Source organism: Balaenoptera physalus (assembly GCF_965194825.1).
Source record: "Balaenoptera physalus genome assembly, chromosome: X".
Classification (NCBI taxonomy): Eukaryota; Metazoa; Chordata; class Mammalia; order Artiodactyla; family Balaenopteridae; genus Balaenoptera; species Balaenoptera physalus.
The window spans coordinates 54,661,716-54,733,804 of NC_138903.1; the positions used below are offsets into that span (position 1 = coordinate 54,661,716).

Below are 72,089 nucleotides of genomic sequence, written 5' to 3' on the forward strand. Positions count from 1 at the left end.
CGGTTGACTTGAGTCTTTTCCCCTTTTCTCTTGAATAGTCTGGCTAATGGCTTATCAATTTTGTTTATCTTCTCAAAGAACCAGCTTAGTTTTATTGAGCTTTGCTCTCATTTTCTTCATTTATTTTTCATTTATTTCTGGTCTGATCTTTATGATTTCTTTCCTTCTGCTAACTTTGGGGTTTTTTGTTCCTCTTTCTCTAATTTCTTTAGGTGTAAGGTTAGGTTATTTTTTTGAGATGTTCTTGTTTCTTGAGGAGGTACTATATTGCTGTAAATTTCCCCCTTAAACTGCTTTTGCTGCATCCCATAGGTTTGTGTTGTTGTGTTTTCATTGTCATTTGTTTTTAGGTATTTTTTGATATCCTCTTTAATGTCTTCAGTGATCTGTTGGATATTTAGTAGTGTATTGTTTAGCCTCCATGTGATTGTACTTTTTACAGTTTTTTTTCCAGTAATTGATATCTAGTCTCATAGTGCTGTGGTCGGAAAAGTTACTTCATATGATTGCAATTTATTAAATTTACCAAGGCTTGATTTGGGACCCAAGGTATGATATATCCTGGAAAATGTTCCATGAGCACTTGAGAAGAAAGCGTATTCTTTTGTTTTGGGATGGAATAAATATCAGTTAAGTCCTTTCTGGTTAATGTGTCATTTTTTGTTTTTCCTTATTTATTTTCATTTTGGATGATCTGTCCATTGGGGAAAGTGTGGTGTTAAAGTCCCCTACTATTATTGTGCTACTGTCGATTTCTCCTTTTATGTCTGTTACCATTTGCCTTATGTATTGAGGTGCTCCTATGTTGGGGGCATAAATATTTACAATTGTTTTATCTTCTTTTTAGATTGATCCCTTGATCATTATGTTGTGTCCTTCTTTGTCTCTTGCAATAGTCTTTATTTTAAAGTCTCTTTTGTCTGATATGAGATTTGCTACTCCAGCTTTCTTTTGATTTCCATTAGCATGGAATATCTATTTCCATCCCCTCACTTTCAGTCTGTATGTGTCCCTAGGTCTGAAGTTTGTCTCTTCCAGACAGCATATATACGGGTCTTGTTTTTGTATCCATTCAGCCAGGATATGTCTTTTGGTTGGAGCATTTAATCCATTTACATTTAAGGTAAATATGTTTGTTCCCATTACCATTTTCTTAATTGTTTGGGGTTTGTTTTTATAGGTCTTTTCCTTCTCTTGTTTTTCCTGTGTAGGGAAGTTCCTTTAGCATTTGTTTTAAAGCTGGTTTGGTGGTGCTTAATTCTCTTAGCTTTTGCTTGTCTGTAATGGTTTTAATTTCTCCATCAAATCTGAATGGGATCCTTGCTGGGTAGAGTAATTTTATTGTAGGATTTTCCCTTTCATCACTTTAAAGATGTCCTGCCACTCCCTCTTGGCTTGCAGAGTTTCAGCTGAAAGATTAGTTGTTAACCTTATGGGGATTCCCTTTTATGTTATTTGTTCCTTTTCCCTTGCCTTTTTAAATATTTTCTCTTTGTATTTTATTTTTGATATTTTGATTAATATGTGTCTTGGTGTGTTTCTCCTTGGAGTTATTCTGTATGTGACTCTCTGTGCTTCCTGGACTTGATTGCCTATTTCCTTTTCCATATTAGGGACGTTTTCAACTATAATCTCTTCAAATATGTTCTCAGTCTCTTTCTTTTTCTCTTCTTCTTCTGGGACCCTTATAATTCGAATGTTGGTGCATTTAATGTTGCCCCAGAGCTCTGAGACTCTCCTCAATTCTTTTCATTCTTTTTTCTTTATTGTGCTGTGTGGTAGTTACTTCCACTATTATCTTCCAGGTCACTTATCCGTTATTTTGCTTCAGTTATTCTGGTATTGTTTCCTTCTAGAGAACTTTTAATTTCATTTATTTTGTTCTTCATCATTGTTTGTTTCTGCTGTAGTTCTTCTATGTCCTTGTTAAACGTTTCTTGTATTTTCTCCACTCTATTTCCAAGATTTAGAATCATCTTTTCTATCATTACTCTTGATTCTTTTTCAGGTAGATTGCCTGTTTCTTCTTCATTTGTTTGGTCTGGTTTGTTTTTACATTGCTCCTTCATCTGCTGTGTATTTCTCCCTCTTTTCATTTTGCTTAAGTTACTATGTTTGGGGTCTCCTTTTTGCAGGCTGCAGGTTTGTAACTCCTGATATTTTTGGTGTCTGCCCCCAGTGGGTAAGGTTGGATTAGTGGGTTGTGTAGGCTTCCTGGTGGAGGGTACTGGCGTGTATGTCCTGGTGGATTAGGCTGGAACTTGTCTTTCTGGTGGGCATGACCATGTCCGGTCTTGTGTTTTGGGGTTTCTGTGAACTTATTATGACTTCAGGCAGCCTCTCTTCTAATGGGTGGGTTGTGTTCCTGTCTTGCTAGTTGGCGTGGGGTGTCCAGCACTGGAACTTGCTGGTCATTGAGTGGAGCTGGGCCTTAGCAGTGAGACAGAGGTCTCTGGGAGAGCTCTCACCGATTGATGTTACCTGGGACTGAGGGTGGGGTTCTCTGGTTGTCCAATGTCCTGAACTCGGCTCTCCCACCTCAGAGGCTCAGGCCTGACACCCGGCCAGAGCACCAAGACCCTGTCAGCCACACTGCTCAGAAAAAAAGGGAGGAGAAAAGGAAAGAAAGAAACAAAATAATAAAATAAAGTTATTAAAAAAGATTTAAAAATCATTAAAATAAAAAGTAATAAAAAAAGAAGAGAGCAATCAAGCTAAAAAACTAATCCACCAATGTTCACAAGCACTATAAACTATAGTAAAATAAACATATAAATCAGAAACTAGTTAGTCGCATACAGCTAACTCCAAGTCTACAGTTGCTACCAAAGACCATCACCTAAATTTTGGGTTAATTTCTTGTATATTCAGGTATTCCACAGATGTAGGATACATCACGTCGATTGTGGGGATATAATCTGCTGCTCTTGAGACTGCAGGGAGAAATTTCCCTTTTTTTTTCTTTGTTCGCACAGCTCCTGGGGTTCAGCTTTGGATTTGGCCCCATCTCTGCATGTAGTTCGCCCTCTGGCGTCTGTCACCCAGACAGGAGGGGGTTAAAGGAGCGGCTTATTAGGTGGCTCTGGCTCACTCAGGCCTTGAGGAGGGAGGGTTTCAGAATGCAGGGCGAGCCTGCAGCGTCATAGGCCAGAATGACGTTGCAACAGCCTGAGGCCTGCCATGTGTTCTCCTGAGGAAATTGTCCCTGGATCATGGGACCCTGGCAGTGATGGACTGCACAGGTTCCCTAGAGGGGAGGTGTGGATAGTGACCTGTGCTTGCACATAGGTTTCTTGATGGCTGCAGCAGCAACCTTAGCGTTTCATGCCCATCTCTGTTGTCCATGCAGGTAGCCGCGGCTCACACCCATCTCTGAAGCTCATTTAGGCAGTGCTCTGAATCTGCTCTCCTCTTGCACCCCAGAACAATGGTCTCTTGACTCATAGGCAGCTCCAGACTTTTTCCTGGACTCCCTCCCAGCTAGTTGTGGTGTCCTAGCCCCCTTCAGGCTGTGTTTACGCAGCCAACCCCAGTCCTCTTCCTGGGATCTGACCTCCGAAGCCAGAGCCTCAGCTCCCAGCCCCCACCCACCCTGGCGCGCGAGCACGCAAACCTCTCAGCCTGGAGAGTACTGGTCAGCACCAATCCTCTGTACGGGAATCTCTCCACTTTGCTCTCTGCACCCCTGTTGCTGCACTCTCCTCCATGGTTCTGAAGCTTCCCCCCTTCCACCCCACGTTTCCACCAGTGTAGGGCCTTGCTTGTATGTGGAAACTTTTCCTCCTTCACAGCTCCCTGCCAGGGGTGCAGGTCCTGTCCCTCTTCTTTTGTCTCTGTTTTTTCTTTTTTCTTTTGCCCTATCCAGTTACATGCAGATTTTCTTGCCTTTTGGGAAGTCTGACGTCTTCTGCCAGCATTCAGTAGGTGTTCTGTAGGAGTTGTTCCCCATGTAGATGTATTTTTGATGTATTTGTGGGGAGGAAGGGGATCTTCACGTCACACTCTTTTGCCATCTTGAAGGTGTCCTCTGATCACTTTTTGATAGGATGCCTTATCATCTTTTTTCTTCCACCTATCTATTAAGAATCTCTTTCACAAGTGACTGCTAGTTGATTTGTACTGACTTTTAAGAAAACGCTTTCATACACAGAAACTTCCAATTCAGAAACTGCCAAGTTCAGGTCCTCAAATGGTTGGATTCTAGGTTCCAAAGAAAGAAAGAGAGAAATGAAAATAGATATCAAGCTAGCACCAATAATCATGCAAAAAAAAAAAAAGACTAACCTATAAGAAGACAAAATAGAGCTCATCACTAGGCAGTTTGTGCTTAGGGCCAGGTTGTCAAAGACAACATTGTAGTGCTATTGGTTATAGAGCTCTAAGGAGAGGTAACTATAAGCAAGGATTTCTTAACAGTGATTCTATTGACATTTTCTGGTTGTAATACTTTGTTGGGAGCTGTCCTGTGCATTGTAGCTGTTTAACAACACACTTAGCCCCTACACACTAGATGCCCTCTTCCTGTGGTAGGTGAAAACCAAGTGTCTCTAACACTGCCAAATGTTACCTGGGCAGGGGGTGAAATCACCATTTGAGAACCACTGCTATAACTTGTGGTGGTCATATGAAGCTTCACAGAGAGATGAAATTGGAATTTGGCTTTAAGAGTAATGAGAGATATGGTTAGGAAAGTGGATATGATTGTAGAATGTTTTAAATGATACCATCCTAATAAAGAGTTGGATATTCATCTATATTCAGTATGTAATCCACTTAAAATTTTTCAGCAGAGGTTGGTTTGTGTAAAGATTAACCTGGAAGCACTGTGCTGTATATATTCTATTTGGGAAACTCAAAGGTAGGGAGACCTTTAGAGCGAAAGGTACACTCAGCTTCCTGTCTGGGATGCAGGAGCAAAGGAGTGGAATGTTACTCATCTGGGCTGGGATAATTAGGAGGGAAAGGACAGATGTCTTACTCATTATAAAGGAAGGATACATTCTTTCTATTTTTATTCTGCTAGCAAGTACTCATACTCATCTTTCCTTTTCAGTACAACCAGCTAGTCCACTGGTACATTACAAGGTGGGCAAACTATACAGATCAAGACTAGAAATAACTGGGTTTCCAAAGAGCTGAAGACAGAGGAGATAAAGAAAATTCCTAGCAGATATTAATTACTTCTGAAAGAAACCGGGAGTCAATCTTATTCCCCGGGGGAGGGGGTAGTTCTTTCAAGCATTTAGAGGAAAAGTCTTCTGGAGAATTTGGAATTCAAATTCTTGCTCTTCTTAAAGAATGAGCAGTGTGAAATTACTTCTGAGGTAATCAATGACTAATCCAATTGTGTTAGAAAAATGACAAAGGCAAGGTTGTTGTTTTATGTTTTCATTTTTTTTCTGTGATAATCAAACTATAAACTAAGGACCAGTTGGCATTGTTGATTCATCCAAAGTGAGAGTTTGCATAATATGAAACCAGAGAACTCATGAGAGGATGTTAGAGAAATAAGAGACAACAACAAGTGGACTATAGTGCCTGCTTGTGTAATCAATATGCCTATTTGTGTGACTTTTGTCCAAGTGGAAATGTATTAACCACACTCTCTAATGTAAAACATTTGTGCTTTGATATATGGGAAGGTCCAGGAGAGAAAGCTCTGGGGCTACAGATAATAAATCAATCAACAACTCTTCATTAATGTATTTGATATACTCAGCACAGTGTTAAACACTGAAGAGAATACAACAAAACATAATAGATTGCTCACGTCCTTAAGCATGGAGAGAAAATAAATACACTTGAAATATTTAAAGAGCAATTAAGAGCTAAAGTGCATGGTAATGCCTATAAATTACATAGGATCTTACAGAAGTAGGAGCTGTAGCATTATGAAGTAGCCTCCTAAACATGGTGGGATTTAAACTACATTTTAAAAATGGCTAACCTTGGGAATTCTCTGGTGTCATAGTGGTTAAGAATCTGCTGCTAATGCAGGGGACACGAGTTTGATCCCTGGTCCAAGAAGGTCCCACATGCTGCAGAGCAAGTAAGCCCGTGTGCTACAACTACTGAGCCTGCATTCTAGAGCCTGGGAGCCACAACTACTAAGCCCGTGCACCACAACTACTGAAGCCTGCATGGCTTAGAGCCCATGCTCTGCAACAAGAGAAGCCATCACAATGAGAAGCCTGTGCACTGCAACGAAGAGTAGCCCCCACTAGCCACAACTAGAGAAAGCCCGTGCACAGCAACGAAGACCCAACTCAGCCAAAAATAAATAAAATTTATAAAAATTGGCTAAGACTTGAAGCAGAAGATGACAAGAGGGAAACAGTCTAAATCAAGGACTCATGATGCAGAATCAACACAATAAGGATGAAAAAAATAGTAGTCCAAAAATGAGTGATGATAGTAGACCAGTGAGGGAAGCCAAATTGTGAAAGGCAAATCTATAGAAGTCACTCTTGTATAGAAGAAAAGCTACTATGTCAGAAGTCCCAGATTAGGGTCTCAGTTATACCTCATCTATCTATGTGATTCAAACTACTAAACTTACTTCTATGGGCCTCAAATTATTTATCTATAAGATGAGGAGATAAGACTGTTACAATTTCAGCTGGCCTAAAATTCACAGGAATCTTTGTATTACTTTGTGAAAAAGTATAGCTACTAGAAGTAAGGGGACAAGGGCACATGAAGATAGTGGTACATAGTACACCTAGAGAAGATGAAGGGTCATATTCTTCCTTTTGTGAATCCTCTAACCAAGAGTCTGCCTTGATGTTCATCAATATAACAGCCTCTGCCTCTCAGTCAAGTAGAAGATAGTTTAATTTATTTAATTTCGTTTTATTTTACTTTACTATTTTTAAAATATACTGACCCCAAATTAAAATGTTTTGTTTAAGAGAGAAATAATTCACTTTTAGGAAACACATTTAAGACCGAAAATGTTTATTGAGTTAATAAAATTTTTAAATATCACGGGATGGTTAGTTTTCAAAATTAGTTTATATCTCACAAAATGCCGATCCTATTTTTTGAAGGACAAGTCAGAACTAGATACCAGATTGTGCTATGTTCAAGTCACAATTCGTTGCTAACCTTTGGGGGTTTCTCCAGCACTGTTGCTTGTTCAGTTTTATTGAGATCTGCATTAATTTGCTATCCGGCTTTTTGTAGATTGACCTCAGCTGCCAGAATTGGGATGTTCTGTGTAAAGGAACATATGCCTTACTGAGAGTAACCTAAGCAGGGAATATGGTGTGACCAATTGTCTAGATAATAGGTACTGGCAACACAGATATTATTCTAGTATAAATACATTCAGGTTTTCTTTGCTCAGTGGGTATCATATCCAAAGGCCTCGCTGGGATACACCAGATGAGACAGAATGAGAGGGACTAGAATGCCAATGGCTTCCCAACTAGAGAGAACTAAATGTTGAAGAGAAATACCCCAAATGCAGCCATTTGAGGTTGTAGAGTTGGTTTACATAGAATACAATTACAAATGTTACTAAAATGAAAACAGATTTCCAGTTATTGCCAACTATGAAAATTTAAATACCAGAAAATTCAAATAAAACATTACAAAGTACATCATTTCCTATAGTTTTAATATTTGGTTTGTGAAAGTAAAAACTCCTAATGACTTATGCAATCAGATAATTCTAAAACCATGAATTCTGTACAGTTTTATTATATGATTCCAAATAATGTCCTAATTATAATGTGTTGTCCATGAAGTTCATGATTAAATTTTAGTATTAACATTTCTTTCCTGAGGAGAACCTTCAAGTTGACAGAGGAGTAAGACGTGGAGATCAACTTCCTCCCCACAGATACATCAAAAATACATCTACATGTTGAACAACACCTACAGAACACCTACTGAACGCTGGCAGAAGACCTCAGACTTCCCAAAAGGCAAGAAAATCCCCACGTACCTGGGTAGGGCAAAAGACAAAACAGAGACAAGAGAAGAGAGGTGGGACCTGCACCTCTGGGAGGGAGCTGTGAAGGAGGACAAGTTTCCACACACTAGGAAGCCCATTCACTGGTGGAAAAGGGGGGTGGGGAAGCTTTGGAGCCATGGAGGAGAGCACAGCAACAGGGGTGCAGAGGGCAAGCAGAGAGATTCCTGCATGGAGGATTGGTGAAGACCAGCACTCACCATCCTGAGAGGTTTGTCTGCTCACCCGCTGTGGTGGGAGGGGGCTGGGAACTGAGGCTCCGGATTCGGAGGTCAGATCCCAGGGATAGGACTGGGGTTGGCTGTGTGAACAGAGACTGAAGGGGGCTAGGGCACCACAACTAGCTGGGAGGGAGTCCGGGAAAAGCTCTGGAACTGCCTATGAGTAAAGAGACCATTGTTTTGGGGTGCATGAGGAGAGGAGATTCAGAGCACTGCCTAAACGAGCTTCAGAGATAGGGTGAGCCACGGTTATCAGCGTGGACACCAGAGACGGGCATGACACTAAGGCTACTGCTGCAGCCACCAAGAAGGCTGTGTGCAACCACAGGTCACTGTCTACACCATCCCTCCCAGGAACCTATGCAGTCCACCACTGCCAGGGTCCCATGATCCAGGGGCAACTTCCCTGGGAGAACACATGGAATGCCTCAGGCTGTTGCAACGTCACTCTGGCCTCTGCTGCTGCAGGCTCACCCTGCATTCCGTACCCCTCCCTCCCCAAGGCCTGAGAGAGCCAGGGTCCCCAAATCAGCCACTCTTTTAACCCCCACCTATCTGAGCTATTAACAGACACCAGAGGGAAAACTATATGTACAGGGAGGGCCAAATCCAAAACTGAATCCCAGGAGCTGTGCAAACAAAGAAAAAATAAGGGAAAAATCTCTGTACAGCCTCAGAAGCAGTGGATTAAATACCCACAATCAACTTGATGTATCCTACAACTGTGGAATACCAAAATAGAAAATGAATCATCCCAAAATTGACACAGTGGACTTTGGAAGCAAATGTAGACTTGAGGTTTGCTGTATGTGACTGACTAGTTTATGATTTTTATGTTTATTTTATTATAGTTTTTAGTGCTTGTTATTACTGGTGGATTTGTTTATTTGGTTGCTCTCTTTTTTATTTTTTATTATAATAACTTTATTAAATTATATTCTATTTTTTTCATTCTTTTTTTTTCTCGCTTTTCTTCTGAGCAGTGTGGCTGACAGGGTCTAGGTGCTCTAGCCGGGTGACAGGTGTGAGCTTCTGAGGTGGGAGTGTCGAGTTCCGGATATTGGACCACCAGAGACCTCCCAGCCCACATAATATCAATTGGCAAGAGCTTTCCCAGAGATCTCCATCTCAACAGCAAGACCCAGCCCCACGCAATGAAAAGCAAGCTCCAGTGATGGATACCCCATGCAAAACAACTAGCAAGATAGGAACACAACACACCCATTAGCAAAGAAGCCACCTAAAATCATAATAAGTTCACAGAAACACCAAAACACACCACCGGACGTGGTCCTTCCCATCAGAAAAACAAGATCCAGCCTCATCTACCAGAACACAAGCACAGGTCCCCACCTACAAGAAGCCTACACAAACCACTATACAAAACTTACACACTGGGAGCAGACACCAAAAACAACAGGGACTATGAATCTGCAGCCTGTGAAAAGGAGACCCCAAACACAGTAAGTTAAGCAAAAGGAGAAGACAGAGAAATATGCAGCAGATGAAGGAGCAAGGTAAAAACCCAGCAGACCAAACAAATGAAAAGTTTATAGGCAGTCAACCTGAAAAAGAATTCAGAGTAATGATAGGAAAGATGATCCAAAATATTGGACATAGAAAGGACAAAATACAAGAAAGGATTAACAAGGATCTGGAAGAACTAAAGAGCAAATGAACAATGATGAACAACACAATAAATGAAATTTAAAATTTTCTACAAGGAATGAATAGCAGTATAACTGAGGAAGAAGAACGGATAAGTGACCTGGAGATAAAATAGTGGAAATAACTATCACAGAGCAGAATAAAGAAAAAAGAATGAAAAGAATTGAGGACAGTCTCAGAGACCTCTAGGACAACATTAAGTGCACCAACATTCGAACTATAGGGGTCCCAGAAGAAGAAGAGGAAAAGAAAGGAACTGAGAAAATATTTGAAGAGATTATAGTTGAAAACTTCCCTAATATGGGAAAGGAAATAGACAATCAAGTCCAGAAAGCGCAGAGCCCCATACAGGATAAATCCAAGGAGAAACATGCCAAGACACATATCAATCAAACTATCAAAAATTAAATACAAAGAAAAATATTAAAAGCAGCAAGGGAAAAGGAACAAATAACATACAAGGAAATCCTCATAAGGTTAACAGCTGATCTTTCAGAAGAAACTATGCAAGCCAGAAGGACGTGGCAGGACATATTTAAAGTGATGAAAGGGAAAATCTTACAACCAATATTACTCTATCCAGCAAGTATCTAATTCAGATTCAATGGAAAAATGAAAAGCTTAACAGACAAGCAAAGGCTAAGAGAATTCAGCACCGCTACATCAGCTTTACTACAAATGTTAAAGGACTTTTTCTAGGCAGGAAACACAAGAGAAGGAAAATATCTACAAAAACAAACCCAAAACAATTAAGAAAATGGTAAGAGGAACATACATATTGATAATTACCTTAAATGTAAATGCATTAAAGGCTCCAACCAAAATACACAGACTGGCTGAATGGATAGAAAAACAAGACCTCTATATATCTGTCTACAAGAGACCCATTTCAGCCCTAAGGACACATACAGACTGAAAGTGAGCAGATGGAAAAAGATATTCCATGCAAATGGAAATCAAAAGAAACCTGGATAGCAATACTCAAATCAGACAAAATAGACTTTAAAATAAAGATTATTAGAAGAGACAAAGAAGGACACTACATAATGATCAAGGGATCAATCCAAGAAGAAGATATACAAATTGTCAATATTTAAGCACCCAACATAAGAGCAGCTCAATACATGAGGCAAATGCTAACAGCCATAAACTGGGAAATCGACAGTAACACAATAATAGTAGGGGACTTTAACACCCCACTTTCATCAATGGACAGATCATCCAAAATGAAAATAAATAAGGAAACACAAACTTTAGATGACACATTAAACAAGATGGGCTTAATTGATATTTATAGGAGTTCCACCCAAAGCCAACGGAATACACCTTCTTCTCAAGTACTCATGGAAATTTCTCCAGGATAGATCATAACTTGGGTCACAAAACAAGCCTTGGTAAATTTAAGAAAATTGAAATCATATCAATTATCTTTTCTGACAACAACACTATGAGACTAGATATCAGTTACAGGAAAAAAATTGTGAAAAAAAGAAACACATGGAGGCTAAACAATACACTACTAAATAACCAACAGATCACTTAAGAAATCAAAGAGGAACTCAAAAAATACTGAGAAGCAAATGACAATTAAAACACGACAACCCAAAACCTATGGGATGCAGCAAAAGGAGTTCTAAGAGGGAAGTTTATAGCAATACAATTCTACCTCAAGAAACAAGAAATATCTCAAATAAACAATCTAACCTTACACCTAAAGCAATTAGAGAAAGAAGAACAAAAAAACCCCAAAGCTAGCAGAAGGAAAGAAATCATAAAGATCAGATCAGAAATAAATGAAAAAGAAATGAAGGAAACAATAGCAAAGATCAATAAAACTAAAAGCTGGTTCTTTGAGAAGATAAAAAATTGATAAACCATTAGCCAGACTCATCAAGAAAAAAACGGAGAAGACTCAAATCAATAGAATTAGATATGAAAAAGGAGAAGTAACCACTGACACTGCAGAAATACAAACAATCATGAGAGATTACTACAAGCAACTCTATGCCAATAAAATGGACAACCTGGAAGAAATGGACAAATTCTTAGAAATGCACAATCTGCCGAGACTGAACCAGGAAGAAATAGAAAATATGAACAGACCAATCACAAGCTCTGAAATTGAAATTGTGATTAAAAATCTTCTAACAAACAAAAGCCCAGGACCAGATGGCTTCTCAGGTGAATTCTATCAAACATTTAGAGAAAGCTAACACCTATCCTTCTCAAACTCTTCCAAAATATAGCAGAGGGAGGAACACTCCCAAACTCCTTCTACGAGGCCACCATCATCCTGATACCAAAACCAGACAAAGATGTCACCAAAAAAGAAAACTACCGGCCAATATTACTTATGAACATAGCTGCAAAAATCCTCAACAAAATACTAGCAAACCGAATCCAACAGCACATTGAAAGGATCGTACACCGGGATCAAGTGGAGTTTATCCCAGGAATGCAAGGATTTTTCAATATACGCAAATTAATCAATGTGATACACCATATTAACAAATTGAAAGATAAAAAGCATACGATAATCTCAATAGATGCAGAAAAAGCTTTTGACAAAATTCAACACCCACTTCTTATGCTAAAAGCCCTGCAGAAAGTAGGCATAGAGGGAACTTACCTCAACATAATAAAGGCCATATATGGCAAACGCACAGCCAACATCGTTTTCAATGGGGAAAAATAGAAAACATTTCCACTAAGATCAGAAACAAGACAAGGTTGCCCAGTCTTACTGCTATTATTCAACATAGTTTTGGAAGTTTTAGCCACAGCAATCAGAGAAGAAAAAGAAATAAATTGAATCCAAATCAGAAAAGAAGAAGCAAAACTGTCACTGTTTGCAGATGACATGATACTGTACTTAGAGAATCCTACTCAGATAACTACTAGAGCTAATCAATCAATTTGGTAAAGAAGCAGGATACAAAATTATTGCACAGAAATCTCTTGCATTCTTATACACTAATTATGAAAAATCTGAAAGAAAAGTTAAGGAAACACTCCTATTTACCATTGCAACAAAAAGAACAAAATATGTAGGAATAAACTTACCTAAGGGGACAAAAAACCTCTATTCAGAAAACTAAAACACAATGATGAACGAAATTAAAGATGACAAAAACAGATGGAGAGATATACCATGTTCCTGTATTGGAAGAATCAACATTGTGAAAATGACTATACTACCCAAAGCAATCTACAGATTCAATGCAATCCCTATTCCACTACCAAGGGCAGTTTTCACATAACTAGAACAAAAAATTTCACAATCTGTATGGAAACACAACAGACTCTGAATAGCCAAAGCAATCTTGAGAAAGAAAAACAGAGCTGGAGGAATCAGGCTCTCTGACTTCGGACTGTACTACAAAGCTACAGTAACCAAGGCAGTTTGGTACTGGCAGAAAAACAAAAATGGAACAGGAAAGAAATCTCAGAGATAAACTCACACACATATAGTCACCTTATCTTTGATAAAGGAGGCAAGAATATATAGTGGAGAAAAGACGACTTCTCCAATAAGCGGTGCTCAGAAAACTGGACAGCTACATGTAAAAGAGTGAAATTAGAACACTCCCTAACACCATACACAAAAATAAACTCAAAATGGATTAAAGACGTAAATGTAAGGCCAGACACTATAAAACTCTTAGAGGAAAACATAGGCAGTACACCTTATGGCAGAAATCACAGCAAGAACCTTTTTGAACCACCTCCTAGACAAATGGAAATAAAAACAAAAATAAACAAATGGGACCTAATGAAACTTAAAAGCTTTTGCACAGCCAAGGAAACCTAAACAAGATGAAATGACAACCTTCAGGATGGGAGAAAATATTTGCAAATGAATAAAATGAGAAAGGATTAATCTCCAAAATATACAAGCCACTCATGCAGCTCAATATCCAAAAACAAACAACCCAACCGAAAAATGGGCAGAAGACCTAAATAGACATTTCTCCAAAGAAGATGTACAGACTGACAACTAACACATAAAAGGATGCTCAACATCAATTATCATTAAAGAAATGCAAATCAAAACTACAATTAGGTAACAACTCACACCTGTTAGAATGGCCACCATCAAAATATCTACAAACAGTAAATCCTGGAGAGGGTGTGGAGAAAAGGGAACCCTCTTGCACTGTTGGTGGGAATGTAAATTGATACAGCCACTATGGAGAACAGTATTTTTAAAAATCTAAAAATAGAACTACCATAGACCAAGCAATCCCACTATTGGGTATATACACTGAGAAAACCATAATTCCAAAAGAGACATGTACCACAATGTTCATTGTAGCACTATTTACAATAGCCAGGGCATGGAATCAACCTAAGTGTCCATTGACAGATGAATGTATAAAGAAGATGTGGTACCTATATACAATGGAATATTACTCAGCCATAAAAAGAAACGAAATTGAGTTGTTTGTAGTGAGGTGGATGGACTTAGAGTCTGTCATACATAGTGAAGTAAGTCAGGAAGAGAAAAAGAAATACCGTATGCTAACAGATATAAGTGGAATCTAAAAAATAAAAAGGTTCTGAAGAATCCAGGGGCAGGACAGGAATAAAGACGCAGACGTAGAGAATGGACTTGAGGACATGGGGAGGGGTAGGGTAAGCTAGGACAAAGTTAGAGAGTGGTGTGGACATATATACACTACCAAATGTAAAATACATAGCTAATGGGAAGCAGCCACATAGCACAGGGAGATCAGCTCGGTGCTTCATGACCATCTAGAAGGGTGGGATAGTGAGGTTGAGAGGGAGACACAAGAGGGAAGGGATATGGGGTTATATCTATACATATAGCTGATTCACTTTGTTATACAGCAGAAACTAACCCAACGTTGTAACGGAATTATACTCCAATGAAGATGTTAAAAAAAAAGCATTTTCCTCCTTTGTATCTTGATTTGTACAGTTTATGTGCATAGTGATGATTACTACAAATTAGCATCCATTAATATTAAATAAGGAGTATATTTTGAAAGAAAATGTAAGTTAGATATTTGAGATAACCCAAAATATTCAAATATTTGTATTGGTATTTTGTGTGAACCACTTTTAAGTAGCTAATAAAGGATGCATGTAAATAAAAATAAAAAGAATAAATACGTGAGTTCTTTTGGGGGGTGAATAGCAGGGGTTTTTTTTACAGTAGCTTCTTGTTGGTTATATATTTTATTTACTTTTTCATATTTATTTATTTATTTATTTTTCAGAACATTTAAATTCTACTCTCTTAGGAAATTTCAATTATACAACACTGTTATCAGCAGTAGTCACTATGTTATTCATTTGATCCTCAAGACTTTATTCATCTTATAACTGGAAGTTTGTACCTTTTTTACCAATCTCTTTCTACTCCCCTTATCCTTCATCCCCAGCAATCACTTTTCTACTCACTTTTTTTTTCTTACATTCCTGGTGTAAGTGATACAATGCCATATTTGTCTTTCTCTGTATGGCTTTTTTTACACAATATAATGCCTTCCAGTTTCATCCATGTTGTTTCACGTGACAGAATTTCCTTCTTTTTTAGAGTTGAGTAATATTCCGTGTGTGTGTGTGTGTGTGTGTGAGAGAGAGAGAGAGAGAGAGAGAGAGATTTCTTTTATCCTTTCATTCATTGATGGACACTTCAGTTTTTTCCATACCTAGGCTATTGTGAATAGTGCTACTATAAACATGGGCATACAGATATCTCTTTAAATAATTATTTTATTTCCTTTAGATGTATACCCAAAAAGGGGATTAATGAATCATAGTGGATATCTATTTTAGTACAGAAGTGTGTACATGTCAATCTCAAACTCCCAATCTATCCAAACCCTGCACCATTTCACCCTGGTAACCATAAGTTCATTCCCTAAGTCTGTGAGTCTGTAACTGTTTTGTAAATAAGTTCATTTGTATCATGTTTTTTAGATTCCGCATATAAGCAATATCAAATGATATTTGTCTTTCTCTGTCTGACTTACTTCACTTAATATGATAATCTCCAGGTCCATCCATGTTGCTGAAAATGACATTATTTCGTTCTTTTTAATGGCTGACAAATATACCATTGTATATATGTACCATATCTTCTTTATCCATTGATGTGTTGAGGGACATTTAGGTTGCTTCCATATCCTGACTATTGTAAACAACACTGCAATGAACATTGGGGTGCATGTATCTTTTTGAATTACAGTTTTCTCCAGATATAGGCCCAGGAGAGGGATCCCTGGATCATACTGTAACTATGTTTTTAGTTTTTTAAGGGAGCTCCATACTGTTCTCCATAGTGGCTGTACCAATGTACATTCCCACCAACAGTGTAAGAGGGTTCCCTTTTCTCCACACCTTCTCTAGCACTTATTGTTTGTAGATTTTTTGATGATGATGATTCTGACTGGCGTGAGGTGATATCTTGTAGTTTTGTTTTGCATTTTTCTAATAATTAGTGATGTTGAGCATGTTTTCATGTGCCTCTTGGCCAGTTGTATGTCTTCTTTGTAGAAATGTCTATTTAGGTGGTCTGCCCATTTCTGGATAGGGTTGTTTGTTTGTTTGTTTGTTTTGTTGAGCTGTATGTGCTGTTTTTATATTTTGGAAATTAAGCCCTTGTCAGTCACATCATTTGCAAATATTTTCTCCCATTCCGTAGATTATCTTTTTGTTTTGTTTGTGGTTTCCTTTGCTGTGAAAAAGCTTTTGAGTTTAATTAGGTGTCATTTGCTTATTTTTGTTTTTACTTCCATTACTCTGGGAGATTGATTGAAAAAGATATTGCTGTGATTTATGTCAAAGAGGGTTCTGCCTATGTTTTCCTGTAAGAGTTTTTTAGTATCTGGTCTTGCATCCATTTTGAGTTCATTATTGTGTATGGTGTTAAACAATGTTCTAGTTTCATTTCTTTTACATGTAGCTGTCCAGTTATCCCAGCACCATTTATTGAAGAGACTATCTTTTCTCCATTGCATAGTTTTTCTTCCTTTGTTAAGGATTGGTTGACAATAGATGCATGAGTTTATTTCTGGGTTTCTATCCTGTTTCATTGATCTGTATTTCTGTTTTTGTGCCAGCACAATACTGTTTTGATGAATGTAGTTTTGTAGTATAGTCTGAAGTCAGGGAGCCTGATTCCTCCAGTTCCGTCTTTCTTTCTCAAGATTGCTTTGTATATTCTTGGTCTTTTGTGTCTCCGTAAAAATTTTAAGTTTTTTTTCTAGTTCTGTGAAAAATGCCATTGGTCATTTACTAAGGATTGCATTGAATCTGTAGATTGCCTTAGGAAGTATAGTCATTTTGATGATATTGATTCTTCCAGTCCAAATACATGGTATATCTTTCCATCTGTTTGTGTCATCTTTGATTGCTTTCATCAGCAGCTTATAGTTTTCAGATTACAGGTCTTTTGTCTACTTAGGTAGGTTTATTCCTAAGTATTTTATTCATTGATGTGATGGCAAATGGGATTGTCTCTTTGATTTCTCTTTCTGGTCTATCGTTTTTATTGTACAGAAATGCAACAGATTTCTGTGTATTAATTTTGTATCCTGTAACATTACCTAATTCATTGATGATCTCTATTAGTTTTCTAGTAGCATCTTGAGGATTTCCTATGTATAGGATCATGTCTTCTGCAAACAGTGACAGTTTTACTTCTTCTTTTCCAATTTGGGTTCCTTTTATGCCTCTCTCTTCTCTGGTTGCCATGTCTAGAACTTCCAAAACTATGTTAAATAAAAGTGGTGAGAGTGGACATCCTTGTCTTATTCTTGGTCTTAGAGGAAATGATTTCAGATTTTCACCATGGAGTATGATGTTAGCTGTAGGTTTGTCATATGTGGCCTTTATTATGTTGAGGTATGTTCCCTCTATGTTTACTTTCTGGAGAGTTTTTACCATAAATTGGTATTGAATTTTGTCAAAAACCTTTTTCTGCATCTATTGGGATGATTATATGGTTTTTATTCTTCAATTTGTTGATGTGGTGTATCACACTGATTAATTTGTGGATATCAATAAATCCTTGAATTCCTGGGATAAATCCTACTTGATCATGGTGTGTGATCCTTTAATGCATACTTGGATTCAGTTTGCTAGTATTTTGTTGAGTATTTTTGTGTCTATGTTTATCAGTGATATTGGCATACAAATTTCTTTTTTGTGACATCTTTGTCTGGTTTTGGAATCAGGGTGATTTTGGCCTCATAAAATGAGTTTGGGAGTGTTCTTTCCTCTGCAATTTTTTGGAAGAATTTGAGAAGGATAGATGTTAACTCTTCTCTAAATGTTTGACAGAATTCTCCTGTGAAGCCATCTTGTCCTGGACTTTTCTTTGTTGGGAGTTTTTTACTCAAGTTTTCAATTTCAGTACTTGTGATTTGTCTGTACATATTTTCTATTTCTTCCTGGTTGTGTCTTGTGAGATTGTACCTTTATAAGAATTTGTCCATTTCTTTTAGGTTGTCCATTTTATTGGCATATAGTTGCTTGTAGTAATCTCTTCTGACCCTTTGTATATCTGTGGTGTCTTTGTTGCGTCTCCTTTTTCATTTCCAATTTTATTGATTTGAGCCCTCTCCCTCTCCTTAGTTTTCTTGATGCATCTCTCTAAAGGTTTATCAATTTTGTTTATCTTTTCAAAGAATCAGCTTTAGCTTCATTGATGTTTTCTGTTGTTTTCTTAGTGTTTATGCCAATTATTTCTACTCTGATCTTTATGATTTCTTTCCTTCTATTAACTTTGTGTTTTGTTTGTTCTTCATTCTCTAGTTGCTTTAGGTGTAATGTTAGATTGTTTATTTGAGATTTTTCTTGTTTCCAGAGGTAAGATTGTATTGCTATGAACTTCCATCTTACAATTGTTTTTGCTACATCCCATAGGTTTTGGATCATTTTGCTTTCCTTTTGATTTGTCTCTAGGTATTTTTTGATTTCTTCTTTGATTTCTTCAGTGATCCATTGGTTGTTTAGTAGCATATTTTTTAGTCTCCACGTGTTTGTGCTTTTTACATTTTTTTTCTTATATTTGATTTCTAATCTCATAGTGTTGTGGTCAGAAAATATTCTTTATATGATTTCAATTTTCTTAAATTTACCAAGTCTCACTTTGTGGCCTAGCATGTGATCAATCCTGGAGAAAATTCCGTGTGCACTTGTAAAGAATATGTATCCTGCTGCTTTTGGATGGAATGCTCTATAAATATCAGTTAATTCCATCTGGTCTAATGTGTCAATTAAGGCCTGTGTTTCCTTATTAATTTTCTGTCTGGATGATTTTTCCATTGATGAAAGTGTGGTATTAAAGTCCCCCACTATTATTGTATTACTGTTGATTTCTCCCTTTTTGGCTGTCAGTATTTGCCTTATATATTGAAGTTCTCCTATGTTGGTTGCTTATATATTTACTACTGTTATATCTTCCTCTTGGATTGTTCCCTTGATCATTATGTAATGTCCTTCTTTGCCTCTTTTAACAGTTTGTATTTTAAAATCTATTTTGCCTGAGATGAGTACTGCTACTCCAGCTTTCTTTTGATTTCCGTTTGCATGGATTACTTTTTCTATCCCCTTACTTCGAGTCTGTATGTGTCCCTAGGTCTGAAGTGGATCTGTTGTAGACAGCATATATATGAGTCTTATTTTTGTATCCATTCAGCCAGTCTATGTCTTTTGGCTGGAGCATTTAATCCATTTATGTTTAAAGTAATTGTTGATATATATGTCCTTATTGCCATTTTGTTAACTATTTTGGATTTGTTTTTGTAGGTCTTTTTTCTTCCCTTTCTCTTTTGTTCTCTTGTGATTTGATGACTAATTTAGTGTTGTGTTTGGATTCTATTTTCTTTTTTTGTGCGTGTATCTATTGTAGATTTTTTTTTCAGTTCCCACGAAGTTTTAATATAGCAGTCTATATGTAAACAAGATTGTTTTAAGTTGTTGTTCTTTTAATTTCAAATGCATTTCCAATGTACTGCATTTGTACTTTGCTCTTCTTACAATTGCTGGGTTTTTAAATCAGATTTATGTGTGGATAATTTCCTACCTTTTCTGTATATTTGCCTTTCCAATAAGCTTTTCCATTGTTAATTTTTCTGTTTCTAGTTGTGGCTTTTTCTTTTCTGCTTAGAGAATTCCCCTTAGCATTTGTTGCAAAGCTAGTAAGGTGGTGCTGGGTTCTCTTAGCTTTTGCTTGTCTGCAAATCTTTGGATTTCTCCATTGAATATGAATGAGAGCCTTGCTGGGTCGAGTAATCTTGGTTGTAGGTTCTTCCCTTTCAGGACTTTAAATACAGTAAGTTCCCTATGTATGAACCTTCAAGTTGTGAACTTTCAAAGATGTGAATGTGTGTTCCATCAACGTCAGGTATGAGTGGAATTGCAGCTTGCCCTCTGTCTCCTATTGCTGATGATCCTTCAGCTCTATCATCTCCCACCTCCTCTCCCTCCTTCAGTCAGTAACTCTTCTTGCCTGTTCACTCAATGCCAGGCCCTGTATGCCAGCTCTTGTACTGTACTACTGTACTTTTCAAGGTACTGTACTGTAAGATTAAAATGTTTTCTTTCTTTTTTGTGTTTGTTTTTTATGTATTATTTGTGTGAAATGTATTATAAACCTATTACAGTACAGTACTATATAGCCAATTGTGTTAGTTAGTAACCTAGGCTAACTTTGTCAGACTTATAAGAAAAATTGGATGTATGGATGTGCTTTCAGAACGGAACTTGTTTGTATGTAGGGGACATACTGTTTATCAAGCCACTCCCTTCTGGCTTGCAGAGTTTTTGCTGAGAAATAAGCTGATAACCTTATGGGAGTTCCCTTGTATGTTATTTGTTGCTTTTCCCTTGTTGCTTTTAGTATTTTTTTCTTTGTCTTTAATTTTTGTCAATTTGATTACTATGTGTCTTGGTATGTTCCTCCTTGGGTTTATCCTGCCTGGGGCTCTGTGCACTTCCTGGACTTGGGTGACTGTTTCCTTTCCCATGTTAGGGAAGTTTTCAACTATTATCTCTTTAAATATTTTCTCAGGGCCTTTCTCTCTTCTTCTGGGAACCCTATAATGCGAATGTTGGTGTGTTTAGTGTTGTCCCAGTGGTCTCTTAGACTGTCTTCATTTCTTTTCATTCTTTTTTCTTTATTCTGTTCTGTGGCAGTGATTTCCACCAATCTGTTCCAGATCATTTATTCGTTCTTCTGCCTCAGTTATTCTGCTATTGATTTCCTCTAGTGTACTTTTCCTTACAGTTATTGTATTGTTCATCTCTGTCTGTTCTTTAGTTCTTCCAGATCTTTGTTAAACATTTCTTTCATCTTCTCAATCCTTGTCTCCATTCTTTTTTGAGGTCTTGGATCATCATCACTATCATTATTTTGAATTCTTTTTCAGGCAGGCTGCCTATCCCACTTCACTTAGTTGTTCTTCTTGAGTTTTATCTTGTTCCTTCATCTGGGACATATCCCTCTGCTGTCTCATTTTTTCTAACTTTCTGTGATTGCAGTTTTCATTCCACAGGCTGCAGGATTGTAGTTCTTGCTTCTGCTGTCCATCCTCTGGTGGATGAGGCTGTCTAAGAGGTTTGTGCAGGCTTTCTGATGGAAGGGATTCCACTTGTGGGTGGAGGTGGGTCTTGTCGCTCTGTTGGGCAGGGCCATGCTCAGGAAACTTTAAGCAGCCTGTCTGCTGATTGATGGGACTCTGTTCCTGTCCTGTTGGTTGTTTGGCCTGAGGCATCCCAGCTCTAGAGCCTACAGGTTGGGGTAATGGCAGCCTCTGGGAGGGCTCATGTTAATGAGTACTCCTCATAACTGCCACTTCCAGTGTCTTTTCCCCACAGTGAGCCTCAACCACCCCCCGGCTCCACAGGAAACCCTCTAATACTAGCAGGTAGGTTTGTCTCAGTCTCTTTTGAGGTCACTCCTTTTTTCCCCTGGGTTCTCATGTACACAGCACCTTGTGTATGCCCTCCAAGCGTGGAGTCTCTTTTTCCCCCAGTCCCATGGATTTCCTGTGATCAAGCCCTTCTGGCTATCAATGACAGATTCTCTGGGGGCTCCTCTTTCCATTGCTGGACCCTCAGGCTGGGAAGCATGAAATGGGGATCAGGTCTTTCACTCCTGTGGGAGGGCCTCCATGGTACAATTACTCTCCAGTCTGTGGGTCACCCCACCTGGCCAGTAAGGGATTTGATCTTATTGCAATTGCACCTCTTCTACCATCTCATTGTGGCTTCTTCTTTGTTTTTGGCAGTAGGGTATCTTTCTGGTAGTTTCCAGCGTTTCTCTGTCAATGGTTGTTCAGCAGTTGTGATTTTGGTATTTACATAAGAAGGGGTGAGCCCACATCCTTCTACTCCACCATCTTGAACTCAAGCCTCTGAAAATAGTTATTTTATAACTGTCAAATATTATCTTTCCATGTAGACCTTTCTGGATGGTTGTTTTAAAAAAATTTTTTTTAAAATATTTTAGTCATAGAAATAGTATAACGAGTAACATAGAAAAAACTATGTACCCACTACCAAGCTTAAGCAATAAAAGGTTGCAAATAAAGTTGAAGTCTCATATATCTCTGATTGTATCCTTCCTACATCTTGGAGGTATTTTACATTTAGTGTTTATTATTCCCATGACTGTTCTATACTTTTATTACATTTATAAATATCTGCAAAGTGGCACTCTTTTGCATGGAGTTAAACTTCTATATAATTGACACCATGTGCACTTAATGTTTCTGAAATTTGCTTTTTTGCTCAACTTTTAGTTTGTATCCATGCTGACTCATGTAGATCTCATTTATTCATATTTTTACTGAGGTATATTATTCTACTATATAACTATACCATAGTTTATTTATCCATTCTCCTGCTGGTGACTATTTGGGTTGTTTCCAGTTCTCCACTATTACAAACAGTACTACAGTGAAAAATCTTGCACGTTTCCTAAGCATATGTGCAAGTGTTTCTCTAGGGGGTATATCTTGTGTTGGAATTGCTGAGTCATAGAATATGTGCATCTGCAACTTTACTAGGTTTTGCCAAATTGCCTTCCAAACCTACATTCCCACCAGTAGTGTATAATTGTTAACATCAATCTATCCCTGGAAAATTATGATGCAGCCAAACATCTCTTAAAAACCTCCATGGCTCAAATTTCAACCTGTAAATATATGTTTTATTAGAATCTCTCCATTTCTATCTTTTTAATTTTATTTTATTTTTTAAATTTTTGGCTGCATTGGGTCTTCGTTGCTGCATGTGGGCTTTCTCTAGTTGTGGTGAGTGGGCTTCTCATTGTGGTGGCTCCTCTTGTTGCAAAGCTCAGGCACTAGGCACACAGGCTTCAGTAGTTGTGGCTCGTGGGATCTAGATTGCAGGCTCAGTAATTGTGGTGCATGGGCTTAGTTGTTCTGCAGCATGTGGGATTTTCCCAGGCCAGGGATTGAACCCGTATCCCCTGCATTGGCAGGCGGATTCTTAACCACTGTGTCTCCAGGGAAGTCCCTCCATTTCTATCTTAATCCAACATGATTGTTCTTTCTTCCCTCTATTCCCACAAGATTATGGGTGCCAGGATTATCAATAGGGTTGGGAAAGTATCCTGAATGGATTTTAGTTACAAGATCAGCAGAACCACAAACTTCAAACTAAAGTCTGAGTCAACTTCTTCCATTATTCCTAGTTTCCCTCTCCTCATTCCTTCCAATATTAACACCTTCTTCTCATCCTCAGTGCTGACATCTTTAAATACCTAGGTCACTTTCTCACATCTGCCATCCTATTTGGAGTCTGGTTCAAAATTTGACACTTTATCACCAGGATTTATATTTTTCCCTCAACCCCTCCCTATTCTCCCAGTCTATGAGGGCCCACTCTGGCTTTAATATTTTCCTGATCCAGCCCAAACCTCAGGGAAAAAAAACTACAATTGCACTCTCATAGGCACCATTCATTCCTTTGGTTCCTTAGCCTTGTACTGTAAATTCCCAACCTTGGAAGAAACCAATTTTCTATTTCCTCTACTCTGTTCCAGCTCCCAGACTATATTCATATTGTTCAGCTCCAATCTCAGCTAAGCCCTCAGTGTTATTTAACAATCTTTTTTCACTAGACACATTTCCTTTACTCCATGGCACCTTTTCTAAAATGTCACAATCCTTGAGTCCTCTACCCCTTCACTCTAAGAAAATAACTTAATTTTCTACCTAGCAGAAAGAAGACATGCTTCAACTCCCATAAAATTTTTCTCTATCACCTCCAAAATCATGTGTGTCTTTACCTATTCTTCTCCTTTTTAAAAATAAGTTTTACTAGCAATGTTCTATTTCTTGGCCATGGTAGTAAGTATACAGATGTTCAATTTATTGTTGTTCTTTGAACTGTATATACATGTTATAAATAATTTTATTACGTATAATGAAAAATTGAAAAAATGTTACAGAATTAAGATATTGAAATATTGTATCAGAAAACAACTGGACAGGAGGAGGTGGGATCCCGACAGCAGAGTAGGAATATCTTGAACTCAACTCTTCCTATGGACACACCAAAACTATAACTACATATAGAAAACTGTCTCTGAGAACAACACAAATACTAGCAGAACAGCTCTTTTACAACTAAAGATACGAAGAAAGAAACATGTCGAGACTGGTAGGAGGGGAAGAGATGTAGTCTAACCAGGACCTACAACCCTGACGTGGTGACCCACAAACAGGACGGGATATCACAAACACAGAATTCCTCCCTAAGGAGTGGGGAGTATGAGCCCCATATCAGGCACCATAACCTTGGGGACTTGAACTGGGAGGATGATATTATCTGGATTGAAAACCAGTGGGACTTTTGTCTTTAAGAACTGAAGGGCTGGAGGAAACTGAGACTGCACTTAAAGAGCTGGTGCACAAACTCACTTGCTCTGAGACCTACCACAATGGCAGCAGTCTGAAAAATACCTGGACCATACACAAAGGAGATTCATTGGCTAAGTTTTGGGCAAGTGTTGAAGGGACAGGAATCTGTTGAAACTCTTCCAGGGACCAAAGCACTGGCAGGCTCCATTTAAAAAATTCTTCCTCTATCTAGTTGGTCCACTGTTGGCAGGAGCAATTTCTGATATTCACCATTTACCTGGCTAGAAGTTTTCCCTGCCCAAACATTTCCCTGAAGACCAACCCCACCTAACCTGCTTGTGTTGACTGGCACCCCTCCAAAGTGGATCATTCCACATCACAGCTGGTGATGGCCTTGGCCAGGACCAGCAACTCTCTAAAGTGACTCCCATGTCAGCACATTTGTTGAGGAACCTCATTCTGGACTGGCACTTCCCCAAAGTGGCTCCAACCCCAGGAAGTCAGCTATACCCATGACTGGGCCCACAACTGTTATGGCTGGGTCCCTCAAACAGCCACACTGGGGCAAGACTTGGCTACCAGTGTGCTGACAGCAGTTGCAGCTGGACATCACAGCCAGCTGGCCTGAAAGTTAGCTCCGGCCATCAGCATGCCTTCAAAAACCGTGGCACCACCACAACAGGAGGGTGCATGTATCCCACACAGTGAACACTCATGGAGAACTTAGCTCTGGTGGAAAGGAGGATTACTCTTCTCAGCCCCACAGGAAATTTTCTATATAAGGCCATCCTTTAAGACTGGGAGACGTAGCTTATTCACCTAACATAAAAACAAACACAGAAAGGCAAAATGAGAAGACAGAGGAACATGTTCTAAATAGAAATGCAACACAAAACTTCAGAAAAAGACCTAAATCAAATAGAGATAAGTAATCTACCTGATAAAATGTTCAAAAAGTGCTCTTATAAATGTTCATCGAACATGGAAGAAGAATGGATTCACACAGTGAGAACTTCAACAAAGAGATAGAAAATATAAAAATAACCAACCAGAGCTGAAGAATACAATAACTGAAATGAAAAATACATAGACAGAGACAAAGTAGATTAAATGATGGGGCAGAATGGATCAGCGATCTAGAAGACAGGGTAGTGGAAATCACCAAACTGGTATTGTAAAAAAAAATTAAATGATGACAATTTAAAGGATCTCTAGGTCACATCAAGTGTACTTAATATTTGCATTATAGGAGTCCATGAAGGACAGGAGAGAGAAAGGGAATGAAAATTTATTTGAAGAATAAATGGCTGAAAACTTTACTAATCTGCTGAAGAAAAAAGTCATCCAAGTTCAGAAAGTACAAAGAGTCCCAAATAAGATGGACCCAAAGAGACCCACACCAAGACATATTACTGTTAAAATGTCAAAAGTTAAAGATAAAGAGAGAAACTTAAAGGCAGCAAGAGAAAGACAACTAGTTACATATGAAGGAACCCCCATAAGAGTACTGGCTGATTTTTCAAATGAAACTTTACAGGCCAGAATGGAGTAGCATGATATATCCAAAATGCTGAAAGGAAAAGAACTTACAAACAAAAATACTCTACTTGGCAAGGTTATCATTCAGAACTAAAATAGAGAAAACAAAGTTTCCTAGACAAGAAAAAGCTAAAGGAGTTTATCACCACTAAACAGTCCATACAAGAATTATTAAAAAGACTTCTTTAAGCAGAAACAAAATAACATAACAAGAAAAAGAAAATATATGAAAGGAAAAAAATCTCACTGGTAAATACAAGCATATAGTAAAGGTAGTGGATCAACCATTTACAAAGCTAGTGTAAAGATCAAAAGACATAAGTAGTAAAATAATAAGTTAAAATATACACAAAATAAAAAGAGGCAAAATATGACATCTAAACTAAACACCATAAAATATAGTAGGAGGAGTAAATATGTAGTGTTTCTAGAATGCATTTGAACTTAACTGACCAACAAGTTTGAAAAGACTTGTATATGTATAATTATACATAAGCCTCATGGTAACCTCAAGAAAAACCTATAATAGATATACAAAAAATAGCGAAAAAGGAATCCAAACATAACACTAATGAAAGCCATCAAACCACAAATGAAGGGACAAAGAGAAGAAGAAAGAAGCAGAGAAGAAATGGGAAAACAACCTCAAACAACAAAATGGCAATAAATACACACTATCAATAATTATTTTAAATGTAAATTGATTAAATGCTCCACTAAAAAAACATAGGGTGGCTGAATGGACTAAAAAACAAGACCCAATTATATGCTACCTACAAGAGACTCACTTCAAATCTAAAGGCAAGAACAGACTGAAAGTGAAGTGATGGGAAAAGATATTCCATGCAATGCAAATAAAAAGAAAACTGGGGTAGAAATAATTAGAAAAAGGAGACTTTAAAACATAGACTATATCAAGAGACAGAGAAGGACATTACATAATGATAAAGGGACCAATCCAACAATAGGATATGACTTATAAATATTTATGCACCCAACATAAGGGAACCTTATATAAAGCAGATAGTAACAGACATAAAAGAGAAATTGGGAGAGACATTCAAGATGGCAAAGGAGTAAGACGTGGAGATCAACATCCGCCAGATAAACACATCAAAAATACATGTACATGTGGAACAACTCCTACAGAACACCTAATGAATGATGGCAGAAGACTTCAAACTTCCCAAAAGGCAAGAAAATCCCCATGTAACTATGTAGGGCAAAATAAAAAAGAAAAAACAGAGGCAAAAGAATAGGGATGGGACCTGCACTTCTGGAAGGGAGCTGTGAAGGAGGAATAGTTGCCACACACTAGGGAGCCCATTCACTGGTGGGGACAGGGTGTGGGCAGTGGGTGGGAAGCTTTGAAGACACAGAGGAGAATGCAGCAACAGGGATGCAGAGGGAAAAGCTGAGAAATTCCTATAAAAAGGGTCAGTGCTGACCAGCACTCACAACACTGAGAGGCTTGTCTGCTCACCCGCCAGGGCGGGGGGGGGCTGGGACCTGAGGCTAGGGCTTTGGAGTTCAGATCCCAGGGAGAGGACTGGGGTTAGCTGCATGAAGACACCCTGAAGGGGGCTAGTGCACCACAGCTAACAGGGAGGGAGTCCGGGAAAAACTCTGGACCTGCCTAAGAGATATTGTTTCAGGGTGCGTGAGGAGAGGAGATTCAGAACACCACCTAAATGACCTTCAGATGTGGGTGCAAGCCGCGGCTATCAGCATGGACACCAGAGCCGGGCATGAAATGCTAAGGCTGCTGCTGTGGCCACCAAGAATCCTGTGTGCAAGCACAGGTCACTATCCTCGCCTTCCCTCCGAGAAGCGTGGGCAGTCCGCCACTGCCAGGGTCCCGTGATCCAGGGACAACTTCCCCAGGAAAACACTTGGCATGCCTCAGGCTGTTGCAACGTCACGTTGGCCTCTGCCGCTGCAGGCTCGCCCCACATTCTGTACCCCTCCCTCCCCCCAGGCTGAGTGAGCCAAAGCCACCTAATCAAACACTCCTTGAACCTCCTCCTGTCTGGAACAAGACCAGATGCCAGAGGGTGACCTACATGCAGAGGCAGGGCCAAATCCAAAGCTGAACCCCAGGAGATGTGCGAACAAAGAAGAGACAGGGAAATTTCTCTAGGCAACTTCAGAAGCAGTGGTTTAAATACCCATAATCAAGTTGACGTACCCTGCATCTCTGGAATATCTGAATAGACATAGAATCATCCCAAAATTGAGGTGGTGGACTTTGGGAGCAAATGTAGACTTGGGGTTTGCTGTATGTGACTGAATAGATTCTGACTTTTATGTTTATCTTAGTATAGTTTTCAGCATTTGTTATAATTCGTGGATTTGTTTATTGGTTTTGTTGCTCTCTTCTTTTCTTTTAATCACTTTTTAAAATTTTTTATATTAATAACTTTTAAATTTTTTATTTTATTTATTTTTTCTTCCTTTTTTTCTCACTTTTCTTCTGACCATGTTGCTGACTGGGTCTTGGTGCCCCAGACAGGTGTCAGGCCTGAGTGTCTGAAGTGGGAAAGCCGAGTTCAGGACATGGGACTACCAGGGAACTCCTGGACCCACGTAATATCAATCAGCAAGAGATTCCCCAGATATCTCCATCTCAACGCTAAGACCCAGCTCCATTCAACAACCAGCAAGCTCCAGTGCTGGACACCCCATGCAAAACAACTAGCAAGACAGGAACACAACACCACCCATTAGCAGAGAGGCTGCCTAAAATCATACTAAGTTCACAGACACCACCAAACACACCACCTGTTGCCATCCTGCTCACCAGAAACAAAAGATCCAGCCTCATCTATCAGAACACAGGCACCAGTCACCTCCACCAGGAAGCTTACACAACACACTGAACCAACCTTACCCACTGGGGTCAGACACCAAAAGCAACGGGAACTATGAACCTGCAGCCTGCAAAAAGGAGACGCCAAACACAGTAAGTTAAGCAAAATGAGAAGACAGAGAAACACACAGTAGATGAAAGAGCAAGGGAAAAACCCACTAGACCAAACAAATGAAGAGGAAATTGGCAGTCTACCTGAAAAAGTATTCAGTGTAATGATAGTAAAGATGATCCAAAATCTTGGGGAAAAATGGAGAAAATACAAGAAACATTTAATCTAGAAGAACTAAAGAGCAAACAATGATGAACTACAAAATAAATGAAATTAAAAATTCTATAGAAGGAATCAATAGCAGTATAACTGAGGCAGAAAAACGGATAAGTGACCTGGAAGATAAAATAGTGGAAATAAGTACCGCAGAGCAGAATAAAGAAAAAAGAATGAAAATAATTGACGACAGTCTCAAACACTTCTGAGACAACATTAAACATACCAACATTCGAATTATAGGGGTTCCATGAGAAGAAGAGAAAAAGAAAGAGACTGAGAAAATATTTGAAGTGATTATAGTTGAAAACTTCCCTAATATGGGAAAGGAAATAGTCAATCAAGTCCATGAAGAGCAGAGTTTCATACAGGATAAATCCAAGGAAAAACATGTTAAGACACATATTAATCAAACTATCAAAAATTAAATTCAAAGGAAAAATATTAAAAGCAGCAAGGGAAAAGCAACAAATATCATACAAGAGAATCCCCATAAGGTTAACAGCTGATAGTTCAGCAGAAAATCTGCAAGCAAGAAGGGAGTGGCAGGACATATTTAAAGTGATAAAAGTTAAAAACCTACAACCAAGATTACTCTACCCAGCAAGGATTTCATTCAGATTCGATGGAGAAATTAAAATCTTTACAGACAAGCAAAAGCTAAGAGAATTCAGCACCATAAAACCAGCTTTAAAACAAATGCTAAAGGACCTTTTCTAGGCAGGAAACACGAGAGAAGGAAAAGTCCTACAGTAACAAACAGAAAACAATTAAGAAAATGGTCATAGTAACATACATATCAATAACTACCTTAAATGTAAATGCATTAACTGCTCCCACCAAAAGACATAGACTGGCTGAATGGATACAAAAACAAGACCCGTATATACGCTGTCTACAAGAGACCCACTTCAGACCTAGGGACACATACAGACTGTAAGTGAGGGGATGGAAAAAGATATTCCATGCAAATGGAAATCAAAAGAAAGCTGGATAGTAATTCTCATATCAGACAAAATAGACTTTAAATTAAAGACTATTAGAAGAGACAAAGAAAGACACTACATAATGATGAAGGGATCAATCCAAGAAGATATACCACTTGTAAATATTTAAGCACCCATCAGAGGAGCACCACACTACATGAGGCAAATGCTAACAGCCATAAACAGGGAAATCAACATTAACACAGTAATAGGAGGGGACTTTAACACCCCACATTCACCAAAGGACAGATCATCCAAAATGAAAATAAATAAGGAAACACAGCTTTAAATGACACATTAAGCAATATGGGCTTAATTGATATTTATAGGACACTCCATCCAAAAACAACAGACTACACTTTCTTCTCAGGTGCTCATGGAATATTGTCCAGGATAGATCATATCTTGGGTCACATATCAAGCCTTGGTAAATTTAAGAAAATTGAAATCATGTCAAGTATCTTTTCCAACCACAACCCTATGAGACAAGATATCAATTACAGGAAAAAAAACTGTAAGAAATACAAACACATGGAAGCTAAACAATACACTACTTAATTACCAAGATATCACTGAAGAAATCAAAGAGCAAATCAAAATTTCCCTAGAAGCACATAACAGTGAAAACACGATGACTGAAACCTATGGGATGCAGTAAAAGCAGTTCTAAGAGGGAAATTTATAACAATACAATCCTAATTCAAAAAATAAGAAAAATCTCAGATAAACAACCTAACATTACACCTAAAGCAACTACAGAAAGAAGAACAAACAAACAATAAAAAAACCCCAAGGTTAGCAGAAGGAAATAAATCATAAAAATCTGATCAAAAATAAATGAAAAGGAAATGAAGGAAGCGATAGCAAAGATCAATAAAACTAAAAGCTGGCTTTTTGAAAGATAAAAAAATTGTTAAACCATTAACTAGACTCAGCAAGAAAAAAAGGGAGAAGACTCAAATCAACCGAATCAGAAATGAAAAAGGGAGAAGTAACAACTGACACTGTAGGAATACAAAGGATCATGAGAAATTACTACAAGCAATTATATGGCAATAAAATGGACAACCTGGAAGAAATGGACAAATTCTGAGAAAAGCACAACCTTCCCACACTGAACCAGGAAGAAATAGAAACTATGAACAGACCAATCACAAGCACTAAAATTGAAATGTGAATAAAAATCTTCCATCAAAAAAACACTCAGCACCAGATGGCTTCACAGGCGAATTCTAGCAAACATTTAGAGAAGAGCTAACACCTATCCTTCTCAAACTCTTTCAAAATATAGCAGAGTGGGAACACTCCCAAACTCATTCTATGAGGCCACCATCACCCTGACACCAAAACCAGTCAAAGATGTCACAAAAAAAGAAAACTACAGGCCAATATCACTGATGGACATAGATGCAAAAATCCTCAGCAAAATACTAGCAAACAGATTCCAACAGCACATTAAAGGGATCATACACCATGATCAAGTGGGGTTTATTCCAGGAATGTAAGGATTCTTCAGTATACGCAAATCAATCAACGTGATACACCATATTAACAAATTGAAGGAGAAAAACCATATGATCATTTCAATAGATTCAGAGAAAGCTTTTCACAATATTCAACACCCATTTATGATAAAAGCCCTGCAGAAAGTAGGCATAGAGGGAACTTTCCTCAACATAATAAAGGTCATATATGACAAACCCACAGCCAACATCATCCTAAATGGTGAAAAACTGAAACCATTTCCACTAAGATCAGGAACAAGACAGGGTTGCCCACTCTCACCACTATTATTCAACATAGTTTTGGAAGTTTTAGCCACAGCAATCAGAGAAGAAAAAGAAATAAAAGGAATCCAAATTGGAAAAGAAGAAGTAAAACTGTCACTCTTTGCAGATGACATGATATTATACATAGAAAATCCTAACGATGCTACCAGAAAACTACTAGAGCTAACTAATAGATTTGGTAAAGAAGCAGAATACAAAATTATTGCACAGAAATCTCTTGCATTCCTATACACTAATGATGAAAAATCTGAAAGAGAAATTAAGGAAACACTCCTATTTTCCATTGCAAGAAAAATAATAAAATACTTAGGAATAAACCTACCAAAGGAGACGAAAGACCTGTATGCAGAGAACTATAAGACACTGTTAAAAGAAATGAAAGATGATACAGGCAGATGGAGAGATATACCATGTTCTTTGATTGGATGAATCAACATTGTGAAAATGACTATAATGCCCAAAGCAACCTACAGATTCAATGCAATCCTTATCAAACTACCAATGGCATTTTTCAAAGATCTAGAACAATAAATTTCTCAATTTGTATGGGAACACAAAAGACCCTGAATAGCCAAAGCAAACTTGAGAAAGAAAAACGGAGATGGAGGATTCAGGCTCCCTGAATTCAGACTGTACTACAAAGCTACAGTAATCAAGAGAGTACAGTACTGGCACAAAAACAGAATTATGGATCAATGGAACAGGATAGAAAGCTCAGAGATAAACCCACACACATATGGTCACCTTATCTTTGATAAAAGAGACAGGAATATACAATGGAGGAAAGACACCCTCTTCAATAAGTGATGCTGGGGTAACTGGACAGCTACATGTAAAAGAATGAAATTAGAACACTCCCTAACACCATACACAAAAATAAACTCAAAATGGATTAAAAACTTAAATGTAAGGCCAGACACTATCAAACTCTTAGAGGAAAACATAGGCAGAACACTGTATGACATAAATCACAGCAAGATCCTTTTTGACCCAGCTCCTAGAGAAATGGAAATAAAAACACAAATAAACAAATGGGACCTAATGAAACTTAAAATCTTTTGCACAACAAAGGAAACCATAAACAAGACCGAAAGACAACCCTCAGAATGGGAGAAAATATTTGCAAATGAAGCAACTGACAAAGGATTAATCTCCAAAATTTACAAGCAGCTCATGCAGCTCAATAACAAAAAAACGAACAACCGAATCCAAAAATGGGCAGAAGACCTAAATAGACATTTCTCCAAAGAAGATATACAGATTGCCAACAAACACATGAAAGAATGCTCAACATCATTAATCATTAGAGAAATGCAAATGAAAACCACAATGAGATATCATCTCACACCGGTCAGAATGGCCATCATCAAAATATCTACAAACAATAAATGCTGGAGAGGGTGTGGAGAAAAGGGAACACTCTTGCACTGTTGGTGGGAATGTAAATTGATACAACCACTATGGAGAACAGTATGGAGGTTCCTTAAAAAACTAAAAATAGAACTACCATACGACCCAGCAATCCCACTACTGGGCATATACTCTGAGAAAACCATAATTGAAAAAGAGTCATGTACCAAAATGTTCATTGCAGCCCTATTTACAATAGCCAGGACATGGAAGCAACCTAAGTGTCCATCAACAGATGAATGGATAAAGAAGATGTGGCACATATATACAATGGAATATTACTCAGCCATAAAAAGAAACGAAATGGAGTTATTTGTAGTTAGGTGGATGGAGTTAGAGTCTGTCATACAGAGTGAAGTAAGTCAGAAAGAGAAAAACAAATACGGCATGCTAACACATATATATGGAATCTAAGAAAAAAAAAAGGTCCTGAAGAACCTAGGGGTAAGATGGGAATAAAGACACAGACCTACTAGAGTATGGACTTGAGGATATGGGGAGGGGGAAGGGTAAGCTGTGACAAAGTGAGAGAGTGGCATGGACAAATATACACTACCAAACGTAAAATAGATAGCTAGTGGGAAGCAGCCGCATAGAACAGGGAGATCAGCTCGGTGGTTTGTGACCACCTAGAGGGGTGGGATGGGGAGGGTGGGAGGGAGGGAGACGCAAGAGGGAAGAGATATGGGAACATATGTATATGTATAACTGATTCACTTTGTTATAAAGCAGAGACTAACACACCATCATACAGCAATTATACTCCAATAAAGATGTTAAAAAAAAGGTGCTCTTTGAGTAGAGCATTTTACCTTTGCCCAAGTACAAGGAATATTAATATACTCTATCATAAATATAGCTTAGAGCTGACTCATATACCATGACAAGGACCTTTACCAGTAGCGCTAATTATACTTATTAATCATTCCAAAATGGATCTTTGGGGGGAGAACACTTTTATTCTGTCTGAAGAAATCCTTATTATATAATAGAATCTCAGAGATAACACATTCAAAAAGAATAAGATAGTCAATAAATAATAAAAATTATGCTGGCGATTCAAGCTATGGTGCCAACATTCATCATAATTATTTAACTAGAACTCATTTGTCATATGAGTCTCTTGCAGCTTTTTTTCCCAAAGCTATTTCCATTTTGCTATCCCATATTCCCATATTGTCCTAATAAAGTTAGAAGAACAAAAAAAAAAAAGAAGCATAGGCAGAACACTGTATGACAGAAATCACAGCAAGTTCCTTTTTGACCCACTTCATACTGAAAGTGAAATAAAACCAAAAATAAACAAATGGGACCTAATGAAACTTAAAAGCTTTTGCACAGCAAAGGAAAACATAAACAAGACAAAAAGACAACCCTCAGAATGGGAGAAAATATTTGCAAATGATGCAACCTACAAGAGATTAATCTCCAAAATATACAAGCAGCTCATGCAGCTCAATATCAAGAAAAACAAACAACCCAATCCAAAAATGGGCAGAAGACTTAAACATGCATTTTTCCAAAGAAGATATACAGATTGCCAACAAACACATGAAAGGATGCTCAACATCCCTAATCATTAGAGAAATGCAAATGAAAACTACAATGAGGTATCACCTCACACCTTTCAGAATGGCCATCATCAAAAAGTCTACAAATAATAAATGCTGGAGAGGGTGTGGAGAAAAAGGAACCCTCTTTCACTGTTGGTGGGAATGTAAATTGTCACAGCCACTGTGTAAGTCTATGGAGTTTCCACAAAAATAATTGAAAAAGTACCACTATTATAATACACCAAGTCCACTCCTGAGTACCTATCCAAAGAATATGAAAACACCAATAAAGTTTTTGCACCCCTGTGTACATTGCAGCATTATTTACCTTAGCCAAATATGGAAGCAATCAAAGTGTCCATCTATACATGAATGGATAAAAATATAGTATATAAATATATAACGTAATATTACTCAACCTTAAAAAAGAATGAAACCCTGCCATTTGCAGCAACTTTGATGGACCTAGAAGATATTATAATAAGTCAGACAGAGAAAGGCAAATACCATAAGTGATTTCACTTATATATGGAATGTAAAAAACAAAGAAATCAAATAAAACAAAACAGAGATAGATTCATAGATACAGAGAACAAATTGGTAAGTGCCAGAGAGGAGGGAGCTGGGGACTGGCAAAACATGTAAATAAGATTAAGCGGCACAAACTTCCATTTATAAAATAAATAATCATGGGAATGTAATATACAGAAAAAAGAATACAGTTAATATTATTGTAAGAATTTAAATGGTGGCAGTTATTATCCAGGCTTATTGTGGTGATTTTGTAATTTATATAAATTTTGAATTCCTCTGCTGTACACCTGAAACTAATATAAAATTTTATGTGAATTAAACTGATAAAAAATAATAGGAATAAACATTTTAAAAAATGGATAAAGTGAACAATGAGAAGTAAAAATTAAAATAATAGAATGAATAACACTGTAATAGATGTTTATAAGACATAAAACCAATAATTGGGAGTCTGTTAATAGTGTGAAAGCAAAATTTTACAATATTATTTTTATTAATAACATACTTTTGCCCACTCTTAAAAAGTGATTGATAATAACAGTAATAGAAACAAGAAAATGGCAGAGTTAACACTTCTCTTATTCCCAGGTATGAGCCCTTCAACCATGTTATTAGTAAAAACAAACAAATGAAAAAATTAATACTGGAACCTAACTAAACTTAAAACCTGCACAGCAAAGGAAACCATCAAAAATTAAAAGACAACCTTAGGACTAGGAGAAAATATATTCAAACAATGCTTCCACCAAGGGATTAATTTCCAATACATACAAACAGCTCATGAAGCTTAATATCAAAAAACGACAAACAACCCAATCAAATAATGGACAGAAGACTTAAATAGACATTTTACCAAAGAAGATATACAGATGGCCAACAGGTACATGACAAGATGCTCAATATGGTTAATTATTAGAGAAATGGAAGTGAAACTACAATGAGGTATCCCCTTACACCAGTCAGAATGACCATCATTAAAAATTCTACAAATAATAAATGCTGGAGAGGGTGTGGAGAAAAAGACACCACCTACACCATTGATGGGAATGTAAATTTAGTTTTTTAAAAACTAAAAATAGAACTATCATATGATCCAGCAATCTGACTCCTGGGCCTATATCCAGAAAAAAACTCTAATTCAAAAAGATACATGCATCCCAATGTTCATAGCAGCACTATTTACAATAGCAAAGACATGGAGGCAACCTAAATGTCCATGGACAGATGAATGGTTAAAGAAGATGTGATATATATGTATCATGTTGGCCAAAAAGTTCATTTGGTTAGTGAATACATTGTTCAATTAAGTTCTTCACGAAAATGAAAAATGTGTCTTTTATTTTTACTTAAAAACTGAATGAACTTTTTGGCCAACTATACACACACACACACACACACACACACACACACACACACACAATGGACTATTACTCAGCCATAAAAAAGAACAAAATAATGCCATTTTCAGCAACATGGATGGACCTGGAGATTATCATGCTAAGTGAAGTAAGTCAGACAGAGAAAGACAAATATCATATGATATCACTTATATGTGGAATTTAAAAATATGACATAAATGAACTTGTTTACAAAACAGAAATGGACTCCCAAACATAGGAAAAAAAGTTATGATTACCAAAGGGGCTAGTGGGGTGGGGGAGAGAAATTGGGAGCTTGGGATTAACATATACACATTAGTATATATAATAATAATTAAACAACAAGGACCTACTGTATAGCACAGGGAAATATACTCAATATTGTGTAATAACCTATAATGGAAATATATACATATATATAAATATGAATCTCTCTCCTGTACACATGAAAATAACACATTGTAAATTAACTATACTTCAATAAAATATATATGTAAACTAATATTGATCATATCAGATTTGATAAAGTTGATAAAAAAGTTAAAATGACGGACACAGGTATATGAAATACAGATTCATAACTAATATCCATTACAAAAATTCTTTAGCATTGGTGAAATAAACAATAAAATAAAACAAATGCTAAAATAATGAAATAAGTATTGAAATAAACTGTATAATCAGAACTATGAATCATTATACGTAAAAGCATATTCAATCACATTGCTATCTCTAATGGTTTGCCATGAGAGCAAAACAGTTTTATTGTGCCATCAATAAATACAAATTAAAAATTTCAATATTGTAATTTTCAACATCTCATTGTTAAAAACTTTAATCTTTTGTGTATGTTATAATACCTGTAATCTTTACACTATGGTATATAATTTATAAATGAATATGTGTAAGAATTCTTAAAAACTATCCACTTAAAAGCTTTTGCACAGCAAAGGAAACCATAATGAAAATAAAAAGACAGCCTTCAGAATGGGAGAAAATATTTGCAAAAGAAGCAACTGACAAGTGATTAATCTCCAAATATACAAACAGCTCATCAGCTCAATGTCAAAAAAACCCCCAAAAACCTAAAACCAAAAAACAAACCAATCAAAAAATGGATGGAAGAACTAAATAGACATTTCACCAAAGAAGACATACAGATGGCTAACAAACACATGAAAAGATACTCAACATCACTAATTATTAGAGAAATGCATATTAAAACTACAATGAAGTATCACCTCACACTGGTCAGAATGGCCAGCATCAAAAAATCTACAATCAATAAATGCTGGAGAAGGTGTGGAGAAAAGGGAACCCTCTTGCACTGTTGGTGGGAATGTAAATTGATACAGCCACTATGGAGAACAGTGTGGAGGTTCCTTAAAAAACTAAAAATAGAACTACCATACGACCCAGCAATCCCACCCCTGGACATATACCCAGAGAAAACCATAATTCAAAAAGATACATGCACCCCAATGTTCATTGCAGCACTATTTACAATGGAAGTAACCTAAATCTCCATCAACTGAGGAATGGATAAAGAAGATGTGGTATATATATACAATGGAATATTAGACAAAAAAAGGAACGAAATTGTGCAATTGCAGAGATGTGGATGGACCTAGAGACTGTCATACAGAGTGAGGTAAGTCAGAAAGAGAAAAATCAATATCATATAATATCGCTTATATGTGCAATCTAGAAAAATGATACAGATGAACTTATTTGCAAAGCAGAAATAGAGACAAACGTAGAGAACAAATTCTGGATACCAAGGAGAGAAAGGGGGGTGGGATGAATTTGGAGATTGGGATTGACATATATACACTACTATGTATAAAATAGATAACTAATGAGAATCTACTGTATAGCACAGGGAACTCTACTCAGTGCTCTGTGGTGACGTAAGTGGGAAGGAAATCCAAAAAATAGTGCATATACGTGTACGTATAGCTGATTCACTTTGCTGTACATCAGAAACTAACACAACATTGCAAAGCAACTATACACCAATAAAAATTAATTTTAAAAAATACATAAATAAGAAAATATCCACTGACAGGAATGCATAATTGCAGTCTCAAAAATTGTGATGATCACTGCTCTAGGTCAGCAGATGTAAACTGCCACTGCTCATGATTAGTTGTGAGACGCTCCACAAGCGATTTTAGTGTTTTGATAATTGCAAATGATTTACTTTGAAAAATAAATTGGAGAAACCCACAGTTATCTTTATAATAATTTCACCCTCACTTGCATTGTGCTGTCCTTTGCTCAGTGTAAGATGAAGGGGTTTAGTTCTAGTTGGTGCCCTGGGTATTATTCATAACTCACAGCCTATCTCATTCTTTTGTGCTGTAGTCCAAAACATACATCTATCCATGAGAGAGTGCTGATTTTTGTGCTAGGAATTCCCTTCCTTCAAGGTCTGTTTAATCTTTATACAATATTTAGTACTATATTTTAACTGAACATATCAAAATGTTACCATGCCAACATGTAACAAATATAATAGTTATTAATGAGATATTTTTCATTCTTTATGTTCTATTAAATGTTTGAAATGTGGTTTATATTTTATATATCTCACTTAAGACTAGTCACATTTTTCCTTCCAGGTTTTTTTCCAGTGATAAGATATGCTTTATTAATTATTTCCCAAATTCCCAGTCAAAAGAACTCATATAATATTAACATGGTTTTGAATTCCAACCACGCAAAAAAAAAGTCCTTTAATCCTATCTTTCTAGAGAAAAGAAATATTTCTTGTCTTAAATATATGCTCTATAAATTAGTTCATGTGTATTCTTCTACATACCAATTAATTTCTATTCATTGGTTAAAAGCTGCTGGGGGTGGAGAGGTGTTTTTTATTTTTTTACTGTAATAAATAGAATTATTTTTTGTAGTATTTACACACATAATTTTCCATGATAATGTTAAAATTATCATTTTCCTCAAATGATAATAACAAACTATGCCTTCCTAAGTGAATCTTGGACAAGGAAATTCAGTGAAAGTGATCTACTCCTGACTGTGTCCCATGTCTCTCTTTTCTTTTTAAACATCTTTATTGGAGTATAATTGGTTTACAATGGTGTGTTAGTTTCTGCTGTATAACAAACTGAATCAGCTATACGTATACATATATGCCCATATCTCCTCTCTCTTGTGTCTCCCTCCCACCCTCCCTATCCCACCACTCTAGGTGGACACAAAGCACCAAGCTGATCTCCCTGTGCTATGCGGCTGTTTCCCACTAGCTATCTATTTTACATTTGGTAGTGTATATGTGTCCATGCCATTCTCTCACTTCGTCCCAGCTTAACCTTCCCCTCCCTGTGCCCTCAACTCCATTCTCTACATCTGCCTCTTTATTCCTGTCCTGTACCTAGGTTCTTCAGAACCTTTCTTTTTTTTTTTTTTAGATTCCATATATATGTGTTAGCATATGGTATTTGTTTTCCTCTTTCTGACTTACTTCACTCTGTATGACAGTCTCTAGGTCCATCCACCTCAATACAAATAATTCAATTTCGTTTCTTTTTATGGCTGAGTAATATTCCATTGTATATATGTGTCACATCTTCTTTATCCATTCATCTGTCGATAGACACTTAGGTTTCTTCCATGTCCTGACTATTGTAAATAGGGCTGCAATGAACATTGTGGTACATGACTCTTTTTGAATTATGGTTTTCTCAGGGTATATGCCCAGTAGTGGGATTGCTGGGTTGTATGGTAGCTCTATTTTTAGTTTTTTAAGGAACCTCCATACTGTTCTCCATAGTGGCGGTATCAATTTATATTCCCACCAACAATGCAAGAGGGTTCCCTTTTCTTCACACCCTCTCCTGCATTTATTATTTGTAGATTTTTTGATGATGGCCATTCTGAAAGGTGGGAGGTGATACCTCATTGTAGTTTTCATTTGCATTTCTCTAATGATTAGTGATGTTGAGCATTTGTTCATGTGTTTGTTGGCAATTTGTATATCTTCTTTGGAGAAATGTCTATTTAGGTTTTCTGTCATTTTAAGATTGGGTTGTTTGCTTTTTTGTTATTGAGTTGCATGAGTTGCTTGTAAATTTTGGAGGTTAATCATTTGTCAGTTGCTTGCTTTATTTGCAAATATTTTCTTCAATTCTGAGGGTTGTCTTTTCATCTTGTTTATGGTTTCCTTTTCTGTGCAAACCTTTTTTTTTGTTTTGATGTTTGATTACTGACTGCTTTTTTTTTTAACATCTTTATTGGAGTATAATTGCTTTACAATGGTGTGTTAGTTTCTGCTTTATAACAAAGTGAATCAGTTATACATATACATATGTTCCCATATCTCTTCCCTCTTGCATCTCCCTCCCTCCCACCCTCCCTATCCCACCCCTCTAGGTGGTCACAAAGCACCGAGCTAATCTCCCTGTGCTATGCGGCTGCTTCCCACTAGCTATCTATTTTACGTTTGATAGTGTATATATGTCCATGCCACTCTCTTACTTTGTCACAGTTTACCCTTTCCCCTCCCCATATCCTCAAGTCCATTCTCTAGTAGGTCTGTGTCTTTATTCCCTTCTTACCACTAGTTTCTTCATGACCTTTTTTTTCCCTTAGATTCCATATATATGTGTTAGCATACTCTATTTGTTTTTCTCTTTCTGACTTACTTCACTCTGTATGACAGACTCTAACTCCATCCACCTCACTACAAATACCTCCATTTCGTTTCTTTTTATGGCTGAGTAATATTCCATTGTATATATGTGCCACATCTTCTTTATCCATTCATCCGATGATGGACACTTAGGTTGCTTCCATGTCCTGGTTATTGTAAATAGAGCTGCAATGAACATTTTGGTACATGACTCTTTTTGAATTATGGTTTTCTCAGGGTATATGCACAATAGTAGGATTGCTGGGTCGTATGGTAGTTCTATTTTTAGTTTTTTAAGGAACCTCCATACTGTTCTCCATAGTGGTTGTATCAATTTACATTCCCACCAATAGTGCAAGAGTGTTCCCTTTTCTCCACACCCTCTCCAGCATTTATGGTTTGTAGATTTTTTGATGATGGCCATTCTGACTGGTGTGAGATGATATCTCATTGTAGTTTTGATTTGCATTTCTCTAATGATTAATGATGTTGAACATTCTTTCATGTGTTTGTTGGCAATTTGTATATCTTCTTTGGAGAAATGTCTATTTAGGTTTTCTGTCATTTTAGGATTGGGTTGTCTGTTTTTTTGTTATTGAGTTGCATGAGCTGCTTGTAAATTTTGGAGGTTAATCATGTGTCAGTTGCTTGCTTTATTTGCAAATATTTTCTTCAATTCTGAGGGTTGTCTTTTCGTCTTGTTTATGGTTTCCTTTGCTGTGCAAAAGTTTTAAGTTTCATTATGTCCCATTTGTTTATTTTTGTTTTTTTACTTCCATTTCTCTAGGAGGTGGGTCAAAAAGGATCTTGCTGTGATTTATGTCATAGAGTGCTCTGCCTATGTTTTCCTCTAAGAGTTTGATAGTGTCTGGCCTTACATTTAGGTCTTTAATCCATTTTGAGTTTATTTTGTGTATGATGTCAGGGAGTGTTCTAATTTCATTCTTTTACATGTAGCTGTCCAGTTTTCCCAGCACCACTATTGAAGATGCTGTCTTTTCTCCATTGTATATTCTTCCCTCCTTTATCAAAAAGAAGGTGACCATATGTGTGTCCGTTTATCTCTGGGCTTTCTATCCTGTTCCATTGATCTCTATTTCTGTTTTTGTGCCAGTCCCATACTGTCTTGATTACTGTAGCCTTGTAGTATAGTCTGAAGTCCAAGTGACTGATTCCTCCAGTTCCGGTTTTCTTTGTAAAGATTGATTAGGCTATTCGGGATATTTTGTGTTTCCATATAAATTGTGAAATTTTTTGTTCTACTTCTGTGAAAATTGCAGGTGGTAGTTTGATAGGCATTGCATTGAATCTGTAGGTTATTTTGGGTAGTATAGTCATTTTCACAATGTTGATTCTTCGACTCCAAGGACATGGTATATCTCTCCAACTGTTTGTATCGTCTTTAATTTCTTTCATCAGTGTCCTATAATTTTCTGCATACAGGTCTTTTGTCTCCTTACATAGGATAATTCCTAGGTATTTTATTCTTTTTGTTGCAGTGGCAAATGGAAGTGTTTCCTTAATTTCTGTTTCAGATTTTTCATCATTAGTGTATAGGAATGCAAGAGATTTCTGTGCATTAATTTTGTATCCTGCTACTTTAACAAATTCATTGATTAGCTCTGTAGTTTTCTGGTAGTATCTTTAGGATTCTCTATGTATGGTATCATGTCATCTGCAAACAGTGACAGCTTTACTTCTTCTTTTCCAATTTGGATTCTTTTATTTCTTTTGCCCCTCTGATTTCTGTGGCTAAAACTTCCAAAACTATGTTGAATAGTAGTGGTGAGAGTGGACAACCTTGTTTTGTTCCTAGTCTTAATGGAAATGCTTTCAGCTTTTCACCATTGAGAAAGATGTTGGATGTGGGTTTGTCATATATAGCCTTTTTATGTTGAGGTTAGTTCTCTCTATGCCTACTTTCTGGAAAGTTTTTATCATAAATGTGTTTTGAGTTTCATCAAAGGCTTTTTCTTCATCTATTGAGATGATCATATGGTTTTTCCCTTTCAATTTGTTAATATGGTGTATCAATGATTGATTTGCATATATTGAAGAAACCTTGCATTCCTGGGAGAAACCCCACTTGATCATGGTGTATGATCCTTTTAACGTTTGCTAGTATTTTCTTGAGAATTTTTGCATCTATATTCATCAGTGATATTGGACTCTAGTTTTGTTACCGCTTTGTCTGCTTTTGGTATCAGGGTGAAGGTGGCCTCATAGAATGAGTTTGGGACAGGTCTTCACCCTGGTATATTTTGGAAGAATTTGAGAAGGATAGGTGTTAGCTCTTCTCTAAATGTTTGATAGAATTTACCTGTGAAGCCATCAGGTTGTGGGCTTTTGTTTGTTGGAAGATTTTTAATCACAGTCTCAATTTTAGTGCTTGTGATTGGTCTGTTTATGTTTTCTAGTTCCTCCTGGTTCAGTCTCAGAAGGTTGTGCTTTTCTAAGAATTTTTCCATTTCTTCGAGGTTGTCCATTTTTATTGGCATATAGTTGTTTGTAGTAATTTCTCATGATCCTTTGTATTTCTGCAGTATCAGTTTTTGCTTCTCCTTTTTCATTCTAATTCCATTGATTTGAGTCTTCTCCCTTTTTTTCTTGTTCAGTCTGGCTAATGGTTTATCAATTTTGTTTATCTTCTCATAAAACAAGCTTTTAATTTTATTGATCTTTGCTATCATTTCCTTCATTTCTTTTTCATTTATTTCTGATGTGATCTTTATGATTTCTTTCCTTCTGCTAATTTTGGGGTTTTTTTCTTCTTTCTCTAATTGCTTTAGGTGTTTGATTGTTTGCTTATTTTAGATGTATCTTGTTTCTTGAGGTAGGATTTTATTGCTCTAAGCTTCCCTCTTTGCACTGCCTTTGCTGCATCTGATTGGTTTTGGATTGTCATGTTTTCATTGTCATTTGTTTCTAGGTATTTTTTGATATCCTCTTTGATTCTTCAGTGAGCTCTTGCTTATTTAGTAGTTTATTGTTTAGCCTCTGTGTGTTTGTTTCGTTTTTTACAGATTTTTTCCTGTAATTGATATCTAGTGTCATAGTGTTGTGTTTGGAAAAGATACTTGATGCAATTTCAATTTTCTTAAATTTACCAAGGCTTGATTTGTGACCCAAGATATGATATATCCTAGAGAATGTTCCATGAGCACTTGAGATGAATGTGAATTCTGTTGGTTTTGTATGGAATGTTGTATTAATATCGATTTAGTACATCTGGTCTAATGTGTCTTTTAAAGCTTGTGTTTCCTTATTTATTTTCATTTTGGATGATCTGTCTATTGTTGTAAGTGGAGTGTTAAATTCCCCTACTATTATTGTCTTACTGTCGTTTTCCCCTTTCATGGCTGTTAGCATTTGCCTTATGTATTGATGTGCTCCTATGTTGGGTGCATAAACATTTACAATTATTTTATATTCTTCTTGGATTTATCCCTTGAACATTATGTAGTTTCATTCTTTATCTCTTCTTATAGTCTTTATTTTAAAATCTATTTTGTCTGATATGAAAATTGCTACTCCAGCTTTCTTTTTTTGTCCATTTCCATGGAATATCTTTTTCCATCCCCTCACTTTCAGTCTGCATGTGTCCTTAGGTCTGAAATGGGTCTCTTGTAGACAGTATATATATGGGTCTTGTTTTGTATCCATTCAGCCAGTCTATGTGCTTTGTTTAGAGCATTTAATCCATTTACATTTAAGGTAATTATTGATATGTATGTTCCTGTTACCATTTTCTTAATTGTTTTGGGTTTGTTATTGTAGGTCTTTTCTTTTGCTTGTGTTTTTTGCCTAGAGAAGTTCCTTTAGCATTTGTTGTAAAGCTGGTTTGGTGGTGCTGAATTCTCTTAGCTTTTGCTAGTCTGTAAAGGTTTTAATTTCTCCATTAAATCTGAATGAGATCCTTGCTGGGTAGAGTAATCTTGGTTGTAGGCTTTTCCCCTTCATCACATTAAATATGTCCTGCCACTCCCTTCTGGCTTGCAGAGTTTTTGCTGAAAGATCAGCTGTTAACCTTATGGGGATTCCCTTGTATGTTATTTGTTGTTTTTCCCTTGCTGCTTTTAATATTTGTTTTTTGTATTTAATTTTTGATAGTTTGATTAATATGTGTTTTGGCGTGTTTCTTCTTGGCTTTGTCTTCTTTGGAACTCTCTGTGCTTCCTGGACTTGATTGCCTATTTCCTTTCCCATATTAGGGAAGTTTTCAACTATAATCTCTTCAAATATTTTCTCAGTCCCTTTCTTTTTCTGTTCTTCTTCTGAGACCTCTGTAATTCGAATGTTGGTGCATTTAATGTTGTCCCAGTAGTCTCTGAGACTGTCCTCAATTCTTTTCATTCTTTTCTCTTTATTCTGCTCTGTTGTAGTTTTTTCCACTATTTTATCTTCCAGGTCACTTATCCATTCTTCTGCCTCAGTTATTTTGCTATTGATTCCTTCTAGAGAATTTTAAATTTCACTGATTGTGTTTTCCATCATTGTTTGTTTGCTCTTTAGTTCTTCTATTTCCTTGTTAAACGTTTCATTTGTTTTCTCCATTCTATTTCCAAGATTGTTTATCATCTTTACTGTCATTACTCTGAATTCTTTTTCAGGTAGACTGCGTATTTCCTCTTCATTTGTTTGGTCTGTTGGGTTTTTACCTTGCCCGTTCATCTGCTGGGTATTTCTCTGTCTTCTCATTTTGCCTAACTTACTGAATTTGCGGTCTCCTTTTTACAGGCTGCAGGTTCATAGTTCCTGTTGTTTTTGGCATCTGCCACCAGTGGGTAAGGTTGGTTCAGTGGGTTGTGTATGCTTCCTGGTGGAGGGGACTGGTGTCTGTGTTCTGGTGGATGAGGCTGGATCCTGTCTTTCTGGTGTGCAGGACTGAGTCCGGTGGTGTGTTTTGGGGTGTCGGTCGACTTAGTATGATTTTAGTTAGCATCTCTGCTAATTGGTGTGGCTGTGTTCTTGTCTTGCTAGTTGTTTGGCATGGGGTGTCCAGCACTGTATCTTGCTGGTCGTTGAGTTCAGCTGGGTCTTATCGTTGAGATGGAGATCTCTGGGAGATCTTTCACTGTTTATTATTAATTGGGGCCCAGGAGGTCTCTGATGGTCCAACGTCCTGAGCTCAGATCTCCCTCCTAAGATGCTCAGCCCTGACACCTTGCTGGAGCACCAAGACCCTGTCAGCCACATGGCTCAGAAGAAAAGGGAGAGAAAAAGAAAGAAAGAAAGAAAAATAATAAAGTAATATAAAATAAATTTATTAAAATATAAAATAAATTAAATATTATTCAAAGTAAATAAATAAAAAGTAATGAAAAATAAAGAAAGAAAGAAGAGAGCAACCATACCAATAAGCAAATCCAGCAGTGATAACAAGTGCTTGAAACTCTACTAAAATACAAGCAAACAACCAAAAATGGAGAGAAAGAACCTTAGGGCAAATGGTAAAAGCAAAGATATACAGAGAAAATCACAATAAGAAGCAGACACATACACACTCACAAAAAGAGAAAAAGGAAATATATATATATTTAAAAAAGAAAAAAAAAGGAAGAGAGCAACCAAATCAATAAACAAATTTACCAATGATAATAAGCTTTAAATGCTAAAATAAGATAAACATAAAACCAGAAACAAATTAGATGTAGGAAGCAAATTCCAAATCTACAGATGCTCCCAAAGTCCACTGCCTCAATTTTGGGAAGATTCATTGTCTATTCTGGTATTTCACAGATGCAGGGCACATCAAGTTGATATTGGAGGTTTAATCTGCCACTCCTGAGTCTGCTGGGAGAAATTTCCCTTTCTCTTCTTTCTTCACACAGCTGCTGTGGTTCAGCTTTGGATTTGTCCCCACCTCTGCTTGTAGGCCGCCTGAGGGCGTCTGTTCTTCACTCACATTGGAGGGGGTAAAATTAGCAGCTGATTAGGCGGCTCTGACTCACTCAGGCCGGGCTAGGGAGAGGTACGGAATGCGGGGCCAGCCTGCGGCGTCAGAGGCAAGCTTAATGTTGCAACAGCCTGAGGCGCTCAGTTTGTTCTCCTGGGGAAGTTGTCCCTGGATCACGTGACCCTGGCAGTGTTGGGCTGCACAGGATCCCGGGCAGGGAGCCGTGGATATTGACCTGTGCTTGCACACAGGCTTCCTGGTGGCTGCAGCAGCAACATTAGAGTTTCATGCCTGTCTCAGGTGTCCGCACTGCTAGCCATGGCTCGTGCCATCGCTGAAGCTCGTTTAGGCGGTTCTCAGTATACCCTCTCCTCGCACACCCCAAAACAATGGTCTCTCGCCTCTTAGGCAGTTCCAGACCTTTTCCTGGACTCCCTCCTGGCTAGCTGTGGCACACTAGCCCCCTTCAGGCTGTGTTCGCGCAGCCAACCCCAGTCCTCTACCTGGGGTCTGATCTCCGAAGCCTGAGCCTCAGCTCCCAGCCCCCACCTGCCCCAGCAGGTGAGCAGACAATCGTCTCAGGCTGGTGAGTGCTGGTCGGCACCAGTCCTCTGTGTGGGAATCTCTCCGCTTTGCCTTCTGCACCCCTGTTGCTGCACTCTCCTCTTTGGCTCCAAAGCTTCCCCATGCCCACACCCCCATCTCTGCCAGTGAAGGGGCTTGCTCATGTGTGGAAACTTTTCCACCTTCACAGCTCCCTCCCAGAGGTGCAGGTACCGTCCCTATTCTTTTGTGTCTGTTTTTTCTTTTTTCTTTTGTCCTACGCAGGTACATGGGGAGTTTCTTGCCTTTTGGGAAGTCTGAGGTCTTCTGCCAGCGTTCGATAGGTGTTCTGTAGGAGTTGTTCCACTTGTAGGTGTATTTTTGATGTATTTGTGGGGAGAAAGGTGATCTTCATGTCTTACTCCTCCGTCATCTTGAAGGTCCTCTCTGCTTCCAGTTTTATTGAGATATAATTGACATAGAGCACTGTATAATTTTAATATGTACAGCATAATGATTTGACTTACATACGTCATTACCACAATGAATGCCACAATAAGTTTAGTCCTAACTAAACATCCATCATCTCATATAGATATGAAATAAAAGAAGAAGAAAAATTGTTTTCCTTGTGACAAGAATTCTTAGAATATACACTCTTAACAACTTTTTAATTTTTAAAGGAAGCCTTTCTCATTGCGTCAAAGTAGAGTTAGTTTTTTGCTCCTCTGTAGGTTCTGTAGCACTCAGTGTTATAATACTTGACACACTTAATAGCCATTAATTCTGTCTCTTTCATGTTATTCCCAGGCAGGGACATATTCATCTTTGAACTTTATTCATCATATTCACTTTCAGTAAAAAATAAAGATTTTTAGAGCAGTTTTTGGTTCACAGCAAAATTAAAAGAAAAATACTCCCTGTATACTCCCTGTCCCCTTACAGGCATAGCCTCTCCCATTATTAATATCCTCCACCAGACTGGTACATTTGTTACAATTGATTAATATACTTGGACACATCATAATTATCCAAAGTCCATAGTTTACCTTAAGATTCACTCTTGATGTTGCACATACTATGGGTTTAGACAAATGTATCAATCACTATAGTATCATATAGAGTATTTCCACTGCCCTAAAAGGATCCTCTGCTCCATTTATTCATCTCTTCCCCCTCGCCTCAACCACTGGCAACCACTCATCTTTTTACTGTCTCCATAGTTTTGTCTTTTCCAGGACTTCATATAAGTGGATTCATACAGCCTGTATGTAGTCTTTTCAGGTTGGCTTATTTCACTTAGCAATATACATTGAAGAGTCCTCCATGTCTTTTCATTGCTTGATAGCTCATTTCTTTTTAGTGCTGAATAATATTCCATTGTCTGGACGTACCACAGTTTATTTATCCATTCACCTACTGAAGGACATTTTGGTTACTTCCAAGTTTTGGCAATTATGAATAAAGATGCTATAAACGTCTATATGCAGGTTTTTGTGTCAACATAAGTTTTCAACTGTTTGGGTAAATATCAAAGAGTAGGGTTGCTGAGTCTTATGGTAAAAGTGTGTTTACTTCAGTAAAAAAACCACCAGACTGTCTTCCATAGTGGCTAACCTATTTTGCATCCCCACCATTAATGAACAAGAGTTTCTGTTGCTCCATATCCTCGCCAGCATTTGTTGTTCTCAATGTTCCAGATTTTGGCCATTCTAATAAGTGTAGTAGTATTTAATTGTTTTCTTAATTTGAATTTCCTTGATAACATATGTTATGAAGCATATTTTCATATGCTTAACTTATCTGTATGTCTTCTTTGGTGAGGTGTCTGTTACAGTCTTTGACCCATTTTTAAAGCAAGTTGTTTGTTTACTTATTGTGAATTTTAAAACTTCTTTGTGTGTTTTGGATAATAGTTATTTATTAGATGTATCCTTTGCAAATACTTTCTCCAGTCTATGGCTTGTCTTTTCATTCTCTTGACAGCATTTTTTCTCAGCATAGAAGTTTTTAATTTTAATTAATTCCAGATTATCAACTATTTCTTTTATGGACTGTGCCTTTGGTGTTATATCTAAAAAAGTCACCGCTATTACCCAAGGACATCTAGGTTTTCTCCTAAGAGTTTTATGGTCTTGCATTTTACATTTAAGTCTTTGATGCATTTTGAGTTAATATTTGTGAAAGGCATAATGTCTGTGTCTAAATTTATTTTTTTACATGTGGATGTCTAGTTCCAGCACCTTTCTGAAATGACTATATTTTCTCTCTTGTATCACTTTTGCTCCTTTGTCAAGGATAAGGTGACTATATTTATGGGTGTCTATTTCTGAGGTCTCTATTCTGTTCCATTGATTTCATTGTCTATTCTTTCACCAGTATCACACTGTGTTGACTACTGTAGCTTTATAATAAGTCTTGAAGTCAGGTAGTGTCAGTCTTCTGATGTTGTTCTTCTCCTTAAAAATTGCATTGGCTATTCTTGGTCTTTTTCCTCTCCACATAATCTTTAGAATAGCTTTGTCAATATCCACAAAATAATTTGCTGGGATCTTGATTGAGATTGTGTGTAATCTGTAGATCCAGCTGGGAAGAGGTGACATCTTGATATATTGAGAATTGCTATACATTAACTTAGAATATGTCTACACTTATTTAGTTCTTTGATTTCACTCATCAGAGATTTTTTTCCTTATATAGATCTTGTACATATTTTGCTAGATTTATACCTAATTACTTCAGTTGTGGTGTTGCTAATGTAAGTGGTATTGTGTTTAATTTCAAAATTTTTAATTGCTGGTAAGTGATTGACTTTTGTACATTAACCTTGTATATCCTGAAAACTAGCTATAATTTATTAGTGCTTGGAGCTTTTGGTTGATTCTTCTGAATTTTCTGCAAAGATGATCATGCCATCTGTGAACAAACACAGTTTTATAACCTCTTTCCCAATCTTTATATTTCTTATTGTTCTTTCTTGTTTTTACCACATTAGCTAGTACTTCTAGTAAAATAATGAAAAGGAGTGGTGAGAGGGTATATCCTTGCAGTGTTCTAATCTTAGTGGAAAGGCTTCCTGTTTCTCACCATTAACATGATGTTAGCTAGTAAGATTTTTGTAGAAACTCTTTATCAAGTTGAGAAAGTTCCCCTCTATTCCTAGTTTACTAATAGTTTTAAATCATAGATAGGTATTGAATTTTTTCAAATTTTTTTCTGAATTCAATGATATATTGATGTGATCATATGATTTTTCTTTTTCAGTCTGTTGATGTGTTAGATTTTATTAATTGATTTTCAAATATTGAACCAACCTTTCATACCTGGGATAAATCCCACTTAATCATGGTGTAATAATTATGTTTATATATTGTTAGATTTGATTGTTAATATCTTATTCAGCATTTTGCATATATTTTCATGAGAGATATTGGTTTATAGCTGCATTCACTTTTTTAAAACATCTTTATTGGAGTATAATTGCTTTATAGTGGTGTGTTAGTTTCTGCTGTATAACAAAGTGAATCAGCTATACATACACATATATCCCCACATATATGTCCTCCCTCTTGTGTCTCCCTCCCACCCTCCCTATCCCTCCCCTCTAGGTGGACACAAAGAACCGAGCTGATCTTCCTGTGCTATGTGGCTGTTTCCCACTAGCTGTCTATTTTACACTTGGTAGTGTATATATGTCCATGCCATCCTCTCACTTCATTCCAGCTTAACCTTCCCCCTCCCCATGTCCTCAAGTCCATTCTCTACATCTGAGTAAGTCTTTATTCCTGTCCTCCCCCTAGGTTCTTCAGAACCAATTTTTTTTTTAGATTCCATATATATGTGTTAGCATATGGTATTTGTTTTTCTATTTCTGACATACTTCACTCTGTATGACAGTCACTAGGTCCATCAACCTCACTACAAATAACTCAATTTCGTTTCTTTTTATGGCTGAGTAATATTCCATTGTATATATGTGCCACATCTTTATCCATTCATCTGTCAATGGACACTTAGGTTGCTTCCATGTCCTGGCTATTGTAAATAGAGCTGCAATGAACATTGTGGTACATGACTCTTTTTGAATTATGGTTTTCTCAGGGTATATGCCCAGTAGTAGGATTGCTAGGTCGTATGGTAGTTCTATTTTTAGTTTTTTAATGAACCTCCATACTGTTCTCCATAGTGGCTGTATCAATTTACATTCCCACCAACAGTGCAAGAGTGTTCCCTTTTCTCCACATCCTCTCCAGCATTTATGGTTTGTAGATTTTTTGATGATGGCCATTCTAACCTGTGTGAGGTGATACTACACTGTAGTTTTGATTTGCATTTCTCTAGTGATTAGTGATGTTGAGCATTCTTTCATGTGTTTGTTGGCAATCTGTATATCTTCTTTGGAGAAATGTCTATTTAGATCTTTAATTATTAGGATTTAGCATTGTATTGACACAGAGAATTGTTGAACATATATTGAATGAATAATTTCATAAAATACATAAATAAGGAAGGAAATAGGGTCTTGGGGAAATGGCAAAAAGATAGGCATAGAAGGAGCAAGAAATGAAATTATAGATTTCTGGACCAAGTAATGGGAGGCAATGAAGTAACTTGGAAGCTTTGTGCTGTTGCCAGAAATAGAAAAGGAAGCATTAATCATGAGGAGCAGGTATCTGCTTATAATGGCCTGACTCTAAAGTACCTGCCTTTGTCCACAATATCTCACTAAAAATTCCAAATTTTTCAGATATTATCACAACAGGTTGTTGTGAAGATAAAATGAGATAATGTATTGCAAGCATCCTGAAAATGATGCAATTGCCTATTAGTGCACATTATTAAAATTATCTAATTGAGTTGTACAATGTCATTTGCAAACAGGTGTGTCTCTATTGCAATGCTGGAATCAGCCACTCTAATTCACATACCATAATCTTGTCTTAGGGAATAGAGAAAGCAAGAGACAATGGTTAAAATTACATTTGCCAAGGACAGGCTGTGTAACTAGACAAACTACCTAACCATTTGTGGTCTTGATTTCCGTCCTACAAAGTTTTCTATTCCCCAGATTGGTTTGAGCCTAATAGAGGAAAGAAACCAATAAAATATAAAGGATTATTACTATTTCTGCAATCTTTTATTTCTATTTCACCTTTATTGGCCCATTGTCTAAGACATTCTGTAGTTCTTTCCTGGGAAGTGAATAACTAGAAGACATAATTGTCTCTTTTCAAATATAAGGTCCGTCATTGTTACCCAGAAATTGTACAGGATTCAATGACACTTCCATATGTCACAGAAGTTTAACATTTAAGGCTCTTTCATTCCCAAGGCACTTTTCTGTTGTCCCTATACAAAGACAGCCAATACATGTACATACATGCAAGCTTCAAAACCCCATCAATTTAATTTATTATTGCAATGCTATTTATGATATCCTTTAAAAAGTACTAGTAAACTTCAATTAAAGCAATATGTAACTGGGTTAAACCATGTATTCTTGGTATGAGAGGCAAAAATCACCATATGTCAAAATGGTAGCTTGATCCACTCCCTACCTTCTCTGAAAAGGAGGACTTCAGAAATTATTTATTTGTGTCTCCTCCCTCCCCCACCAATACACACCCATTAAAACTAAGTCTCAGAAAAATGTGACTCATTGAAATCCACTTGCTTAGTATGAAGCAGAACACAGACTCAAATTCTTATCTTCTGACTCCCATTCTAGTATCCTTTCAGTAATTATAGGTTGCTTTTTAATCATAGATCCAAGACAGAAACCTCAAGCTCTGCCCAAATTAAGTTCTGAATATTTATCTGAATTATTCAGCCATAAATTGAATTGTTGGTTTTGTACCTTTTCAGCATTTGTATGGCTTCTGCAACATTCTTAGGGATATATATGTGTATATATGTACATTTGTTTATATGTGCATATAAAGAAAGCCATGCTATGAGATCAGGAACATGAGAGAAAAGTGATGAAAGGAACTGTACAAGGCTAAATGCTTTTGCTAGGGGACAAAGTAGCTCACAACTGGCAAAATGCAGATAACTTGCTTGGTTTATCAAGAGTTTGCTTTATAAACAGGGATGTAAATAATGAGGAAACAATTAGAAACTGTATGTTCCAAAATGGGACATCACACATGGATTCAATCACTAAAACCAGCAGAGGAGGATCTGTATCATAGTACAGATGGAGAAACTATACAAATAGCATGTTCATTCTAGACAGATACAAGAATGATAAGTATTAAAAGTCCTTTGTAAAGCATTGGAAAATATCTGTCACCAGAGAATTTCAGAGGAAGATATTGTATAAATGTAAGAAAGATAATAACTGAAGTCAATTAAACTTTCCTGTATCATAACATCAGTCATCTAACATCTTATTTTTCCTTTTCATATTATTTACTGGGTTCCTTTTCCTGGGAGAAAATCAAAGTATCAGATGTGTCTGTAGAGAAAATCTGCAAATGTGAAGTTGCAAAAAGATAGCAGCAAAAGTAATAAAAGAGGTTGGGATTTTAAAGGTACCTGATGTGTTCCTTGTGGGACTGTGAAAAAAATTGTTTCACTTTACATGAATTCAGGTCTATGTGTTTCATGCAAACCTAAGAATCAACTTCAAAGCAAATAAAGGTCTGAGTGCCTTAATTGGAAATAATTCTTCAAGGCTTCTTGAAGAAGGGTTCTTTTTCTCTCATAACGACCTTCAACCAAACCTATTCAAAATGTTTGGGTACCTGGCCTGATTTTTAAGGTATTGATTAGAAAGAAAAGTATCATCGGGATTGACATATAAACACTATTGATACTATGTATAAAATAGATAACTAATGAGAACGTACTGTATAGCACAGGGAACTCTACTCAATGTTCTGTGGTGACCTAAATGAGAAGGAAATCCAAAAAAGAGGGGATAGATGTATATGTATAGCTGATTCACTTTGTTATACAGTTGAAAATAACACAACATTGTAAAGCAACTATACTCCAATAAAATTTTTTTAAAATTTAAAAAAAGAAAGAAAAGTATTAGAATTTTCTACCTTATTACTAACTTTATCTATTATACCAAAACATAAGTTGTTTCTCTTTTCCTGATGTAGGAGATAGAAAGAACAGTTAATTCTTCTCCTCAGGCTATCCTTATTATCTTTAATAGTCCCAAGAACTTTATGTGACAGACTTCTCTCTCATTGTACCATGAAAAATAATCCAAACATTAGCAGACCTTAGTTTCAGTCTCATCTCTGTCCCTATCTAACACTGTGATTTTAAACAAGCCATGTCATCTTTTTAGTCTTCAGTTTCATCATAAGTGAATAAGAGGGTTGAACTGCATAATCCTTGAGGAGGTTTCTTCCAGGTCAAAAATGCTTTGATTTCATATTTATGTACAAACCATCCAGTCATTGATGAAGAATGGGACATTAGGCCCAAAGTTATCTCTTTTTAAAGTGATTTCCCTTCCCTCTCACTTTCAATAGATAAATGGCAGGAAATTTTTTTTAATGTTATTAAACGGTTATTTCACCCATATGTGATTACAAGGGCTAGTATCAATTCTTAGGTTGTTGGGAAACGGTTGATTTATAGAAAGGAGGGCTGAAGATACCACCTTCCTTAGTGCAAGACCACAGAGTATGAGGAGAAAACAAGTAACCTCTTCAGAGGTAGAAATTAGGACCTGAGACCAAAATTTCCATCTGCATAAATAGTACTCTTCAGCCTAATGCAGAACAGATGATAGGTGTGAGTCTTATTTAAACTCCTGAATTAAAGAGATGAATATATCTATTAGTGTGTTATTGCTGTATACATAAGACTAATGTTATTCCTCCAGAACATATCAACAAGTTCAGCAAACAGTGACCTCTTGTTAATCATCGAGGCTCAAACACCCAGAATTCAAGCAGGAGGTTGTTATGTAGGCAGAGTAGATGCTAAGCAAAGAACTAAAAGTCAGTTAGCAACAAACATTCCTTTGAGACACTATCATATGAGAAGGACAGGATCTAACTCTTTTCACACTCAGCAAGGACAGAACAAGAGTAATGAGATTTACTTTGCAGGAGGAAAAATTGAGGAAGGAAAGTGATTCAGCTCTAAAATAGGTGAATTATGTAAGACGTTGACAGTAACATCTGTAAATCTTTAAGAAAAAGGGTGATCTACAATACCCTTATCTGAATTCACCTGCATACATACAAGAGGCAAAGTAATATATTAGATAAATTCTAAGATCTGTTGTAGATTAAGTGATTCATGATTAAAACATGGTGAAGAATCAGTGTCTCCTAGAAGGTTTGCCTGGGTCTTTTGTTATACCAATTTCCTTGGAAATCCCAATACAAAGAATACGAACTTTTTCAGGATTCACTTCAACAAGCTCAAAAACTAGCTACTGAATTAAGCAAGGAAACTAGTCTCTTCCAACCATCCAACAGGTAGTTTTCTTCAAAATAGGTACCTAATCTTGGACAAGACACAGTCTCTCTAGACCTCAGTTACCCCCTCTGAAAAAATGCAGTGAGAAGGTGAACTAAGTTATTTTTACAATACTTCTAATTCTAATATTCTATGAAATTAAGAAAAATCAGAGGGATTCTGCTAAATAAACTATAAAGACAAACAACTAGAAATTATGGGGAACTCTATGGCTTGGAAGATGACTTTTCCAAACACTCAAGTTATTTCCCTCATGCTGATTCCACAGATACACATGGAAAAGCAAATGTCTTCAAGCCCAGCTAGAGAGCACTTCTTGCTTATGGCTTTCTAGGAAGGCATACCAAACAATGATTTTTTAAATAGCATCACACAGTAAATCTTGACTAATTAGGAATAACTGAACATGAGGTATGGGAGGGGAAGTGGAAGACAGTTTTAATTAATGACCAGATTTAAAGTGTACAAGCATTAGGTTAACAAAGCCCAGTACTATTGTTGACTTTTAAAAAAAGCACAACATGAGAGTTGTGAGTTAAGTTCTATTTGGGGCAAACTGAGGACTGAAGCCCAGGACACAACATTTCAGATAGCTCTGAGAAACTCCTCCAAAGAGGCAGGGGGAAGGTCAGTATATATGTGATTTTGGTGAAGGGGGAATACATGCAATCAAGCACATATATTTTTTTAAACATCTTTATTGGAGTATAATTGCTTTACAATGTTGTGTTAGTTTCTGCTGTATAACAAAGTGAATCAGTTATATGTATACATATATCCCCATATCCCTTCCCTCTTGTGCCTCCCTCCCACCCTCCCTATCCCACCCCTCTAGATGGTCACAAAGCACTGAGCTGATCTCCCTGAAGCACATATTTTTTTACAGAAGGTTTCTGCTAGTCTCTGGCAGGTTACTGCTAATCACGAGGAGGAGATGTCATCATGAAGGATTTTAGCGCTTTTCTAGATATGAGGAGATACAAGAATTGGGCTCATAAAATCGGCTCCTAAAAATATCTAACTATCTGAAGACCTGTTCTGCCAGTGTTTTCCAGAGAACAGAGTGCCTCATTTCTGCTCTCCACCTGAACTCCTTTCAGGGGGTGTTGAAAGTCAGCAGTTGCAGCAGCACATAATTTAATCCTTGTAGAGGTAGGCGGCAAGTGCCAATTTATAGTTGACACTATCAAAATAATTCATGTCCTTTAAGGGCCACTTCAAAATTCTCTTTTCTGGAGAGCAATCAAGATGGCGAGTAGTAGGAGGTGAAGCTCACTTTCTCCCACAAATACATCAAAAATACATCTACATGTGGAACAATTCTCACGAATATCTACTGAACACTGGCAGAAGACCTCAGATTGATGAAAGGACTAAAAATCTCCACATAACCAGGTAGGAAAAAAGAAAAACAAGAGAGAAAGGAATCGGGATGGGACCTGCTCCCCTGGGAGGGAGTTGTGAAAAAGGAGAGGTTCCTGCACCCTGGGAAGCTCCTGGCGGGAGATCAGCGTGGACAGATGAGCTTCAGAGTCTCAGAGCAGAATGCAGCAGCCTGTTTGCAGCACCTAGAGCAGATAGAGAAATACACAGACAGTCAATGCCACTGCCCTGCACTCTCCAGCCCGAGACATGAGTCAGCTGGTGCAGGTGGGGGCTAGGTGCTGGAACTTGGGCTTCGGAGATCAGGCCCAGGGAGAGAACTGGGGTTGGCTGTGAGGAAACAGCCTGGGGGGGGTGCTGAAAACTGGTGCAACCTCAACTGATGGTGTATGCAGGGGAAGTTCACGCCACCTGGGCCATCAGGTGCCATTGTTTGGGAGGTGTGGGAGGAGAGGGTCAGAACCCGCCATTGTAGAATTTATTCCTGCCTGGGTGCACTCTCAGAGGGCAGGACACCACCTGCTTGGGCTCCAGGGGCAATCACAAGCTGCTGTCACCACCCACCCAGTCACCAGGAGCCGTTGTGAGCTGCTGCTGTTGCCCCACAGTCATGAACTTCTGCTGCCTTCACAGACTTCAGTAGTCATCAGGAGCTGCTGCCACCAGCCACCTTCCCAGATGCCAGGAGCAGTCATGAGCTGCTGTTGCCTCCCTCATAGACTTCAGGAGTGTGGCAAGCCACTGCTGCCTCTGCCCCTCTGGTTGTGAGCAACCCCTGGACTCTTGAATGCCAGGGGTGATCATGAGCCCCCACTGCCTCCCTCTGGGTCTCCAGGAGTGGTCACGACCTGCCTCTGATGCCATCCTGTGCTCTGGGGGTGTGCCTGAGCCATCACGGACACCAAGAACCCCAGGACCCAGCACCAGCTGCCATATCTGCACAGCCTTTATCAAGGGCATAACAATCAGCACACACTGAGGAAAGAGGCGACAGGCATCTATACTAATAACAGCCCTTGCACCAAATATATTAAACCCACACAAGCTACACAGGGATGCTCCCACATATAAATCACCCTCCAAGACCACAGTAGATAATTATTTCTCAAAAACTCATAGAGTAAGAAAAATATAAGTAAAATGAGTCAGACGAACCACTCACAGTTAAAAGACCAAGAGAATTCCCCTTAAAGAACAAACAATGAAACAGACCTCTGCAGTCTAACAGACACTGATTTCAAAAAGGAGATCATGAAAATACTAAAGGACTTAAGAAAGGTTATCAACAGAAATGCAGAATACTGTAAAAAGGAACTACAGACTATAAAAAGGAACCAAGAAAAATTAGAAAAGTCATTTGCAGAGATGAAATCTGAGCTAAAGACAAAGACTAGCAGAATGAATAATGCAGAAGAACGAATAAGTGACCTGGAAGATAGAATAATGGAAATCACCCAAACAGGACAGCAAAAAGAAAAAAAAAAAAATGAAAGCACAGACAAAGACAAATATCATATGATATTGCTTATATGTGGAATATAAAAAATGGTACAAATGAACCTATTTACAAAACAAAAATAGAGTCACAGATGTACAAAGAACACTTATGATTGCCAAGAGGGAAAGGGGGGAGGGGTAAATTGGGAGATTTTGATTGACATATACACACAGCTACATATAAAATAGGTAACTAAAGGGAACCTACTGTACAGCAAAGGGAACTCTACTCAATACTCTTTAATGACCTATATGGGACAATAATCTAAAAAAGAGTGGATATATGTATATGTATAACTGATTCACTTTGCTGTACAACAGAAACTAACACAACATTGTAAATCAACTATACTCCAATAAAAATTAATTTAAAAAGTCATAAAGAAGAAAAAAATGAAAGCAATATAACACATCTATGGAATAATATAAAGCATGCCAATCTACACACACTAGGGATTCCAGAAGGGAAAGAAAGAGAAAAGGGGATCAAAAATGTATTTGAAAAAATTATGGCTGAAAACTTCCCAATCCTAAAGAAGGAAACAGATATCCAGGTGCAGGAAGGACAGAGGGTCCCAAATAAGATAAATCCAAACACACCTACACGGAGACATATAATAAAAATGGGAACCGTTAAAAAGAGGATTCTAAATTCAGCAAGAGAAAAACAAAGAGATAATTATAAGGGAACCCCCATAAGGCTAACAGCTGATTTTTCTACAGAAACGTGGCAGACAAGAAGGGAGTGGCAAAATATATTAAGTCCTGAAAGGGAAAAATTTGCAACCTAGGATACTCTACCCAGCAAGATTTTCATTTAGAATAAGAGAGATGAAGCATTTCTCAGACAAGCAAAAACTAAAATAATAAAGCAATACTAAACCTATCCTAAAGGAAATAGTGAAAGGTCTTCTTTAAATAGAAAAGAAGTAAGAATCTATAAGAAAGAGAAAACCATGATTGGAAAGTAAATTACTTAAATAAGCCAGTACACAGATTTTAAAAAAAAATTTAAATTTCTCTGAAAGTGATGATAACCACAATGAACAGCAAAAGGATGAACATGAAGATGTAAAGGAGGACATCTAAATCATAAAATGTGGGGTAGGAGAGGAAGAAAATGCAGATTTTTTTTCTTTCTAGAATGTGTTTGAGCCTATATGACTACCAGTCTAAGGCAAGTAGAGATAGGAAGGGGTTAACATACTTGAAAAACAGGACAACCACAAATCAAAAACATACAATAGATTTATGAAAACCAAAGAGAAGAGAACATAAGTATAATACAAAAGAAAATCATCAAACTACAAAAGGAAAAACAAAAGAAAAAAAAGGGAAAAAGAAGAAATATAAAATCAACAGGAAAACAAACTTTAAAATGTCAATAAATACATATGTATCAGTAATTACCTTAAATGTCAATGGACTCCAATCGAAAGACACAAAGTGGCAGATTGGATAAAAAAACAAGAGCCTACAATATGCTGCCTACAAGAGACCCACTTTAGGGCAAAAGACACATATAAATTGAAAGTGAGGGGATGGAAAAAGATATTTCATGCTAATGGAAATGACAGGAAAGCAGTGGTCACAATACTCATATCAGACAAAATAGACTTTAAAACAAAGGCCATAAAGAAAGATGAAGAAGGACACTATATAATGATAAAGGGATCAATACAAGAAGAGGATTTTACACTCATCAGCATATATGCACTTAATATACGAGGGCCCAAATACATAGAACAAATACTAACAGACATAAGGGGAGAAATTGACAGGAATACAATAATAGTAGGAGACTTTAACAACCCACTCACATCAATGGACAGATCGTCTACACAGAGAATCAATAAGGCAACAGAGATCCTAAAGGATACAATAGAACGGTTAGACTTAATTGATATCTTCAGAACATTACATTCAAAAACAGCAGAATATGCATACTTTTCAAGTGCACATGGAACATTCTCTAGGATTGACCACATACTAGGGCACAAAACAAGCCTCAACAAATTTAAAAGTATAGAAATTATTTCAAGCATATGTTCTGACAACGACGGCATGAAACTAGAATCCAACCACAGAAAAAGAAAGGGAAAAAAACAATTACATGGAGAATAAACAAAATGCTATTAAAAAACAATGGGTCAAAGATGAATTCAAAGGAGAAATTTAAAAATACCTTGAGCCAAATGACAATGAAAATACAACTATACAAAATTTATGGGATGCAGCAAAAGGAGTTCTTAGAGGGACGTTCATAGCATTACAGGCCTCTTTTAAGGAAAAAAAAAATCTCAAAAAAGCAACCTAACCCACCACCTAAAAGAATTAGAAAATGAAGAACAAACAAAACCTAAAGTCAGCAAGAGGAAAGAGATAATAAAGGTCAGAGAGGAAATAAATAAAATAGAGATTAATAAACAATAGAAAAAAAATCCATAAAACCAAGAGCTTGTTCTTTGAAAGGGTAAACAAATTTGACAAACCTCTGTCCAGGCTCGCTAAGAAGAAAAGAGAGAAGACCCAAATAAACAAAATAAGAAATGAAAGGGGAGAAATCACAACTGATACTGCAGAAATACAGAAAACCATAGGAGAATACTATCAACAATTTTATACCAACAGATTTGACAACCTAGAAGAAATGGTCATGTTTCTAAAAACATACAGCCCACTAAAACTGAGTCAAGAAGAAATAGATAACTTGAACAGCCCAGTCACTAGAAATGAAATCAAGTTTTTAGTAAAAAAACCTCCCAACAAACAAAAGTCCAGGACCAGATGGCTTCACTGGGGAATTCTACCAAACATACAAAGAAGAACTTATACCGATCGTTCTCAAACTCTTCCAAAAAACTGAAGAGGAGGGCACTACCAAAGACGTCCTATGAAGCCACTGTCACCCTTATACCAAAACCAGAGAAGGCACCATTAAAAAAGAAAATTACAAGCCAATATCTTTGATGAATATAGGCGCAAAAATTCTCAACAAAGTATTGGCAAACCGAACCCAACAACACATAAAAAAGGTCGTAAACCACAACCAAGTCTGATTCATCCCAGGGTCACAAGGATGGTTCAACACAGGCAAATCAATCAATGTGATAACCACATCAACAAAAGGAAGGACAAAATTCACATGATCATCTCAATAGATGCAGAAAAAGCATTTGATAAAATTCAACATCCATTTATGATACAAACCCTTACAAAAGTGAGTATAAAGGGAACATATCTCAATATAATAAAAGCTATTTATGACAATCCCACAGCTAATATAATACTCAACAGTGAAAAGCTTAAAGCCTTCCTGCTACAATCTGGAACAAGACAAGGATGTTCACTCTCACCACTTCTCTTCAACATAGGATTGGAAGTCCTATCCACAGCAATCAGACAAGAAAAAGAAATAAAAGTTATGAAAATTGGTAGGGAAGAGGTAATTTTTTTATTATACACAGATGACATGATACTATATATAGAAAACCCCAAAGACTCCACACAAAACCTACTAAAATAAATAAACGAATTCAGCAGGGTAGCAGGATACAAGATTAACATATAGAAATTGGTTGCATTTCTTTGCACCAACAATGAAATATTAGAAAGGAAATGTAAAAAAAAATACATTTTAAAATGGCACCCCCCAAAATAAAATAATTAGGAATAAACCTGACCAAAGAAGTGAAAGACATATTCTGAGAACTATAAAACATTAATGAAGGAAATTAAAGATGATTCAAAGATATAGAAAGACATCCCATGCTCTTGCACTGGAAGAATTATTATTGTTAAAATTTCTAGTCTACCCAAAGCAACCTACAGATTTAATGTGAACCCTATCAAGTTATCCATGACATTTTTCACAGAACTAGAATAAATAATTCTAAAATTCATATGGAATGATAAAAGACCCAGAATTTCCAAAGCAATTCTGAGGAAAAAGAACAAAGCAGGAGGCATAACCCTCTCAGACTTCAGACAATGCTCCAAAGCAGTAGTAATAAAAACAGTGTGGTACTGGCAGAAAAACAGACATGCAGATCAATGGAACAGATAGAGAGCCCCCCGAAAAAACCCCCACACACCTACAGTCAATTAATCTTTGACAAAGGAGGCAAGAATATACAATGGGGAAAAAACAGTCTCTTCAGCAAGTGGTGCCAGGAAAGTTGGACAGCTGCATGTAAATCAATAAAGGTAGAACACACCCTCACACCATGCACAAAAATAAACTCAAAATGGCTAAAAGACTTAAACATAAAATTTAACAACATAAAACTCCTAGAAGAAACCATATGCAAAACACTGTCTGAAATAAATCGTACCAATGTTTTCTTAGGTCTCTCTCCCAAGGCAATAGAAATTAAAAAAAGGGACCTAATCAAACTTACAAACTTTTGCACAGCAAAGGCAACCATAAATAAAACAAAAAGACAACCTTTGGAATGGGAGAAAATATTTGCAAGTGAAGCACCCAGCAAGGGCTTAATTTCCAAAATATAGAAGCAGCTCATACAACTCAACAACAATAAAACAAACAATCCAATCAATAAATGGGCAGAAGATCTAAATAGGCATTTCTCCAGAGAAGACATACAGACAGCCAATAGGCACATGAAAAAAAGTTCAACATCCAGAATTATTAGAGAAATGTAAATCAAAACTACGATGAGGTACCACCTCACAACAGCCAGAATGGCCATCATTAAAAATCTATAAATAACATATGCTGGAGATATGTGGAGAAAAGGTAACCCTCTTACACTGTTGGTGGGAATGTAACTTGGTGCAGCCACTATGGAAAATAGTGTGGAGGTTCCTTAAAAAACTAAAAATAAAGTTGCCATATGATCCAGCAAGCCCACTCCTGGGCATATATCCAGACAAAACTATAACTCAAAAATATACATGCACCCCTATGTTCATAGCAACACTATTTACAATAGTCAAGACATGGAAACAACCTAAATGCCCATTGACAGATGAACGGATAAAGAAGATGTGATACATGTATACAATGGAATACTACTCAGCCATAAAAAAGAATGAAGTAATGCCATTTGCAGCAACATAGAAGGACCTAGAGATTATCATACTAAGTGAAGTAAGTCAGAAAGACAAATACCATATGATATCACTTATATGTGGAATCTAAAATACCATACAAATCAACATACCTACGAAACAAGAACAGACTCACAGATATAGGGAAAAGACTTGTTGTTGCCAAGGGGGAGAGGGGGTAGGGGAGGGAAGCATTAGGAGTTTGGGATTAACAGAGGCAAACTATTATAGGCTGGATAAACAACAAATCCTGGGACTTCCTTGGTGGTCCAGTGGGTAAGACCCTGAGCTCCCAATGCAGGGTTCAATCCCTGGTCAGGGAACTAGATCCCACATTCATGCCACAACTAAGAAGTCTGCATGCCGCAACTAAGAAGCCCTCATGCCACAACTATGAGCCTGCGTGCCACAACTAAAAGATCCCACATGCCACAACTAAGACCTGGTGCAGCCTAAATAAATAAATAAATAATTTAAAAAACCCAACAAAGTCCTACTGTATAGCACATGGAACTATATTTAATAACCTGTGACAAGCCATAATGGAAAGAATATGAAAAAGAATATATATATATATATATATATATATATATATATATATATATATATATATAACTGAGTCTCTTTGCTGTACAGAAGAAATTAACACAACATTGTAAATCAACTATACTGCAATAAAATTTTTAAAAAGAAAGAGAAAAAAATGAGCAACTGGATTTTATCAAAATTAAAACATATCCTCTTTAAAATACACCATTAAGAAATGAAAAGAGAAGCCCCAAACTGGGAGATAATTTTTGCAAATCATATATCTGATAAAAGACTTTTATTAAGAATATATAAATAGCTCTTACAACTCAGGAGTAAGAATTTTTTAAAATGAAAAAATATTTGAATACACATTTCACCAAGGAGATACATGAATGACTAATAAGCACATGAAAATATGTTCAACATCACTAGTTATTAGGGAAATTCAAATTAAGCTTACACTGTGATACTATTTCACACTGACTAGAATGACTGTAATGAAAAGGACAGACAATAACAAATGTTGGCAAAGATATGGAAAATCTGGAACCCATGTGCTTTACTAGTGCAGAAGTAAAATGGTGTAAACACTTTAGAAAATAATTTTTGCAATTTCTTAAAATTAAATATAAACAACCGTATGACCCAGCAATTTCACTCCTGGGAATCTACTCAAGAGAACTGAAAACATATATCCTCACATATACGTGTACTTCAATGTTCATAGCAGCATTATTCATATTAGCCAAAAGGTGGAAACAACCCAAATGTCCATCAACTGTTGAATGGGTAAACAAAATGTGGTATATCTAGACAACAGAATACTATTCAGCCATATAAAGGAATGAAGTACTGATATATGCTTCAACATGACTGAAGCTTGAAAACTTCCGGCTAAGTGAAAGAAGTCAGATACAAAAGGTTACATATGGTATAACTCCATTAATATGAAATATCCAGAAAAGACAAATCTATAGAGACGGGGAAGTAGATTAGTGTTTGCCTGTGTCTGGGGATGGGAACAGGGATTGACTAAAAATAGGAACAAAGAATTTCTTTTGATTGATAGAAACTTTATAAAATTGGATTGTGATGATGACTGCACAAATTTATATATTTACTAAAAATTATTGAATTGTACCTTTAAAAATAGTGTGATACATTCACAGAGCAAAGGGAGATGCTAATAAGTATTGAAGGGATAGAGTGTTTTGGTGTGCTCTAGAAGACTCTAGTATATACTACTGTGTTTTTGTGTGTGGTCATGTGATGACCTTCTAAATGGGACTAATACTATAATAATTTTTATGTGAGGAAATAATTTTTAACTATATGAACAATACCTATATTCTTATTGTGAAAATTTAAACAGATAAATTAAAAAAATTTTTTTTTGCATTCCATCTAATCCCAGTCCCCTTTCCAGAGGCAAAACAATTTTACCATTTTTCAATCAGTTTTGTTTGTATCCTTCCTGATCTCATGTATTTATAAGAGGTATACACAATGTGATTTTACATAAATTTTATCTCATAGCTTATATCACTTTGAAACTTGCTATGTTCCTTAATACTATACTTTTCAAATCTATCTTAATTGGTGATAAAATATCTACCCCATTTTTTTAACTGTTGCATAGTATTTCAGAGAAATGATGGTCTATAGTTCATTTAGCTAGTCCCTTATTAATGAATATTTAGGCTGTTGCCAATCTTTTACCTCTCCAAGCAGTGCTATAATGAATATCTTTGTAGTTATCTCACTGTGTACTTGCGTATGTTTTTCTCTTGGACAGATGTCCATAATTGGGATTGCTGGACTAAAAAGCATGTGGAGTTTTACTTGTAATAGTTAATTTCAAACTGTTGTCTACTAAATTTGTACTAACTTACACTCCCATCAATGGCCTATGAGAGTATCACTTTTCCTTCACTGGGGGCAATGTAGGCAGGAACTTCCTCTTGGTAAATGCCATCTTAGTGAAAGAATGCTTTTATCTGAAGTAGTGAAATTTAAATTTCCCTCTATCTCCAGAGCTTAAACTATTAGGCTTGAGGAGATCAGACCGACCATAGTCCTACAAAAATTGTCACTTTATTTTTGCATAAATAAGATTGTAGAGGTCATATATGAGAGCATGTTTAAATTTAATTTTTAACTCATTTTGATGTATTATCAGATTTATAGAAAAGTTGCAAAAATTGTTCAAAAACTCCATATACTCTTCACTCAAATACTCTTACCCAAATACTAACATTTTACCACATTTTCTTTTTCTACAATCCCCACTCCCCTATATATAAATAAATCTTTCTTTCTGAAGCAGTTGAAAATTGCAGATATGATTTACATTTGCCCCTAAAAACTCTAGTGGATATTTGCTAAAAACAAGGATATTCTAAGAGGACTATTTTTAAAATGACTTATAGCATTTAATAAATTACATAACAGTTAAAACAAATGAAATAGGTCTATGTGTAATCACAGGGGAAGATATCCAACCTATTTTGATTGCCAAGTGAGAAAAAAAGCAAATTGTAAAATAGTGTATGTAGTATGATAGCATTTTTGTTTAAAAGCATTAGCTATACAAAGAAAATATATCTGGAGATATTCTAATAGTGTTTTATCTTTCTGGAGAGAGGAATTATGGGAGATTTTAAAACTTTCTGTGATATCTATTTCTATAACAGTTTTTTTTATAACAAACATGTATTGCCTTTTTTATGAAGTAAAGCAATAATGAAATTTGGAAAAATTTTTCTTTGACAAAAATGACTTAGAGCTGTTCATTTACTAATGGATATTGCTAATTGGAAATAAGCATACTGTTTTCAATAAAAGAAGTAGGAAGAATCTCTACTAGAAGGCACTTTATCTCAAGTTATTTCTAGATGCTACATTCTTGAAGGTAATAAAATTTCACTTCATTCCATAATTGTACTTGCTTGCTTATTTAGACTGATCTTCCTCCAATTAGTACAAATCAGGAAGGTTAGTTCTTGCAATGTGCCTTCCATCATAACATTTCTCTAACACTACCTTATTACACTGACAATCCTTACATATTGAGAAGACTTACATTTAAAACTAAATTTAGACTGGAAACTCAAGTAGACCTGTCCAAAACTCTGGAGAAGATGGACTGATAATAGCTACTACTACTAACATTTGTATATCACTTTTTGGTTTATTAAATTTATAAATGAGCAAACTGAAGCTTAAAGAGATTAAATGGCTCTTTATTTAAAGGAAGAATAGAATATCTAAAGTTTTCTTACTATACTAACCTTCACAAATTTACAGAGGAAAGTGGAGAGATGTCCTAGTTGCTGTTAGGAATCAGCCCCTGGAATTTATCTGGCTCCACTCAGTTCTTATATGTAGTTGATGGCTAACTATTGCTCCTGCTGCTGCTGCTGCTGCTAGTCTAGTATCCAAGAAGTCACCAAGGCATGGTAGAAGCTTCTTGGGCTTTAGAGCCAGCAGTCTTGGCACTGCTGTTTACCAGGAGTGTGGTATAGGGATAAAGCATGCAGACTCTTAGACAAACCTCAAAAATATTTTATTTTGAACTGGACAAGAAGAATCTAAAATTCATGTGGAAGAATAAAGGTTTAAGAATATCAAAAGCAATTCTGAAAAAAAGAACAAAGAGGAGGAATCTTGTCGTACCTAACATAGCAAAACATTAGAAAGATACAGAAAAATATAGAATGGTGTGGTATTAGTATAGAGATATCCAAATAGATCAGTGGAACAGAAAAAAGTGTCCATAAACAGACACACATATATGAGAACATGGAATACAAAAGAGGTCTATTATAAATAAATGTATAAGAAATGGTTTATGACAATTCACTATCCTCACAGACAAAAAAAATTAGATCATACCATACAAAAAATGAATTCCAGATAGATTAATGATTTAAATTTATCCATTAATTCATTTAACAAATACGTATTGAGTACCTCCTATGCGCCATAAAGTGTTCTAGGCACTGGGGAATCAGTGGACAAGACAAAATCTCTGACTTAAAAAGTTTGAAGAAGGCAGGCAATAAACAAAAGAAGTAAATATATTGAAGGTGATAAAACGCTATGGAAAAAAATAAAGCAATAAAGAGGTTAGTAAGTGCCAGGGTGGGGGTGGGGGAAATACACAACAGTATTAATAGCATTGTTGTCAGTAACAATAAAAAGTCAGACCAAACCTAACTCTACATCAGTAGGGTAATATAGAAGTAGTGGTATAGTCAATCAATGGAGTACTATACAGCAATTAAAAATGAATGAGCTATATATGTTTTTATCAACAGAGCCAAAACGTTGAATGAAAAAAAAAATGAGTGGTAGAATGATGATTATAGTATAATATCATTTATGTAATTCTAACAAAAAATCTATATACTGCTTTTGGATATATAACTATTTATGAAATATAAAAACATGGAGTGAAAGGAAACCCACCAAATTTAGGATAATGGCCACTTCTAGGGAGTGAGTTATTCAAGAATGAGAATGGAGATGGGAAGAAAGAGGACTTTGTCAATAATGTCCATTTTTAACTTACAAAGATACAGGCTCTCAAGTCAAGCTTAGGTTCAAATTCAGTTTTGCCCTTTCTTGCTCTGTGATCTTACACAATTTGATAGCATTTCTTCCTTATCTATAAAATGAAGATATGGATAACACCAATATCTTAATCTCACTGAGAGGACTGAATGAACCATTGACTGTAAAGTACCTTGAATGGTAACATGTATGCACCTAAATTATTTGACTTATTATAATCACCTGAGCAAATTCATGAGACTCGGATTCCACTCTAAAAGAAGAATGATGACATGAGGTTATTATGAGGATTAAATGACATAAAAGATGTAAACTTGCTTTCTGAACTGTCAACATGTTATATCAATATTAATTATCATTATTACATAATTGACATAGTTTCTTTCTCAAGTACAGTCCTGATTTGATCTTCAAAGTCCAAAGAAGACAGATCTGATATAACTATCAAGACAAAGCCAATGACAAATCTCTTAATCAAGTGTTTCAGTTCTCTGGAGGTAGATGTAATAGCAAATCTAAAAACAGATTGGTTTTCATTCATGCAACCTTGAAGATGACCACTTATTTACTAACCCAGTGAAACAAAAACTAATCCTAGGAGTAGAAAAAAGCTTACATCATTCATTTTACTACCAGTAAAAAGGAGGATGTAGTAGTACAACCTCTTGAGGAACTGGTTAAACTTCTGTAATTTTGGGAAAGGGAAATGGTCTTTCTCAATATAACTTCATATGGGAAATGTCTCCTTAAATTCTGTTAACTAAAATAAGAGAACGAACAGTTCTTGTAATTTGATATTCTGGTTATGTACTCTTCTTGCTATCAATAAACACTGTGACTAATTGACTGATTACCACAGGTAGGGGAGGTTATTAACCATAGGAGAACCCAATACTCCCACTCTCCTCCACTGCATTTATGATCTCATAAAATCTTAAGCTTTAATTATGTCCTGCTGATATCCAGAACAGAGAGTACAAAAAGCACAGCCAATATGTAACTGTATAATGGTATCTTTACAAGCTAAAATGGAACAGAAAAAAACAAAACAAAACAACAGTTTCCTAGCACAAAGGGGCATTACTTACAGAAGCAATGGAACTCCAGTCCCCCTGTGAGATACAGAACTCCTCTTGAGAGTCTTGGTGACATTTCGTTTCACTTACTTCCTCAAACTGCTTTCTGGAATAAGATGTCTATGAGCATGAATGAGTGAATAAAGTTACTTCATATCTCTGGTTCACCACTTCCCTTCCTTTGTAAATGAGGATATGATCATACCCGCTCGGGTCACAGGATTAACAGAGGCTGGCTACTCACACTGAGGCTGAAACCCTGTAGGAAGGAGGATATAAGTTCAGAACATACTATCCATAGAAGAGTCGGGAGCAAAGATGGTGGGTAGAATAGAGCTTTGGAACAGAAAAAGTGTGTTATGTCAAGGCAATGTTAGAGAGATAAATGTGGGATGCCAGTGAAGTGATGAAAGAAGATGTTTAAAATGATGCTTTGAGATAATGGGAGCAAACTTCAGGAGACATTACTAAGTAAAGTTAAGGAACCTGGGTTCAAGTCCTAACTGCCATTTTGTAACTCTGTAATGTTGGTCAAATCTCTTAGTTTTTCTGAGTTTTAGTTTCCTCATCTATAAAAATAGAGGGTTTAACCTTAACATTCTTCATACAGTCTGATATTCTGTTCTTTCAAAAATCAAGGAAGGCTGTGAAATCAAATACAAGATCATTTTTTGTCTAAAATTTTTAAAATGGCCATGGCTTAAATAGATTATGATCATATACTTACTGCTTTTGAGCTACTGCCCTAGGTCAATCTTACCTTTCCTGATCTGGTGAACTGACTGCACTAATTTCCCAACTGTTTTTCTTGCCTCTAGTCTCTCTATTTCCTTTCACTCAATGCAGAATGCCAAAGTAATCTTGCTTGATCTTATCAGGACCTTCCCACCAAATAACTTTCTAATGGCTCCCCATTACCATAAATAAATAAAGGCAAACTACTTTTCACTAGTATCCAAGTTCTTCACTATGAGGTGGCCTATCTAGCCTTTGAATAATTAACTGAGCACCTACTATACAGAAATGAATAAAATATAGTCTCAGTCTAAGCTCACATTAGTCTGCGTACACGCCCACCCCCACCCCCGGCCCTTTAAGTGCACAAGACTATTTAATCTATAGGGAAACTATGTATTTTTACACTCTTTCTCTTGAATCATGTGCTTCCTTATGTCTAGGCACCCATTCTTTTCTTGACTATAAGTCAAAGTACTGATAGATAATCTTTCAAGGTTTAGTTCAAATGCCACTGCCTACCTGCAATTTTCTTTATATTCCCATAATTGCATTTTTCCTTCTATTGTGTTTATATCCTTTTTCAGATATTGGCTGTTTGTGAACC

The 72,089-nt window shown here is 36.7% G+C and overlaps 1 long non-coding RNA gene across 1 annotated transcript; it reads left to right on the forward strand.

The window, feature by feature from the left end:
• The first annotated feature begins 27,737 nt into the window (after nt 1–27,737).
• Nucleotides 27,738–35,715, forward strand: LOC309651897. Its single transcript, XR_014258447.1, has 2 exons — nt 27,738–35,305; nt 35,349–35,715. It is a non-coding gene; the product is annotated as an uncharacterized lncRNA (long non-coding RNA).
• The last annotated feature ends 36,374 nt before the right edge of the window (nt 35,716–72,089 follow it).